The sequence below is a fragment of the Lathyrus oleraceus genome, chromosome 6 (genome assembly GCF_024323335.1).
Source record: "Lathyrus oleraceus cultivar Zhongwan6 chromosome 6, CAAS_Psat_ZW6_1.0, whole genome shotgun sequence".
Taxonomy (NCBI): domain Eukaryota; kingdom Viridiplantae; phylum Streptophyta; class Magnoliopsida; order Fabales; family Fabaceae; genus Lathyrus; species Lathyrus oleraceus.
In genome coordinates, this window is record NC_066584.1 from 230,939,705 (window position 1) to 231,011,793 (window position 72,089).

The window sequence follows — 72,089 nt, forward strand, 5'->3', positions numbered from 1 at the left end:
TTTTCATAAGTGAAACTGAAGAAAAAGATTACCTGGATGAAATATCTAGTCGTAATCCCGAATATTAGGCCCAAGTTATAAGAGCTTGTAAGCCTTATGTATTCGTCTTTCCTAAAGAACACTTGTAAATATTTAAACCTTTTCTTAAATAAAATCTGAAGAAAAAGATTACTCTGGATGGAATATCCGGTCGTAATTCCGAATATTAGGCTCAAGTTGTAAGAGCTTGTAAGCCTTAAGTATTCGTCTTCTCTTTAAAACACTTGTAAATATTTGTCGCACCTCGAAAAAATGGGGATACGACTTCAAAGCGAAGCGCGATCGCACGCTCGCAATGATGGACTGAACAGAGTCGCCACCGAACTTTATTTATTCCTAAAAAGGAAAGGGGAAATATCGATAAAACCCATAAAAGAAAGGATAAGATATGGTCATCGCAACCAGTATCAGGGTTCGGGAGTCGATTACGCAAGGGGAAGGTATTAGCACCCCTCATGTCCGTTGTACTCAACGGGAACCATTAGGTCAGTTGTGTGCATTAGTGTTAGTTAAAATGTTAGGCTTTTCAAGTTATTAAGTGGGAAAGAAAGAATATAAGAGAGAAGAATATTTTTGGATTTTTGACGAAGGACTAAACCTAAGTTTTTTATTAGTGGGCCTGACAAGATTTATAAATCCTGCTCCTACGTATCTCAAAAGAGAAATCAAGGCTTACGTAGTTCTGGGTAGAAAAATGTTTGTTTGTTAGTCGATTTTAGCGAAAGCTATACTGTATTAATCGACGAAAACATTGTTTTACCCAAAATAGATGACGAGTGGACGCATACCACACATCGAACGGATTTATAAATCTACATTCGAAAAAGCGTCATTTATCTCGACTCAACAATCGTGGCCGAAACATTGTTTTCTATCACTTAAGATAGGATACCTTTCGTTTATGAAAAAGGTTTTTGATTAATCGCACGGCGGCGAAAAAGAGTTTGATTTGTTGGATGTATTTTGAGTGATGGTGAGAACTTGGATGCGCGAGATATACATCTTAAATCCTAGTCTCAGGAGTGCGTGGTATACACCACGTTCCATTTCCATCTTTATTGGAAAAAGGTTAAGATAGGAATTAAGTAATTTGGAACTTGATTGAGAAAGGGTTTGAAGAGACCGCATTGACAATTTTAGACGATGGCGAGAGCCAAGATAGGCGAGGCATACGTCTCGAATCTTAATCTCAGGAGTGCATGGTATACACCATGTTCCATTTCCACCTTTATTGAAAAAGTGTTAAATAAGAATTAGGTAATTTGAGTTTTGTTGTGAAAATGACTTGACCCTAGATCAAGTATTGATGGACGTTTAAGAGAAATTCGAATGAGTGTTTGAGAGAAAACAAAGTGGATAAATTTGGATGATGGCGAGAGCTAGGATTGGCGAGATATACATCTCGAATCCTAGTCTCAGGAGTGCGTGGTATACACCACGTTCCACTTCCATCTTATTGAAAAGGTCTTAACTATAAATTAATATTTTTTGAGTTTTTATTAGAAAAAATGGCTTGACGTTGAATCAAGCGTTTGATGAAAGTTTGAAAGAAATGGAATAGAATGGGAGGGAGAAATGAATTGATTTTGTTTATTGAGAAAGTACTCGACGTTGGATCGAGTCATTATTTTTGTATTTTTGGAAATGGTTGATTTTATTCTTGTGTTAGTATCTAACTAGACAGTCAAACAAATAAAACAGTACAAAATTATTACACATCAGGGGAGCGCGGTACATTTTGTCAAATGGGGATTCAAAATCATGAAACAATTAAATCGGGCCCAAACAGCAAATAATGCAAAGTATGAGTGTAAGTGCAAGAGAAACCGGCTCATTGTAAGAAAGCCCAAGAGTAAGCTATGTGAGGTCGATGGCGATGCTTGAAAACAATCGACTTACAAGGGTATGGAAATGGGCTCGACATTGAATCGAGAAAAAATGTTTTTTAATAGTTTAAAGCGGTTTTGAATGAATGATGAAATTAAAAGAAAAAAAATCTGTGTTATTAAACAATAATGAAACTATGAGTATAATAAAGCATAAACAGAAAAAAATGAATGCTTAATAAAATGCTACATATAGGTATCGAACCCACTCCACTAAAGACCATGAAAGCACCCCCTCTCCACTAATCCATTTATGATTAGTTATCATCTTAATGCTAATTTGGATAAGTAAACCAAGATAGATTAAAAATTAGAATTAAAATAATAACTAATATAAAAAACAGTCTGTTGGACTACCAAGAAAAAAACAGAAAATTAAACCCAGCCGCTTGGCTGTTGGGTTTTTCAATGGGATATGAATTGAAAATATAAAAACATTTATTAACTAAAACTTAGGAAGTTTAAACGTGTTTCAAAGATTTATTTTGTTTAAAATAAATCAAAGAAGAAAATTGGAATAGCGTAACAAAAGCCTTTCCTCGTTCTCTCCCAATCTCACTTTCACCCATCCTCAACCTTTCGCTCTCAATCAAATGCTCAGAGAGATTCAAGCAAAAAACTCACCTTCGGTGGCGATGATGACGAGCTTAGGTAATGATCGAACCTTCTTCCTTCGCCTCTCTCAATCGGTTTCTTTTTTATTTTCGGATTAGGGTTTTTGGTGGAGTTTTTGTGTCCGCCTCCGATTTTGTTTTTAGGGTTTCGTTTTTCCAGTTTTTTCGTCCCCTCTCTATTTATGTTCTGCAACTCTAGCGTTTTCAGTTTGGTATGGAGTTCAAAAGAGTATCTCTGCAAACTACTTTTTGTGTGCTCAGAATCGGATTGGTCTCTTTGATGCTAAATTCGAAAATGGTATTCTGAACTCGTGCTTTCTTCTTCGTTTTTTGTCTTAATTCCATTCCGGGTATTTTCTTGAAATTTAACCGACTTGGTAATTATTTTGTTTACTGCAGTGAAGATTGGTTAAAACAAGAGTAGCTTCGGTTATCACAGGGGTTCTGGATCGTGATTTTGGATTGAAATTTCTTCAGTGGAAGCATCGTGATTTCCTGAAGATAACTTCTATCGGTCGTCAAAAATTCACAGGTATGACCGTATTGCCTGTTATGTTGCATCAAGCTGACATTAGCCTGGAGTCAGCCTGTTTTAATGACTCAAGAAACTTATGGCTTTGGTATGATTTTGCCTCGTGATTTCAATGTTTTTGCTAGGTATGAGGTCAAGTACAGGTTTATGCGCATCCAGCAGGTCTGTTTTGGTTCTGCAACATGCTTGGGACTTCTCATATTTGGCAAGGCAGGTTTTGTTTATTCTTGTCAAGCTCATAGCAGTAGGAACAAAGTTTGGGGTTGAGGTGTCTCCGGTTGTCATAACAAATGGTAAGCTTCTTAGTCCTTGCTCAAGCTTTTCATGGCATATGACAAAGTTGGTGAATTTATGCATAATTGTTGCATTTGATGTTTGTGCAGAATTTTAGATATATCCTCCACAGGGCTACATTCTGTGTTTGCGGAAGTTTCTCGATCTGCAAACTGGCGGTGCTTGGAGGCTTAATCCTTAAGTCATGTCCACGGCCTGCATCCAATTTTCGGCCACTCAACTGCCTGTGCATATGAAACTCTGTTTGTTTAGTAGAGCTAAAATCAGTTGATGATGATGCAGAATAATTGCCAGGTCTCGTAAAGCTTCTTATACTGTTGCTTCTTCCATAGATGGTGCTGAACTATTTTCTCTATGAATGTCAAGAGCCATTTGACAGAGTTTCTCTGCTTCATAAATTGCAAAACATGACCATTAGCTACAGCCTGATACCGACAAGTTTCGCCATGTCTTGGGTCTGTACCTCTTCAAAATATAGGGCCATAACATAAATACTCCAATAGTGAAACCAGACTTGTGAATACAAGTCACTATAGAGACAATCTCCATTTTAAAGCTGTACATATAAGCGTTTCTCATTCATCAAAACTCTATCCACACAAGTACAACTTATATAATTGGTTTCATTCATTATTTTCATATTTCATATGTCAAGGCTCATATATTTAATGTTTTAGCAACAAGATGTATAAGAGTCCTCTTGTGGTAGGTGGTGCGAAGCTTCTTGTATTTCTGCAAAAAAAAACTGCAAGGTCAACCTTTTTGACAAGGAGTTGCTGGTGCAGGTTTTCAGACTCCTCATATGTCCAGTGCACAGACTCTTGAATCCTTTGGAGAAGGGATGCAGGGGAATTCAACTTTAGCATTTCTTCTTTCTGCTTCTCGAGCTCATTTAGTTTCTCACTAGCAGTAGCTAACTCAGTTGTTTGAATAATTCTACACTGATTCCTAAGTCCCATGATACGAGGTTCCTTTTGTAGATTTTCCTCTGCAAGCTGCAAATTCTCCTTGCTAAGCTCATCTTTCAGATTGTTTTGAATCTTGACCTGGTCAAGTGACTGTAGAAACTGTTGATAAGCATCAACACTTTTATCCTTCAAAGAAACAATAGTTCCAGCTGCTTCTGCCGGTGGAATATGCGAAGAAGGCCTTGGCGAACCAGACGAGGAAACAGGTGTAGCAGGGCTTGAAGAGCTTGACGAGTTCATCACAGATTGTTGATCTTGTGATCCCCAGAATTTAAACATCACTAATGGTTAACAGGTTCCGAATTGTTGATTCACCGAGACAAGAAGCTCATGTATGTTTCGGACAAGTTATTGATTTGTAGTAGACTTCTATCATTTTTCATGGGTGGTAACTGTCCTTGTGTTGCAGGTTTGAAGATTTAAAATCAGAACCTCAACCTGAGCTGGCTGCACTTGGGACCAATCATTTAAAACATTTGGACAATATTCGAGTCATTGTGCCTTTCTGCTTCTCCCCTAGCAACCAATTACGTTTGTTTTCATTTACGTCAACAAGAAGTCTTTTTCTTTGTTCAATAGGTCCCTGTGTGCTTTGATAAATTCCAAACTCTCTTAGAAGATCATGAAGGACAACAAAGTGGTTATTGTAGTAGTAATTTTCTGTGTCACTTGCATTTTTCCTTGCTATTTGCAGGTTTTTTGTTGGATGATAGATCATCATCATGCTGTTGTTGGGCTAATGCTGAGAGGACGGCTACTTTGTTGAGACTACAAGAAGAACCCACCACATCATATCATCTTGGCAGAATTTTGAAGAAGCAATCAAATATGTAGGAGAAGGTGCTGAATCTGTCAAAACACTTAGACATACTACTCCACCTTAAGATGTTTCATTGTTGGAGTGGTTTTTTTTTGTAAAATGGTTAGATTATATTTAACTGAAAGTGAGTGAAAATTTGAATGGTTTATGTAATATGTGTGAAATTGTTTGTAACTTTGGAATTGAGCAGTGGTTTTGAACATGTGAATTGAAATGGTTTATGTAATAGGATCCCACATGTAACTGTGACTTGGGATTATGTAATGAATGGTCATTGAATTGTATTGAATGGAATTGGATATATTGAATGAAGGTTTGAAAGTTTTAATGAATGGTAAGGTTATGGTTATAGTTTGAACTTGATTGAAGTGATTGTAAAGAACAAGAATGGTGAGACCTTGGTTTATGAAATGGGTGTTTTGGTTATAAAATGGATTTGGATTATTTCTTAGAAATAATCCAAGACTAATCTAAATGTCAATCAAAAATCAAAAAAGCCAAATAAAACCAATTAAAATCAAATTAATCTATAATTTGTTAAAATTACTTTGATGTCAAATTCTAACATTTATTTGGAAATTAAAAATCAATTAGAATTTGAATCATTAGTAAAAACACAATTAAGATTAAATTGAAATTTGGAATTAGACTTAATTTGAAATTAAAATTGAAAAAATAAAAAAAGAGTCAAATATTTAGAATCCATTTCATAATCAAAACACCATGATAAAGAAAAACTAAATAATGACCAATGTTTATGAAAAGATATGGATTTGGGAATGGATGATTGCCTTTGTCCATGAATGCATGCAAATGAACTTTAGGCCAAGCGCCAAATGAAAAAATAAAAAATGAAAGAAATTCAGGACCAAAATCGGGGTATGACAGTTGCCCCTATTTAAGCGTCTTCAACTAGAGAATATGAAGCAGGACACTCTTCATATGATCATAGTGGGAGATGGTTAAATACTAAGAAGACCCGGATTTTGATCCTGAATCCCTATGACATGATGTGATATGATATGATATGATATGATATGATATGACATGATATGATATGATATAAATGATATGATATGATATGCATGGGCGTGATTCTTTTTTTTTATAATTTTTATCTGCTAGGGATATGGTGGACCCTTGACAAGAGATGCTATTAGACAGACCAACCTGTGGGGAATGCTGGTGGTCCACAGGGAGACAGACAAATGGTAAAAACAAACTTGCTGGGGAAGACAAACCCTGCTGAAGAATCAGACACACACTGGGGAGTACTCAAAGTGAAATTTGATAAACGACGCTTAGAATACAAGGGATTTCGGTAGTAAGTTCATATATGACTCACTAAACCCGAATAAGAAAGAAAATGTCACAACAGGTTCAGATATGACCTGACAATACTGGAATAAAAAACACAACAAACAGGTTCATATATGACCTGACAATGCTGGGGGAATATCAAGAAGTTCTGACAGGAGGTTCAGATATGACCTAACCAACTCAGAAAAATTCAAAAAGAGTGTATCAACAGGTTCATATATGACCTGGTAATACTGGGATAAAGCTCAACAACAGGTTCATATATGACCTGACAATGCTGAAACAAACATAGAGAAAGACTCTTCAGAACAGGTTCATATCTGACCTGACACTGGAATGAGGTTCAACAACAAGTTCATATATGACCTGACAAATGGATTAAAGTTCAATAACAGGTTCATATATGACCTGAATAGCACTTGAACAGCAGAGAAAAAATCTTCAGAACAGGTTCTTATATGACCTGACACCGGAATAAAGCTCAACAACAGGTTCATATATGATCTGAATAGTTTTGAATAAACAGAGAAAAAATGTCTAGAACAGGTTCATATATGACCTGACACCGGAATAAAGCTCAACAACAGGTTCATATATGACTTGAATAGTATTGAACAACAGGGAAAAACTCTTCAGAACAGGTTCATATATGACCTGACACCGGAATAAAGCTCAACAACAGGTTCATATATGACCTGAATAGTATTGAACAAAAGGGAAAAAACTTCAGAACAGGTTCATATATGACCTGACACCGGAATAAAGCTCAACAACAGGTTCATATATGACCTGAATAGTATTGAACAAACAGAGAAAAAATCTTCAGAACAGGTTCATATATGACCTGACACCGGAATAAAGCTCAACAACAGGTTCATATATAACCTGAATAGTATTGAACAACAGGGAAAAACTCTTCAGAACAGGTTCATATATGACCTGACACCGGAATAAAAGCTCAACAACAGGTTCATATATGACCTGAATAGTATTGAACAAAAGGGAAAAAAACTTCAGAACAGGTTCATATATGACCTGACACCGGAATAAAGCTCAACAACAGGTTCATATATGACCTGAATAGTATTGAACAAACAGAGAAAAAATCTCAGAACAAGTTCAAATATGACCTGACACCGGAATAAAGCTCAACAACAGGTTCATATATGACCTGAATAGTATTGAACAACAGGGAAAAACTCTTCAGAACAGGTTCATATATGACCTGACACCATAATAAAGGCTCAACAACAGGTTCACATATGACCTGATGATGGAATAAAGGTCAAAGGTTATGGATCAACAACAAGACCTGGGTCAATGCAAAATGAGCACGAAGTACATTTCGGCTATGCATGATTTGAATGCATGATATATGAATGATCATGATTATGAGAATGCTGACACTTGGCAGACTGGGAGTTTGTAGAGACTGTTTACAGAGATTCTGATTCCTCAACACCAATAACTCATACCCGTACAATTAACAGGTGCATCCAGAGGAGAAACTATCATGATTGACAGTTATAAACAACCAAAGGTCTATCCTTCTAAAGGATTAATAAGTTATACTCCGTGGGGACTTTTGTTGGTGCTCTAGGAATATTTATGCAACCTTGAGGCTTTCGGGGAAACAAATGATTTTCCTTTGATTTTCACATATATCCAAGTAATTTTGTTCTTTTTACTAAATTCCAAATTCTTTTTCAAGTTTCAAAACTTCATTATTAACAAATAAATGACATTTTGCATAACAAAGAAAAGCGTAGATGAACACAAACTAACAATGATTGGGAAAACTTGTATTTTATTCAAGAATGGTAGCACACCAATGGCGTAGCTCCATAGAGTGTTACAATTTTTTGGAAAATGGCAATAAGGAAAGGTTTACATTGAATTCAGTGACCACTAACATCCTTAATAGATACGATTCCTCCAAAACCTTGCTCCTAAGGGTAGTGACTGGATTAATCTTCCACCTCAAATTCTTCGGTGTTAATCAGTAACAACTGATGCAGTTTATGCCTTTTGCCCCTAACTTTTGCCTGGATCGCCCTTTCGGGTTTTCAATCCACCAGGACGCTCCTTTTTGCCTAAGTCGCCTTTTCAGGTTTTCAACTTAGCGAGCTACCATTTTTTTATTCATCCCTAACTTTTGCCTGGACCGCCCTTCCGGGTTTTCAGTCCACCGGGATACCCCTTCTTTTTTTTTTTGCCTAAATCGCCCTTTCAGGTTTTCGATTTAGCGGGTTTTTATTAGGCATGGTATTTTTTAACTGTATCAGAGTTCACGGGGTGTGAGAGCTCTTCATCATCCATAGTTGTGAGAATCAAGGCGCCTCCGGAGAAGGCTTTCTTCACAACATATGGGCCTTCATAATTGGGAGTCCACTTCCCACGTGAGTCCTTGTGTATTGGCAAGATCTTCTTAAGCACGAGGTCTCCTTCTCTGAATTCTCAAACACGTACTTTCTTGTCAAAAGCCCTTTTAAGCCGTTTCTGGTATAATTATCCATGGCACAAAGAAGTTATTCACTTCTCATCTATGAGGTTCAACTGATCAAATCTATTTTGAATCCACTCAGCCTCTTCTAGCTTGGTCTCCATCAAGATTCTCATTGAAGGTATCTCCATTTCAATTGGGAGAACTGCCTCCATCCTTATAGGTTTTTACCATTTTCTGCAGGATCTTCTTGATGTTTTTATTTGCGACTTCAACGACACCATTCATCTTTGGACGATAGGGTGAAGAGTTATGGTGCTCAATCTTGAAACTCTCGCATAATTCTTTCATGGTCTTATTGTTCAGATTCGTCCCGTTATGTGTGATGATCCGGCTTGGAATCCCATAACAGCAGATGATCTCTTTCTTGAGAAACCGTGCAACCACTTGCTTTGTCACATTAGCATAAGAGGCGGCTTCTACCCATTTGGTAAAGTAATCAATGGCAACCAGGATGAAGCGGTGACCATTGGAAGCTTTAGGCTCGATGGCGCCAATCATGTCGATGCCCCACATTGAGAAAGGCCAAGGTGACGTCAAAACATTTAGTAGGGTCGGAGGCACGTGTACCTTGTCGACGTATATTTGACATTTATGACATTTTCTAGCATAATTGAAGCAGTCGGATTCCATGGTCAACCAGTAATAACCAACTCTCAAAATCTTCTTGGCCATGGCATGCCCATTGGCATGAGTTCCAAAGGATCCTTCATGAATCTCCTTGATCAACAGGTCTGCTTCACGTCCATCCACGCATCTGAGCAGAATCATGTCGTGATTTCTCTTATACAACACACCATTGCTTAAGAAGAATTTGGATGCTAACTTCCTCAATGTTTTCTTGTCAAGGGTTGTTGCATCTGTTGGATATTCTTGATTTTGCAAAAAGCATTTGATGTCGTGAAACCAGGGTTTACCATCGTCTTCGTCTTCAACCGACTGGCAGTAGGCAGGCTCAACTTTCCGCTCGATCTGAATGAGAGGTGCTTCATTATGGAATCTAACTTGGTACATTGAAGCCAACATAGCCAAAGCATCAGCAATTTGATTCTCAGTTCTCGGGATATGGCGGAAAGTGATTTTGTCGAAGTATTTTATTAATTCCATGACATAGGCACGATATGGGATCAACTTGGTATCACGGGTTTCCCATTCGCCCTTGACTTGGTATATCACCAAGGCTGAGTCTCCACATACTTCAAGGATTTTGATTCGGAGATCAATTGCTGCTTCGATGCCTAGGATGCACGCCTCATATTCTGCTATATTATTTGTGCAATCAAAACACAACCTTGCTGTGAAAGGAGTGTATCCACCATTTGGATTCAACAGGACAACTCCTACGCCATGCCCCATGTAATTGGAGGAACCATCGAACATGAGCTTCCACCGAGATCCGGGTTCAGGTCCTTCATCAAGTCCTGGGATTTCAAGGTCTTTTACTACCATAATGTCTTCATCAGGGAAGTCAAACTTCAATGACTGGTACTCTTCAACGGGGTGGCTTGCCAGGTAATCAAACAACACACTTTTTTTTATGGCTTTCTGAGACACATATTGGATGTCATACTCAGATAGTAACATCTGCCAACGGGCGAGTCTTCCAGTCAAAGCAGGCTTTTCAAAGATGTACTTTATTGGATCCATTTTTTAGATCAACAAAGTAGTGTGGCAAATCATGTACTGTCTTAAACGACGAGCGGCCCATGCTAAAGCACAGCAAGTTTTCTCCAAGAGTGAGTATCGGGATTCACAATCGGGAAATCTCTTACTTAGATAATAGATGGCATGCTCCTTTCGACCGGTTTCGTCATGTTGTCCCAGCACACATCCCATTGACTTTTCAAGCACAGTTAAGTACATAAAGAGTGGTTTCCCCTGAACAGGTGGAATTAGAATAGGGGGCTCTTGCAGGTATTGTATGATCTTCTCAAAAGCCATTTGGCAGTTAGAATTCCATCCAATTGCTTGATCTTTTCTGAGCAACTTGAATATAGGTTCACATGTAGCAGTCATATGAGATATAAACCTAGAGATGTAGTTCAAATGTCCCAGGAATCCTCTAACTTCTTTCTCTGTACGTGGAGCAGGCATTTCTTGTATTGCCCTAACGTTGTCTGGATCTACCTCAATTCCTCGTTGACTAACAATGAAACCAAGCAACTTTCCAGACCGGACACCGAAAGTGCATTTAGCAGGATTCAGTCGTAGTCGGAATTTCCGAAGACGCTCGAATAGCCTTTGCAAATGGTCTATATGATCCTCTTCACTTTGAGATTTTGCAATCATATCATCTACATAAACCTCAATTTCCTTATGCATCATTTCATGGAAAAGAGTGACCATTGCTCTTTGGTAAGTTGCCCCAGCATTTTTGAGACCGAATGGCATTACCTTGTAGAAAAATGTTCCCCAAGGGGTGATGAATGGGGTCTTTTCCATGTCCTCTGGATCCATCTTAATTTGATTGTATCCTGAGAATCCGTCCATAATGGAGAAGACTGCGAACTTAGCAGTGTTGTCTACCAGAGTGTCAATATGTGGCAGGGGGAAATCGTCCTTCGGACTAGCTTTGTTTAAATCCCTATAATCAACACACATCCTGACCTTGCCATCCTTTTTGGGTACTGGTACTATGTTAGCTACCCATTGAGGGTACTTTGCAACTGCTAGAAAACCGGCATCGAACTGACGTTTCACCTCGTCACAAATCTTTAGAGCCATGTCGGGTCTTGCTCTTCGGAGCTTCTGCTTCACTGGCGGACAATCTGTCTGTAGTGGTAGCTTGTGGACCACAATATCAGTATCTAAACCTGGCATATCCTGATATGACCAAGCAAATACATCTACATATTCATGTAGCAATTTGATCAATCTTTCTTTGATGTTTGCCTCAAGTGTAGTCCTAACTTTGACCTCTTTCTTGTCTTCTTTAGTGCCAAGGTTGATTGTTTCCACTGGTTCTTGATGCGGCTGAAGGGCCTTTGACTCATGCTCGAGCATCCTTTCCAATTCTCCAGGGAAATCACAATCTTCCTCACTATCCTCTTTCGCTTGGTAGATGGGGAGTTCAAAATTATAGGAAGTAGCGGGGTCATCGAATTCAACTGGTTTATTGATTATTCTGCATGTTTTTTAATGATGGTTTTTTTTAGAAAAATGGAAATAAAATGCAAAAGAAGTAAAAAATATTTTTGTAGTTTTTGAAAAGATTGCCATTTTAAGGAAACAAAAACAAAGTAAATGAACGAAAAGAATTTTAACAAAATGCTCTTTATTTGTCATAATGATTTTTTGAAATTCAAAAGGGGCCCTACAAATGATCCATTAGCCTTGGGCAGAGCTAAGGATTTTCAAAAACACAAAGGAAAACACAATTACTTTAACACAGGAAAAACTTCTGGAATCTCAACCGCTTCCCAATTTGTTAGGGTTGCTTCACACCGGTATATCAGATTGGATGTTTCTCCATCTTCAGTGTCATCTTCCACTGCACCAACTTGATCTCCATGGATAAATCCTTTGCTCAGGAAAACTTCTTGTATGCTCCGCACACGGTCCTTTGCAGGGACCAGGGCTCTTCCATTAGCAGAAGGCTTGTACCCCAAACCAAAACGGTCATTTTTCTCATTGACGTTGATGACTTGCCCCTAACCTGCAGGGCCTCCACCTTCAACTGCTGATTTTGCGCTCTTCAAAGAGGCAAATGACAAACTGGTTTTCTCAATAGGATCCTTAACCTCTTCAAGTGTTGCATTGGATATTTCAAGTGCTTGAAAAGAGGTTTCTAAGGCATCCTCATCAGCCTCAATATAACGGAAAGAGGAGAGTTGACTGATGATAAAATCTTCTTCACTTGAGACAATAACGAGCTTGTTATCGATAAGAATTTCATCTTTTGATGCAGAGTAGAAGTCACTGCCCCAGCAAAATGTATCCATGGGCGTCCCAAAAGGCAGCTATAAGCTGGATTTATGTCCATGACTTGGAAATTGATGGGGAATACGTCCGGTCCGATCTGTATTGGTAGCTCTACCTCCCCAACTACTATCCTTCGCGAACCATCAAATGCTTTCACCACAAGCGCACTAGGTTTCAACTCCGAACCTTGGTAAGACAATTTAGCGAGTGCCCTCTTTAGTAGAACATTGAGGGATGATCCAGTGTCAACTAAGACTCTGGCAAGAGCATCTTCTTGGCACTTTATGGATACATGCAAAGCGCGGTTGTGATTCTTCCCCTCTTTGGGTAGCTCTTCATTGCTGAAGCTTAGAGTGTTGCAGGCTGTGATATTGGCGACCACTCCATCGAATTGGCCGACCGTTATATCTTGGGTAACATGAGCCTGAGCAAGCACTTTCAGTAGAGCCTCCCTATGAGCTTCGGAACTCAGAAGCAAAGACAAGATAGATATTTTTGATGGTGTTTGATGTAACTGATCAACTATCTTGTAGTCAGATTTCTTTATTATCCTTAGGAACTCAATTGCTTCATCTGTTTGCACAGCCGGTTGTGCCCCTCCATGCTCTGGGGTAGGATTCACATTTGCAGCTTCCCTTGTTGGTTCTTGAGGGTTTGCATTAATATTGGGAGTATAAATCCGACCACTGCGGGTCATCCTGCTTGTCCCTGTGATGTTAGTGATGTCGGTGTCAACATTCTCCAAATCTTTCTTACTTTCAGCAGCTTTGGGCTTTCCATCTACCGCTCCATCTACCACTGTTATGTCGTACTTCCAGGGTACCGCCTTGGTGCTTTCAAAAGGAAATGGGGTAGGCATGCAAACTACCACGGGTGATGGATGAACAACGTCTTTTCTGTGATAAGTCACCTCAAACGGTTCTGGTATATTAAAAACGGGTTCAATGACTGAAACTTCCTCGTTTGTTATTGGACCACAAATTTGTAAAACACTTTGATCCATCAAGTTCTGAATGTCATTTCGTACCACTTTACATCCTCTTGGATGAACGGCACATTCCACACAGTTGTCGTGACATGTATCAATCAATCCAGCCTCCACCAATCTTGCATGAAGCACTAGCAACAGAGTTTTAACATCTTCCACGTTCTTGATTATACACACATCAGAGGCATCCTCGACGGCATTAACATCACCATGCGCTGGCAAAGGGTTACTTTTGACATTGGGTCCGACGTCTCGAAATGACAGAATCTTCTTCTCAACCAGGTCTCGCACAATATGCTTTAAAGCATAACATCCTTCTAAATCATGTCCAGGGGCACCCCCATGGAAAGGACAATGGGCATCTGGATTGTACCACGGAGGTAAAGGATTTGGTGGAGGACCCAAAGATCTGGGAGTCACCAACCCTTTCTGTAGTAATGATGGGTACAATTCAGTGTATGTCATAGGGATTGAAGCAAAGGAACTCTACCTCTTTGTACCCTATTTTGATTTGGAGGATTTTGTGGACGAGGAGCCTATGCCCTTGGCTGTTGATAAGTAGGTGGCGCTGGCGCTTGCTGGTATATAGGCGCTTGTTGAGCAGTTTGATTGACAGAAGCTTGTGATTGGTTAAAATTTTGTGTGACAGCTGCCACATATGGTTGTTGAACATATTGTACTAGATAAATCGGTTGTTGTTGAGCAAATTGGTGTTGTTTCTTCCATGAATGACTCCTCCTTTGACTGGTTGACACTGCATTTGTATCACCCTCCTTCTTTCTTTGAAATCCTACAGGAAACTTTTTTGCATTACTACCAGATGTTTCAGAGGTAGTCATCATCTTTCCATTCTTCAATCCCAACTCGACCTTTATGCCCACGGCGACCAGGTCAGAGAAGCTCGCAGATACACTACTCACCATTCTTTCATAGAACACAGGTTTGACTGTATCCATGAACCAATCCGCTAACTCCTTCTCAGCCAGAGGTGGTTCGACTTGTGAGGCCACTTCCCTCCATCGTTGCGCATATTCCTTAAAAGACTCCTTATCTTTCTAGGACATGCTGAGAAATTGCCTCCTATCTGGAGCCATATCCATATTATAGTTATAATGTTGGATGAAAGCATCAGATAAGTCTTGAAAACAACGAATCCTACTCTGATCAAGGCTTAAGTACCACTTAGAGGGAGCACCCCTCAAGCTGTCTTGGAAGCAATGTATCATGAGTTTGTCATCCTCTACATGCGCAACCATTTTTCGATAGTACATAATAAGGTGACTCTTAGGACACGAGTGGCCCTCATACCTATCAAAATCAGGGGTCTTGAACTTCGCAGGAATCACAAGACCTGATACTAAGCACATCTCCTTAGCGGTAGCACCAAAAACTTGGTCACCTTCCATAGCCCTCAATCTTTTCTCAAGCATCTGGTAATTCTCCTTCATCCCTCTTATGTCTTCCTGCCTTTCCTCATCTTCATCTGAAAAGTCTAGAGCATGTTGTTGATCCTCAAAGTAGGGTTGCACATGTGCACGAACGAGAGGAGGTGCGAAGGTGTGAACCACTGGATGATTTTCATTGATGGTCGGTAGAGGAGCAGTTTGCTGAGCGGATGGTGCAAAACCAGGGGCGCCTTCCACCGTAGGCGTGAAACCGGGAGGTAAACCATAGGTTGGCCATGTTGTTGGTACCGTCCTTGCAGGTTGGGGTTCAATCGTTGGACCGGCGATTTCTGAAACAACCGTCGTTTGGGTGTCTAACTTTGCCCTGATGACCTGTGATATCTCCATGACCTGACCCATATTTCCACGTAGGTCTTCGAGCTCTGAGCTCACTCGCTCCAATTCATGCTCTTGATCTGCCATTCTTTGACGAGCTCTGGCACGAGTATTATACTAGTGTTGAAAATTCAGCGTGACACTGGAGGAAGAAAGGACAGAATGAGACTCTGTTTTGAAAATGCATGAATGCATGTATGGATGCGTTTTGTTTGCAAAACTCTTGGTTAGTTTCAATCATTCATTTCAAAAATGTCACAACACTTGTTCGCAAATATTTAAAATAATAAGGAAATGAAACACAATAAAATGAATCTCAAAAGCGATTTTTATTAATCTCATATCAAAGTTCAAATACAAACAACGTGCTCATGGTTTATGGGCTTTCTGAACCGTAGCAAGGTCGGTAGTTAATCCTTCTAACATTGCCTTACAAAACATAATGAAGTTAAAGACTTGATGCGGTGTGTTCTCAGGACACATGCACCAATCAGCCTCGTGCAGCTTCTCAGGTAGCTCTTGCATGATGGAACTCGCAAATCCGGACAACTTCAGAAATTTGCCCCTCCACTCAGTGTAAAGCCCTTGAAGATCTTGAATGATGCGTAAGTCTTCAGCTTTGGTCACCTCTATGTCCCTATAGAGGTTTCTCCAATATCTGCACTCACCTAGCAACACCATATAGGCAGTATCCTGATCCCCACCTTCAAGTGCCTGGATTCTAGCATCGGCTCGATCCAAATGATGTTTCAACCGTGTGCAAACTCTTTCTGACTCTTCAGTCTTCAGCTTCTCGCGTTCCAGAGTATCCTTGTATTTTTGAATGGTATTCTCCAGTTCACGAATACGAATCTCGGAAATCAGTCGTGCTTCCCTTTTCATTTCAAGGGTCAGCTCCAGAGTCTTGTTGAGTTTTTGAATCCGGAGTAGAGCTCTATCGAACTCCTCTTCCTTTGATTTGAACACAGATTTAGTGCTATAGAGCGCTTGTCCAAACTTTTCTCTCCTTGCTTCAGACTCTCTAGCTCTTTTGTTGGAGATTTCAAGCTCTTTGTCTTTCTTTTGTTGATCGTCTTTCAAGTTCCCATTCTTTATCGAGACTCGGCCAAGCCTGATTCTCAAATTAGCATTTTCCAACTCCAACTCCTTGATACGGGCATTGAGCTTCTCTACATCTTCAGGCAATATGGGTTCTGGCTCAGGAACCAATGGATAGATAGAAGGATCAAATGGATAAGGGAGTTTAATCATCTGAACCCTCTCTCTAACCCAACAAGTGTAAGGCTCTTGGGCAATGACATTTCTCTTACCCAACTCCTTACCTTTCCTGATAACTGCTTTCCAAGACCTCTTGATCTTTTTCACCATGGGATGATCCGCTTCAACACCATGTAAGATGAAAGGCTCTAGAGCTTTAGCTTTTGGAGGACTCCCTAGCTCTTTTGTTGGAGATTTCAAGCTCTTTGTCTTTCTTTTGTTGATCGTCTTTCAAGTTCCCATTCTTTATCGAGACTCGGCCAAGCCTGATTCTCAAATTAGCATTTTCCAACTCCAACTCCTTGATACGGGCATTGAGCTTCTCTACATCTTCAGGCAATATGGGTTCTGGCTCAGGAACCAATGGATAGATAGAAGGATCAAATGGATAAGGGAGTTTAATCATCTGAACCGTCTCTCTAACCCAACAAGTGTAAGGCTCTTGGGCAATGACATTTCTCTTACCCAACTCCTTACCTTTTCCTGATAACTGCTTTCCAAGACCTCTTGATCTTTTTCACCATGGGATGATCCGCTTCAACACCATATAAGATGAAAGGCTCTAGAGCTTCAGCTTTTGGAGGACTCCCTAGCTCTTTTGTTGGAGATTTCAAGCTCTTTGTCTTTCTTTAGTTGATCGTCTTTCAAGTTCCCATTCTCTATCGAGACTCGGCCAAGCCTGATTCTCAAATCAGCATTTTCCAACTCCAACTCCTTGATACGGGCATTGAGCTTCTCTACATCTTCAGGCAATATGGGTTCTGGCTCAGGAACCAATGGATAGATAGAAGGATCAAATGGATAAGGGAGTTTAATCATCTGAACCCTCTCTCTAACCCAACAAGTGTAAGGCTCTTGGGCAATGACATTTCTCTTACCCAACTCCTTACCTTTCCTGATAACTGCTTTCCAAGACCTCTTGATCTTTTTCACCATGGGATGATCCGCTTCAACACCATGTAAGATGAAAGGCTCTAGAGCTTCAGCTTTTGGAGGACCATTCATAAGGTACCCATGCTGCCTCAGAGATAGCACAGGGTTATAGTTGATGCAACCCTTGGTTCCTATCAACGACACATTGGGGAAGTCTTCAATGCTGATAATCACATTCTCGGTTTCCCAATTCCTGATATACCACTTAACATGACTGGAGGTGAGGGAAGCTAACTTCTGGAAGGGCTTGAGTTCCTTTGAGACAAAAGGACCTTCTTCGGGCATATGGGATCTAAACCAGGCATGCAACAACTGCGCACAACATAAGACGATTCCTCCCTTCTTCTCATGACGATCATGGAGAGTGTAGTAGAGATCTGCCAAGAGGAACGGTACAGGGTTACCAGATAGGAAAATTCTCACCGCCAGGTAGTCCACAAAATGGTCAATATTTGGGAAGAGGACTATCCCATATATCAACACGGCTAACACAGCATAAAAGGCTTCCCAATTCCCTTCTTTTTCCATCTTCTTGGCCTGATCTTCCAAGAACTTCCTAGAAAAACCACTGAAAGGTCCTTTCACATCCCAATTGTCCACGACTTCAGGAACTTTCAGACCCAAAGCTGAAGCTACCCTCTTGGGAGGAATATCTTCATCGAGCTTAGGAAATGGGTTATGATCCTTCAAATTCCGGCCTATGATCCGCTCAACCTCCTCCAAGGTAGGAGCCAACTGGAAGTCAGAAAACGTGAAACAACGTAGAGGTGGATCATAGAACTGAGCAATAGTCACTGCGGTCATCATGTCCATCTTCTCATTTAGGATGTCCAGAATTCTTCCATAGTTTTGTACAAAGCTGTTGAGTTTGATCGGTGTTATTTTGGCACTCAACTTCTGCAGCCTGGTAAGGTCCACGTTCTTGTATTTGAACTGAAAAGTGCCTCTTCTCTCAGGATTCATCTTGCTAACAAGTCTTGGATTCCTGAAATAATGCGAAACAAACTAAGAGTTTTGCTTTTTATGCGTATGCAATGAATGGATGGATGCAATGTTTTTTTCTTTTTTTTTCTTTGGATAGGTTCAAAGGTCGGAGGTATGGATAGATTTGATTGCTTTTCCAAAACGGGGTTCTCACCGGGTATGATCTAGGGCTTTGTTACAAAGGATCCCCAGAGTCATTGCTTCACAAGAATGTTTGACGCTTATGGAAAATACTTTCCGGTCGTCAACTCCATCAAGGGAATCTATTCTGGGTGAGGTTCTCGTACCGACCCTTACGAAGTATTCACCTCGGGAGTCCGTACTACGCAACCATCGACTGGGTTCTAGACAGGGTACTCAGATTCATGGATTCAGAAGACTGTTTGACGCTTACGGAAAATACTTTCCGGTCATCAACTCCATCTAGGGAATCTATTCTGAGCGAGGTTCTCGTATCGATTCTTACGAAGTATCCATTTTGGGAATCCACACTACGCAACCATCATTTCTAGTTGGCCAAAGGTTCAATGTTCTAAAGGTTCTTAGAGTCATGGACCCCTTTGAAATATCGAAGCTTACGAGGTATACACCTCGGGCGACAATATTTGCAAAAGAATCTACTCTAAGTGAGGTTCTCGTACCGACTCTTACGAAGTATCCACCTCGGGAGTCCGTACTACTCAACCATCGTCCTATCTTATGTTTTTTTCCACTCTAGACTCGGGTGTAGAGTCTTTCCCACATGGTTTGCAATCAAAATCCAAGTACCCAACACAGTGGAACCAATATACAACAAATATCAATATAACAATAAAGATATTAAAAAGCAACAAATAAGGGAAAAACCACAAAATTAAACAAACAAAGGCATACAAACGTCCTAACTAGGCTTAACTCACTTAGGGATTAGGATTGTTGTCCCCAGCAGAGTCGCCATCTGTCGCACCTCGAAAAAATGGGGATACGACTTCAAAGCGAAGCGCGATCGCACGCTCGCAATGATGGACTGAACAGAGTCGCCACCGAACTTTATTTATTCCTAAAAAGGAAAGGGGAAATATCGATAAAACCCATAAAAGAAAGGATAAGATATGGTCATCGCAACCAGTATCAGGGTTCGGGAGTCGATTACGCAAGGGGAAGGTATTAGCACCCCTCACGTTCGTTGTACTCAACGGGAACCATTAGGTCAGTTGTGTACATTAGTGTTAGTTAAAATGTTAGGCTTTTCAAGTTATTAAGTCGGAAAGAAAGAATATAAGAGAGAAGAATATTTTTGGATTTTTGACGAAGGACTAAACCTAATTTTTTTATTAGTGGGCCTGACAAGATTTATAAATCCTGCTCCTACGTATCTCAAAAGAGAAATCAAGGCTTACGTAGTTCTGGGTAGAAAAATGTTTGTTTGTTAGTCGATTTTAGCGAAAGCTATACTATATTAATCGACGAAAACATTGTTTTACCCAAAACAGATGAGGAGTGGACGCATACCACACATCGAACGGATTTATAAATCTACATTCGGAAAAAGGTTTTTGATTAATCGTACGGCGGCGAAAAAGAGTTTGATTTGTTGGATGTATTTTGAGTGATGGTGAGAACTTGGATGAGCGAGATATACATCTCGAATCCTAGTCTCAGGAGTGCGTGGTATACACCACGTTCCATTTCCATCTTTATTGGCAAAAGATTAAGATAGGAATTAAGTAATTTGGAACTTGATTGAGAAAGGGTTTGAAGAGACCGCATTGACAATTTTAGACGATGGCGAGAGCCAAGATAGGCGAGGCATACGTCTCGAATCTTAATCTCAGGAGTGCACGGTATACACCATGTTCCATTTCCACCTTTATTGAAAAAGTGTTAAATAAGAATTAGGTATTTTTGAGTTTTGTTGTGAAAATGACTTGACCCTAGATCAAGTATTGATGGACGTTTAAGAGAAATTTGAATGAGTGTTTGAGAGAAAACAAAGTGGATAAATTTGGATGATGGCGAGAGCTAGGATTGGCGAGATATACATCTCGAATCCTAGTCTCAGGAGTGCGTGGTATACACCACGTTCCACTTCCATCTTATTGAAAAGGTCTTAACTATAAGTTAATATTTTTTGAGTTTTTATTAGAAAAAATGGCTTGACGTTGAATCAAGCGTTTGATGAAAGTTTTAAAGAAATGGAATAGAATGGGAGGGAGAAATGAATTGATTTTGTTTATTGAGAAAGTACTCGACGTTGGTTCGAGTCATTATTTTTGTATTTTTGGAAATGGTTGATTTTATTCTTGTGTTAGTATCTAACTAGAAAGTCAAACAAATAAAACAGTACAAAATTATTACACATCGGGGGAGCGGGGTACATTTTGTCAAATGGGGATTCAAAATCATGAAACAATTAAATCGGGCCCAAACAGCAAATAATGCAAAGTATGAGTGTAAGTGGAAGAGAAACCGGCTCATTGTAAGAAAGCCCAAGAGTAAGCTATGTGAGGTCGATGGCGATGCTTAAAAACAATCGACTTACAAGGGTATGGAAATGGGCTCGACATTGAATCGAGAAAAAATGTTTTTTGATAGTTTAAAGCGGTTTTGAATGAATGATGAAATTAAAAGAAAACAAATCTGTGTTATTAAACAATAATGAAACTATGAGTATAATAAAGCATAAACATAAAAAAATGAATGCTTAATAAAATGCTACATATAGGTATCGAACCCACTCCACCAAAGACCATGAAAGCACCCCCTCTCCACTAATCCATTTATGATTAGTTATCATCTTAATGCTAATTTGGATAAGTAAACCAAGATAGATTAAAAATTAGAATTAAAATAATAACTAATATAAAAAACAGTCTGTTGGACTACCAAGAAAAAAACAGAAAATTAAACCCAGCCGCTTGGCTGTTGGGTTTTTCAATGGGATATGAATTGAAAATATAAAAACATTTATTAACTAAAACTTAGGAAGTTTAAATGTGTTTCAAAGATTTATTCTGTTTAAAATAAATTAAAGAAGAAAATTGGAATAGCGCAACAGAAGCCTTTCCTCGTTCTCTCCCAATCTCACTTTCACCCATCCTCAACCTTTCGCTCTCAATCAAATGCTCAGAGAGATTCAAGCAAAAAACTCACCTTCGGTGGCGGTGATGACGAGCTTAGGTAATGATCGAACCTTCTTCCTTCGCCTCTCTCAATCGGTTTCTTTTTGATTTTCGGATTAGGGTTCTTGGTGGAGTTTTTGTGTCCGCCTCCGATTTTGTTTTTAGGGTTTCGTTTTTCCAGTTTTTTCGTCCCCTCTCTATTTATGTTCTGCAGCTCTAGGGTTTTCAGTTTGGTATGGAGTTCAAAAGAGTATCTCTGCAAACTACTTTTTATGTGCTCAGAATCAGATTGGTCTCTTTGATGCTAAATTCGAAAATGGTATTCTGAACTCGTGCTTTCTTCTTCATTTTTTTGTCTTAATTCCATTCCTGGTATTTTCTTGAAATTTAACCGACTTGGTAATTATTTTGTTTACTACAGTGAAGATTGGTTAAAACAGGAGTAGCTTCGGTTATCACAGGGGTTCTGGATCGTGATTTTGGATTGAAATTTCTTCAGTGGAAGCATCGTGATTTCTTGATGATGACTTCTATCGGTCGTCAAAAATTCACAGGTATGACCGTATTGCCTGTTATGTTGCGTCAAGCTGGCATTAGCTTGGACTTAGCCTGTTTTAATGACTCAAGAAACTTATGGCTTTGGTATGATTTTGCCTCGTGATTTCAATGTTTTTGCTAGGTATGAGGTCAAGTACAGGTTTATGCGCATCCAGCAGGTTTGTTTTGGTTCTGCAACATGCTTGGGACTTCTCATATTTGGCAAGGCAGTTTTTGTTTATTCTTGTCAAGCTCATAGCAGTAGGAACAAAGTTTGGGGTTGAGGTGTCTCCGGTTGTCATAACAAATGGTAAGCTTCTTAGTCCTTGCTCAAGCTTTTCATGGCATATGACAAAGTTGGTGAATTTATGCATAATTGCTGCATTTGATGTTTGTGCAGAATTTTAGATATATCCTCCATAGGGCTACATTCTGTGTTTGCGGAAGTTTCTCGGTCTGCAAACCGACGGTGCTTGGAGGCTTAATCCTTAAGTCATGTTCGCGGTCTGCATCCAATTTTCGGCAACTCAACTGCCTGTGCATATGAAACTCTGTTTGTTTAGTAGAGCTAAAATCAGTTGATGATGATGCAGAATAACTGCCAGGTCTCGTAGAGCTTCTTATACTGTTGCTTCTTCCATAGATGGTGCTGAAGTATTTTCTCTATGAATGTCAAGAGCCATTTGACATAGTTTCTCTGCTTCATTAAATTGCAAAACTTGACCATTAGCTGCATCCTAATACCGACAAGTTTCGCCATGTCTTGGGTCTGTACCTCCTCAAAATATTGGGCCATACCATAAATACTCCAATAGTGAAACCAGACTTGTGAATACAAGTCACTACAGAGACAATCTCCATTTTAAAGTTGTACATATAAGCGTTTCTCATTCATCAAAACTCTATCCACACAAGTACAACTTATATAATTGGTTTAATTAATTATTTTCATATTTCATATGTCAAGGCTCATATATTTAATGTTTTAGCAGCAAGATGTATAAGAGTTCTCTTGTGGTAGGTGGTGCGAAGCTTCTTGTATTTCTGCAAAAAAAAGCTGCAAGGTCAACCTCTTTGCAAGGAGTTGCTGGTGCAGCTTTTCAGACTCCTCATCTGTCCAGTGCACAGACTCTTGAATCCTTTGGAGAAGGGACGCAGGGGAATTCAACTTTAGCATTTCTTCTTTCCGCTTCTCGAGCTCATTTAGTTTCTCACTGGCAGTAGCTAACTCAGTTGTTTGAATAATTCTACACTGATTCCTAAGTTCCATGATACGAGGTTCCTTTTGTAGATTTTCCTCTGCAAGCTGCAAATTCTCCTTGCTAAGCTCATCTTTCAGATTGTTTTGAATCTTGACCTGGTCAAGTGACTTTAGAAACTGTTGATAAGCATCAACACTTTTATCCTTCAAAGAAACAATAGTTCCAGCTGCTTCTGCCGGTGGAATATGCGAAGAAGGCCTTGGCGAACCAGACGAGGAAACAGGTGTAGCAGGGCTTGAAGAGCTTGACGAGTTCATCACAGATTGTTGATCTTGTGATCCCCAGAATTTAAACATCACTAATGGTTAACAGGTTCCGAATTGTTGATTCACCGAGACAAGAAGCTCATGTATGTTTCGGACAAGTTATTGATTTGTATTAGACTTCTATCATTTTTCATGGGTGGTAACTGTCCTTGTGTTGCAGGTTTGAAGATTTAAAATCAGAACCTCAACCTGAGCTGGCTGCACTTGGGACTAATCATTTAAAACATTTGGACAATATTCGAGTCATTGTGCCTTTCTGCTTCTCCCCTAGCAACCAATTACGTTTGTTTTCATTTACGTCAACAAGAAGTCTTTTTCTTTGTTCAATAGGTCCCTGTGTGCTTTGATAAATTCCAAACTCTCTTAGAAGATCATGAAGGACAACAAAGTGGTTATTGTAGTAGTAATTTTCTGTGTCACTTGCATTTTTCCTTGCTATTTGCAGGTTTTTTGTTGGATGATGGATCATCATCATGCTGTTGTTGGGCTAATGCTGAGAGGTCGGCTACCTTGTTGAGACTACAAGAAGAACCCACCACATCATATCATCTTAGCAGAATTTTGAAGAAGCAATCAAATATGTAGGAGAAGGTGCTGAATCTGTCAAAACACTTAGACATACTGCTCCACCTTAGGATGTTTCATTGTTGGAGTGGTTTTTTTTGTAAAATGGTTAGATTATATGTAACTGAAAGTGAATGAAAATTTGAATGGTTTATGTAATATGTGTGAAATTGTTTGTAACTTTGGAATTGAGAAGTGGTTTTGAACATGTGAATTGAAATGGTTTATGTAATAGGATCCCACATGTAACTGTGACTTGGGATTATGAAATGAATGTTCATTTAATTGTATTGAATTGAATTGGATATATTGAATGAAAGTTTGAAAGTTTGAATGAATGGTAAGGTTATGGTTATAGTTTGAACTTGATTGAAGTGATTGTAAAGAACAAGAATGGTGAGACCTTGGTTTATGAAATGGGTGTTTTGGTTATAAAATGGATTTGGATTTTTTCTTAGAAATAATCCAAGACTAATCTAAATGTCAATCAAAAATCAAAAAAGCCAAATAAAACCAATTAAAATCAAATTAATCTATAATTTGTTAAAATTACTTTGATGTCAAATTCTAACATTTATTTGGAAATTAAAAATCAATTAGAATTTGAATCATTAGTAAAAACACAATTAAGATTAAATTAAAATTTGGAATTAGACTTAATTTGACATTAAAATTGAAAAAATAAAAAAAGAGTCAAATATTTAGAATCCATTTCATAATCAAAACACCATGATAAAGAAAAACTAAATAATGACCAATGTTTATGAAAAGATATGGATTTGGGAATGGATGATTGCCTTTGGTCATGAATGCATGCAAATGAACTTTAGGCCAAGCGCCAAATGAAAAAATAAAAAATGAAAGAAATTCAGGACCAAAATCGGGGTATGACAATATTCAAACTTCTTTTCTCAGTAAGTTGGAAGAAAGAGATTACCTGGATGAAATATCCAGACGTAGTCCCGAGTATTCGACCCAAGTTGTAAGAGCTTGCAAGTCATAAATACTCGTCTTTCAAACCCAAAAATATATCCAACCAATCAATCTATTTTTCTCTGCCGTGCGATTGATCATAAAAACCTTTTCATAAACGAAAGTTATCTTGTCTTAGGATGATGTAAAGAAATGCTTCTTCCATAATTATTGAGTTGAGATAAGTGACATTTTTTCGAATGTTGATTTGTAAATCCATTCGATGTGTGGTATACGTCCGCTCCTCATCTGTTCTGGGTAAAACAATGTTTTCTTCGATTAATACAATATAGCTTTCGCTAAAATTGACAAACAAACAAACATTTTCTACCCAGAACTACGTAAACCTTGATTTCTCTGTTGAGATACGTAGGAGCAGGATTTGTAAATTTTGTCAGGCCCACTAATAAAAAACTTAGGTTTAGTCCTTCGCCAAAAAATCCAAAAATATTCTCCTCTCTTCTATTCTTTATTTCCCACCTAATAACTTGAAAAGCCTAACATTTCAACTAACTATAATGCACACAACTAACCTAATGGTTCCCATTGAGTACAACGGACGTGAGGGGTGCTAATACCTTCCCCTTGCGTAATCGACTCCCGAACCCTGATCTGGTTGCGACGACCAATATCATTATCGTTTTGTCTTGGGTTTTATCGGTATTTCCCCTTTCCTTTTTTAGGAATAAATAAAGTTCGGTGGTGCTTCTGTTCAGTCCATCATTGTGAGCGTGCGATTGCGTTTCGCTTAGTTCGTGTTCTCATTTTTTGAGGTGCGACACAATGTAACCCTTTTCCATGTAAATTACCATTTTCAACTTTGTAAAGATCTATAGAGTCTTGTCATTTACAGACTACCACTCTATTAAATAAAGTTGAGCTTTTATCCAATTGTTTCCACTCTTATTTGTTTCAGCCAAATAGTTTAAATTTTATTATGATCATCTTTAAAATTAAAATTTTAAATCAAAATCATTTTTTATTAAAACATATAAAAGCAAGAATTTTAAAGCAATATCAACAACATTTCAAAAAAAAGAAGCAAGTCCTAAGTGTGAAGCATTATTGGTTCTCGAGCAGTTAACCCTCGGTTATCCCCGACTAAGCTGGTCGATTCAGTTCCCCTACGGAGTGTTTGTTCCCAACAAAGTTTGTGAATAAGTTTCCGACAGAATCGATGATTACCCAGCTAGTTTTGATCTCCGGGTGAGTGAGGAGGGTTTCCTCAGTAGTTTGGGTGATGGCAGTAGAACTTTATTTTCCCCACCAGTTGTCATCCGACTCACTTCCAGTCAGAGTTTCCTCCTGGTTTTTGAGCAGCTATTTGCGTTTATCCTCTGTACGATTGTCTCCCATTCAATATGGTGTTGACTTAAAATTCCTCGCAGACTCGATAACGTTTCCGTTCCTCAGCAGATCTCCTCCTTCCCCAGTTAGGGTTGAGCCTGTGGGATGTTAATCTCTTTTCTCCAGCATTTGTCTCCTTATTTTTTGGATTACCGAGGATTGTACCAATGATTCAAATTTTGCGATACCTTTGTATCCTTTGCGATCTCTCTGTCAACATAATCATCATATATACATATACATATACATATACACTCATAATTTCATAATTGCATCATCATATTTACTGATTCATTGTTTGAGATCCTTATTCTCTATTATGGCGGTACTTTAGCCCCATAAATATGGCGTATGTCATCCTTCAATTGTAGAGTGTCGGCCCCTTAAGCAGAAAGACTTTAACCTTTCTCCTTTACCCACTGAGTTATTTCCTCCTGGATGATTATTCTTTTAGTTTCCTCTCTAGTGGATTATCTGGATGGAATCACTCCCCTTGGGTTATATCCTCATTGGGTTGAGTCTTTATTGACCGTTTCTTTCTAGATCTTACCTAGATAGAGTTTATTAAACAATAACTGGTGATATTCTTCTTAGTTTGCAGTTCGTTACTTCTTAACCAATACCAGGAAAAAGTACCCCTGTTTTCCCCATCTGTAGAGTCCCCAGTGGATTCATTTTTCCTGGAAATATATCCTTGATATGTTCATCCTAACCGGTGACATATATCTTTTTTTCCCTGTTTGAGTTTATCCTTGATATTTTCATCCTAACCAATGAATGATACTCTCATCCTGTGGTATTGTACCCAGTAAAAAGGTAGTTGTAATCCCTATTTTGTTCCCCAGAGATTAATCCTTGATATGTTCATCTTAACCGATGACGAGTTTCCTTCTCTTTGCGGTCTTCTACCCAGTAACCGGTAGTTGTAAATCCTGCTTATCTTTCCCCTTTGTAGAGTCTATCCTTGATATGTTCATCCTAACCGATGACAGGTTTTCTCTTTGTGGTATTCTATCTAGTATCTGATAGATGTAATTCCTATTTTGCTCCTCAACAGAGTCTATCCTTGATACGTTCATCCTAACCGGTGACAAATTTTCTCTTTGATGGTATTCTATCTAGCATTCGATAGATGTAATTCCTAATTTTTGCTCAGTTCGTGTATCCTTGATATGTTCATCTTAATCGATGACGGATATCCTCCTTGACATCCCAGGCAAGTCTATCCTTGATATGTTCATCTTAACCGATGACGGATTTTCTTCCCTGCTGAGTCTATCCTCGATATGTTCACCCTAACCAGTGATGGATATTCTCACCTTTGGTGTTCTTCCTAGTAACTGGTAGTTATAATTCCTATTCCTACAATTTTCCCCCCAACAAGGTTGTTCTTACCCAGTAACCAGTAATGAATACTCCCTCCTGATGGAGATTCCCAGTGAGCCATCCTTGATATGTTCATCCTAACCGATGACGGGTGTCCTCTTTGTCAGACTTTTATTATCTCCTTACCCAGTGTAAGGTATTGGATAATAGATTTCTTCTCCTCTTGTGTTGAAGTTTATTTCTTCCCCCAGTTGAGTTGAGTGTGCATTTCCTTAGTGAAATCACTTTTCCTGCATGATCCAAGTACGTCAGGTTTACCCTTATCTACTCGTTTCCCCTGCAGATGTTTTGTTTCCTTGACTGGGTCTTTCTAATTTTTTATGGAATTCCTCTGAGTCCCCTATCAGTTTTTAAGTCGTAGCCTAGCCTACGCATAACCTTTTTCCCAAAGTCTCTGTCTCCCCGACGAGTTTTCCTTATGGAATGTATTATGCTCCTGCGGATATTCGGTCTCTCTGATTTCTTCTCCTTTGTGGCAACATTTCCCCACAGAGAATTTGCTTCTACATTCATACCATATGCATCATGAGGTCTCTTAGGGACCAAAATTTGTTTTTATGTTGTTATCTAAGCCCATTCTACTGAGTCGATGCGAAGATTTTAACCTTCATCTTCTCAGTTAGAACATCCTTAAATAGGGGCAGTTGTAAGACCCCAATTTTGACCCTAAGATCCCTCATGCTATTTCATCATATGCATTGGCCTTGGGATCATACCTTGGCATCCTCCTTACCCCTTATTCATTGGGTTTTTTTTGGGAGAGATCACCAAGCACCATCTGATTATATCATACTTGTATATAGTGTTATTTTACTAACCAAAATACCAAAAATATGTCTTTGTATTTTCCTAACTCTTTTGTAGGTAGGGTATGATCACCATTGATCTAGCAAGTTCACACCTAGGGTTTAAGAACCTCATGACTAAGAGCACAATGAAAGACTGGTCCATAATGTCTCAAAGCATCATATATGAGTCCCAATAATCTCTACATGTTATATTGGTCAAGTATTCCTCAAGAGTTTGGAAGTGATTTGCCTTTGAAACCCTAGTTTGTCTGGGTATCTTAAGTAACTTCTCCAACAAGCTATCTCACCAATTGATCAAATTTTTCAAGGGGCATTTCAAAATTCATCATCTTGTGCATATATCATCTACCATTAGCCTATAAAGTCAAGATAATTGAAGGTTAACAAGTTGGTTGATGGTGGTTGGCCAGATGAATTCATCTACTCAAAACTGGGTCTCCCTAGACCATATCTCCTACAATTTTCACCATATGAAAATGATTCGAAGAGAAAAGTTACTCTAAGTGACTCTCCAAACAACTTTCATGTTCATATATAGATCTATTTTTTCTTGGAAAATCATTTTCTATGTTGAAACATTGTAGGTCATTTTGTCTAAACCCTAATTTGAAAGTCAACTTCCCAAGGCCATAACTTGCTCAATTTTTATGATATGAAAGATTTACAAGTTGCACAATAAAATTAAATATGCCTAATTCAACTTTGATGTTTGGAGTGGGAGCTAATTCAACTTTTATTATCATGTGATATGAGGATACAATATAGGTCATTTTTGCCCTATACCATTGAACAAGTGATTTTCCTCAACTTCAAAAATGAACAACTCTATCATTATAAATTCAAATGTCATGAATTTGGTTACCATTTTGAATGTATTTGAAAGAGCTACAACTTTTATGAAGAAGCTTTTCTCATTTTAAGCTCACATAAAAAGTTAAGTAAGGTGGAATATTGAGATATATGGCTTAACACTTAGAAACTTTTTCAACATGTTGAAATTGCAAAACTTCCACCTCGAAATTCACCATGATCCAAGTTCCAAATGAAAAAGTGTCCAACCTAAAAGTTATTTCCCTTGATCTAAGCTTTCCAAAGAACCCAATTTCATTGGATGGGATTTGCTAGGGTTGCGCATGGTCTTAAAAGGGTTGTATCATTTGAAGAAATCAAATGTTCAAAATCCTATTTCACATTACCTTGACATCCAAGCCTCATTTGAACTTCAGAATAGTTATACATGGATCAAATTGGATTGCTTCATGGGCCTGTACACACCCATGCAAGCTTGTGCATCACCGTGTCGAAATTTAGCAATTTTTCAAGTGGGCAAATATCACTCTAAAATGTTATAAATACAGGCCCTTGGAGATCAATTCAAACACACCTTGCTTCCCAGCTTTTCCCACCAATTGAAACCCTCACCATTCATAGGAAAATTTGAGAATTTTCAACTTGAAAATTGAGATTGAATCTCCCTGTTTGGAGATTCAAAAACTCCAGGATCCAAAGCTTTGTACCATTGCCAAACCTCTTCTGCAAGCTTCTCAAGTGTGATCAGATCAAGTTTGAAGCAAGCAAGATCCATTTTTGCACAGCATTGAAGGTAAATTTCAGAAAACTTATTCTCTTCGATTCTCACTCAATTATCATCAATTCTCTTGGATCTTTGGTTGTATGAAGTCCTACCAATGTAGGCAAGAATATTGAGTTGCTTTGAGGTCAAATCGAAGCAACTCAGTTGACACACCTCAAAATTCAATTCCTCATATCTTTCTATATGTGTGGAGTTAGTAAAAATTAAGGTCAGATTTGTGCTCTACGATATTTTTTCTTTTAGATCATGTCGTTTTTTTTCATTTTCTTGATGGTGATGAGTGAACCAGTCTGGTCGACCTCGCCTGAGAAGGTGACCGGAGGTTCAACGCCAGTGGTGTGTTGGACAGGTTCTGAGCCATTGATCTCATTTTAAATGTTTTAATCTTGGGCGTTGGTTGTGATTACCACGCGTGTGGCGCGCTGACTAAGTTCCACCATGGAACGTGTGTTTCCATCCACTTGATTCGCCACCTCAATTAATGAGGGAGATTAAGTGGTCCACATTTTTTTTATTTTCTAATTTTCAATTTATTTCATTTGATTTTCATTAATTCATATTAATTTTAATATTGATCCAAAAAATATGATAGTTTCACCAAAACATTTTAAATAAAATCCTCCTTCAAGTTTTGAATTAAAATTATTTTTTGGATCATTATTAATATTTTTCATGATTTAATTGATTTTGATAATATTTTTAATTGTTTAAAAATACTTTTAAGTTTCCAAGAATTCTGAAATTTTTTCTCCAAGGTCCTTTGACCTTGGTTGACCTATTATAAATCTCATGGCCATTTCTTTGGTGTTTTGATGAGATTTTGGGATTTTGACAAACCATATTTAATTTAATGCATTATTTTTAGTTTTTTTAAATTGAATAAATGCCAAATAATTTTATTGAGCTATTTTGATGATTTATATATGTTTCACTTGTGTTGTTGAGCCTTGGTCAAGGCTGATTTAACTTTGCTAGGTTAAGATCATTGGATTTAGGGGATTGATGGAACGTACATTCCATCTCCCAAAATGAATGAATGATCTTAATTTGGTAAAAGTAATCCTTTGACCAAATTGAGTTTTGATCCATTCCCCTCCCTCTTCATCTAACTCCCCTCCTTTATGCATCCATTTCATTTGGTCTATGATGTCTCTAAATCCTAAGGCTAGTTTATTGAAAAATTAACATAAGTATGGATGAGATTAGGTCACCTCTTTTGCATCTTCTTTTTGTGTGTGGTATGTTTCATGAGCATAGTCCAATATAATATGTCTCTAACATGTATTAACACCAAAATTCTATTGCCCGACCTCAAATAGTTGTGACTTCTACATAAGTCCAATTACGATTGCTTAACATAGCACTAAATTTTTGATACAAAAGGTATAGCATTCTAGTTAGTCAGATTGTAAGTCTCCCCTCTTTCATGGTATTGTATGGAAACTTGGCCTTTTTTCCTTCCTTTGGAAGATGTATTGGTTCAAGGATCCATGCTTGTGATAAGTGGGTTGAGTGTTCTCCAAAGAATGACTTAAAATGAAAAGAAAAATCAAAACCAATACTAACTTCTAGTTCATTAACAACTAACATTTAATTTCAAGCCATATACTTTTAATGCACTTTAATTTTTAAGCTCTATTCATTTGCCATTATTCATACCATTCTAATTGTTTATATTAATGCCTTTTCACTTTGTCCACTTGGACCATATTGTTTGATATATCTTGTTTGTGTGTATTTTGTTTATTTGTGTGGTCTTTGACCATTAATGTACATAATAAGAAACTAAAACCCTAAAAAAATATTGTGTGGACAGTTGGTTTGATCTTGGACAATTGGACTTAGAATCTAGGAAACATCCCTATGCAAAAGGACTTGGCCAATGCCAACTTTCATGTAACCAAGTGCTTGCAATTTCAAACTTCATCTGATACATCATTGAAGAGTCCTTTGAGTTCATCTGCTACATGATCTTTGTGGAGCTGTTATTTTGAACCAGTGACTTGTGGAATTCATGTGTTACATGGGCAATTTTGAAGGAGATCATGGAGCGGCTAAAGCTTGGATGGGGCCATCTTTATTTGATGCCTTGCTCTTCAAGATAATATTGTATGCATTGTTTGTTGCTTGATTCTAATATCCAAGAAAATTTGGGGTTTCTATATGGCATTCTTTCCTATTGGATTGCTACCCATCGGTCAGATCTTTTCAACTCTTAACTTTTAAATTTATGCTTAGGATTAGTCTCTTCATCTCCTCCCCATTTCTTTAATTTCAAAATCTCTCCCTCCTTTTAAAGACTTCTTTATTTGTACTTATTTTTTTTAACTTGGAACATTTTGCAAACTAGAAACTTTGGCCTTATGCCGTTGCATTTTCAAAACTTCTTTTCTTAAATCAAACTTCTAAATAAACTTAACTATAATTGACTTAAAATTTTCAAAAGCCAAAAAGAACTAACACATTCAAACCATTTTCTAGGCCCTTGTGCCTTTCAAACTTAATTTTTGATTAAAAGTAATGCATCCCCTTTGAAATTTGTATTACGAACTACGAGGTTTTGATCCCTCATTTTTATGTTGGTACGTAGGCACAAGTCTGAAGATCTTGTCAAACACAAAAATATAATTAATGACTTCTTTTCTCATCCCCCCATTCTATTTGTTTGTAAACATCACTTTGTACAAAATACATATGCACACAAGAAAGGGCTCCCTAGGAGTACCTAGGACACTTTGGGTGCTAATACCTTCCCTTTGTGTAACGAACCCCCTTACCTGTAATCTCAAACATTTTATTAGTTTTGATTTAAAAACTTCTTACTTTTGGGTTTTGTTCATACTTTTCCCATTTCCTTTGGAAACAATAAAAGTGTGGTGGCGATTCTTGTTATTTGATGTCTTGCTTATCCATAGCTTGATGATCTTGAATTTACCGCTACAGACATCAGTATGTGGCGTTAGTAACTCCAGTTATTAATCCTACTCTGGTTGTTCAAGTAGCACTGAGTTATCAACCGTGTTTTAAACAAAGTAAAAATCAACAGAATTGTGCCCAGAGGCCTGCACAATTGGATCCAATTCCAAATACCTATACATAATTATTTCTTGCTTTAATACAGAAGAATTTGGTACAAACAAAGACTCCATCAGCTATTCTGAAAGAGCTTCCGTGGTGATATAAACCTGATCATCATTGTGAATTCTACCAAGGAGCATCCGGTCATGATATTCAAAATTGTTTCTCTTTGAAAGCTGAGGTGAGAAGGTTAATGCAAAGTGGTATTTTGTATTTTAAAGACTCTGGTCCCAATGTATAAGCTAATCCGTTGCCTAAACATGGTGGTGCAACTGTAAATATGGTTGAAGGATGTCTTGGAAAATACCGACTTTTTGATGTCAATCTAATTAGAAGATTCTTGGTTGAAATGAACACAACTTTATGTGAGTTGAGTTATTATGAGCATGACCATGCTTCTTTCCACATTTGCTCCATAAGCCCCTAAGGGTGTGTTGTGGTGAAAAGAGACTTACAAGAGATGCTGGATTAAAATCTTATTCAGATTACGAGGGAAAAATATGAAGATGAGCATGAGGTAAATGTCATAGTTCCCCGTTTCAATCTCCCAGAACCAGTTGTGATTGCGTATAATGGCCAGAAGCCTATTGTTTCTCCATTGTTCATTCGTTTGTAGGTTCCTACGCCCTACGAATCTGATAAAGTTGTTCCTTACAAGTATAGTGCTATCATGGTGGAAGACGGTAAAAAGGTGCCTATTCCTTCTTTTTCGTCTTTTGTGAACATCATCGAGTAAGTGGTGTGACCCAAAGTGGTTGTGTATTTACCGCTGCAGCTCCTAGAAGAACCGAAGATATGGTAATAGGGAAACCAACTCAAGAGAAAACTATTGTTATGCGAACTGGTTAATCCACCATTGTGAATAAGAGTTTTGATCAAGATGAAATACTGAAATTGATTAAGAAGAGTGATTTCAATGTGGTGGAACAGTCGTTGCACATCCCGTCCAAGATATCTGTATTATCTTTACTTATGAGTTCAGAGGCTCATCGAGAGGCTTTGCAGAAGGTCCTGGAGCAAGCTTATGTGGACCACGACGTAACGATTGATCAAATTTGATGGCATTGTGGCCAATATTACCACATGTAACAATCTGAGCTTCAGTGATGAAGAGTTTCCCGAGCAGGGGAGGAACCACAATTTGGCTTTGCATATCTCTATGAACTGTCAGGAAGATGCCATGTCCAATATGTTGGTGGACACCGATTCTTCTTTGAATGTTTTGCCTAAATCCACTATGTCCAAGCTTTCTTATCAAGGTGCTCCGATGAGATTCAATGGGGTTGTTATGAAGGCCTTAGGTGGCTCAAGGAAGTCTGTAATTGGGGAGGTTGATCTCCCAATGAAGATAGGTCCATGCTTATTTCAGATCACCTTTCAAGTGATGGATATTCATCCCGCCTACAGTTGTCTCTTGGGTCGTCCATGGATTCATGAGGGTGGGGCAGTGACATCAACTCTCCATCAGAAGCTAAAGTTTATGAAGAATGGGAAGTTAGTGATCATGGGTGGCGAGCAAGCAATGTTGGTAACTCATCTCTCTTCATTTTCATACATTGATACTGACGAAGTTGTGGGAACTTCGTTACAAGCTCTTTTTGTTGATAATATTGCTGCTAGGAAGAACGAGGAATCCATGGAATCTTTGAAAGGCGTCCAACATGTGGTGGAGAATGGTAAATTACTAGGTGAGGACAAGTTGTTGACCTTGCCGAGAACAAGAACATAGCTGGTTTAGGATTTTCACCCGGTTCAAACCAAAAAGATTTGAAGCAAATTCAGGAAGTGTTTCATAGTGCTGGCTTTATTCATTCTAAGGATCAGTCTGCTGTCGCCATCCCAGAAGATGATAAAGAGAAAGAAGCACCAAACTTTATGACACATGGATCGATTTGCCAAAATTGGATTTCTATTGATGTTCATTCTGTCATTCACTTATCAAAGTAATATTTTTGTAGTTGTTATTTTCAAAAATCCTTTCACTATGCCAAGGTGAAAGTGGATCTATGTGGGCTTTGTTTCAGATTTTTATCATCATTAATAAAATGTTATTTCGTTTATCCATATTATATTTTCTCTTTTTGATTTTTTCTGAAAAAATGGTAACATAAAAAACCAAGATAATAATCACTTTTATATCTGCATCACAAAGTGCGCTTATCCGTTCATATTCTAAAATCAAGCATAAAATCATTGTGCATATTAATTGTTAAACCCGTTGAAAACAATGACCTTATGCCCTCTCCCAACTTTGAATTCCTTGTGTTCGAAATGGAAGAAGAGGATGTTGAAGATATTCCTGATGAGATTTCCCATTTTCTTGAGCACGAGGAGAAGACCACTCATCCTCATAAAGTGCTATTGGAAGTGATTAATTTGGGTTCCGAAGATAACAAGAAAGAAGTCAAGATTGGGGCACTATTTTGTTCAGATGTTAAGAAGAGGATGGTAGAGCTTATTAGAGAATATGTGGATGTGTTTGCCTGGTCTTATCAAGATATTCCAGGTACTTATATTGGTATTGTAGAGCATCGATTACCATTGAAGCCAGAATATCCGCTGATTAAATAGAAGTTAAGAATAACTTACCATGATATTGCTGTCAAGATCAAAGAGGAGGTGAAAAAGAAGATTGATGTTGGGTTCCTTGTTACTTCTGAGTATCCTCAATGGGTGGATAAAATTGTACCAGTTCCAAAGAAATATGGAAAAGTTCAGATGTGTGTTGATTATAGAGACTTGAAAAAAGCTAGTTCGAAAGATGATTTTCCTCTGCCACACATTGACATGTTGGTAGATAATACAACTGAGTTCAGTGTCTTATCCTTTATGGATGGGTTCTCCGGTTATAATCATATCAAGATGGCACACAAGGACATGGGAATGACAACATTTATTACACCCTAGGGAGCATTCTGCTATAGAGTGATGCCTTTCAGTTTAAAGAATGTTGGTGCAACGTACCAAAGAGCCATGACTACTCTTTTCCATGACATGATGCACAAAGAGATATAAGTCTATGTTGATGACATGATTGATAACTTAAAGACTAAAGAAGATCATGTTGAGTATTTGTTGAAGTTGTTTCACCGCTTGAGATAGTTTAAACTCCGGTTGAATCCTAATAAATGTACTTTTGGTGTCTGGTCAAGGAAGATGTTGGGTTTCGTTGTCATCAAGAAAGGTATTGAAGTAGATCTTGATAAAGTCAGAGTTATTCAAGAGATGCCTGCACCAGAGACAGAAAATCAAGTTACGGGGTTCCTCGGGCGTCTAAATTACATATCTAGATTTATATCTCACATGACCACCACGTGTGGGCCAATCTTCAAGCTTCTTCGCAAATATCAAAGTTTTGTCTAGATAGAAGACTGCCAAAAATCCTTTGACAACATCAAGGAGTATCTGCTTGAACCTCCTATCTTGTCTTTTCCAGTGGAAGGAAGACCATTAATTATGTATCTAATTGTGTTAGAAGAGACCATGAGTTGTGTGCTTGGACAACAAGATGAAACTGGTAGAAGGGAGCATTCCATCTACTATCTGAGTAAGAATTTTATAGACTGTGAGTCCCGGTACTCCATGCTTGAGAAAACTTGTTGTGGTTTAGCATGGGCTTCAAAACATTTAAGCCAATATATGATCAATCATACCACTTGGTTGATATATAAAATGGATTCAATCAAGTATATTTTTGAAAAGCCTGCTTTGACTGGAAGGATAACTCGTTGGAGATGCTATTCTCTGAATATGATATTGAGTACTGTACTAGAAAGGTGGTTAAAGGAAGTATTCTCGTAGATCGTTTGGCTCACCAGCCGATCGACGATTGTCAATCCATCATGTTTGACTTCCCTGATGAAGAAGTTATATACTTAAAAGCTAAAGATTGTGATGAGCCATTTCCTAAAGAAGGACCATAGCCTAGATCCTGGTGTGGTTTAGTGTTTGATGGAGCTGTTAATGCTTATGGTAATAGAATTGGGGCAATAATTATTACTCCTAAAATGTTGGAATGATGCACCCAGTATTACGATTATGCACCTTTATAGTCCTGGTCATGTGTTTGCAGTAGAAGAAGTCATAGATGATAAGCCTTGGTATTATGACATTAAGTGTTTCCTCTAGAGTCGGGAGTACCTGCTTGGGGCATCGAGTAAAGATAAGAAGACTTTGAGAAGACTGGTTGGCAATTTCTTTCTGAATAAAGATGTGATGTATAATAAAAATATTGACATGGTCTTGCTCAGATGCGTGGATAGACACGAAGCAGACATGTTAATGCAAGAAGTTCACGAAGGATCATTTGGCACTCGTGCCAATGGGTATGCAATGGCTTATAATATGTTAAGAGCATGTTACTATTGAATGATAATGGAATATGATTGCTGTAAATATGAAGAAGTGCCATAAATGTCAGATCTATGTGGATAAGATTCATGTGCCTCTGACACTTCTCAATGTGATTCATCCCCATGGTCTTTCTCTATGTGAGGAATCAACATGATTGGTATGATTGAACCCAAAGCTTCAAATCGACATCATTTTATCCCGGTATCTATTGATTACTTCACCAAATGGGTTGAAGCAACATCTTATGCTAATATGAACAAGCAAGTTATGCTCCGATTTATCAAGAATCAGACTGTTTGTCGATATGGTGTTCCAAGTAAGACCACTACTGATAATGGGTCGAACTTGAATAATAAGACGATGAAAGACATTTGTGACCAGTTCAAGATCGAACATCACAACTCTTATCCATACATACCTAAGATGAATGAGGTTGTTAAAGCCATGAATAAGAACATTAAGAAGATTATCCAGAAAGTGGTTGTTACATATAAAGATTGGCATGAAATGCTCCCATTTGCTTTGCATGGATACCGCATGTCTATCCGCACTTCAATAGGGGAAATACCTTTCTCTCTTCTGTATGGCATGGAAGTAGTACTCCCCATAGAGGTTGAGATCCCATCGATGCGAGTCTTGATGGAAGCAAATTAGTCTGAGGCTGAATGGTGTCAGAACAAATATGATCAGTTGAATTTAGTTGAAGACAAATGAATGACGAATTTGTATCATGGCAAATTATATCAAAAGAGGATGAAGTAAGCATTTGACAAAAAGGTTCGATCTCGTGTATTCCGAGAAGGTGACCTTATGCTCAAGAAGATCTTGTCTTTCAACACTAATTTTGGGGGCAAATGGACTCCTAATTATGAAGGCCCATACGTTGTTAAGAGAGATTTCTATGGTGGTGCATTAATTCTTACAATTATGGATGGCGAGGAGTTCCCTCGTCCTGTGAATGTTGATGCAATCAAGAAATACTTTGCCTAGAAAATAAAACAACAACTCGCTAAGTTGAAAACTGAAAGGGAGGCTTAGGAAAAAGTGAGTCTCCAGGAAAAAATTAGAGACATAAAGATAAAATAATCATCCCGATAGATTGAATCCGAAAGGACAATCTATGCAAAAGGTAGGGATCATGGCAAGTAACTGTATCATGCCATACTTGATCGCTTGAAGCTACAATGCCTATCACAGGTTCCTATTCAATCATCCTCGACCAAAGTCCAGAGCATAATGGAATTCAAAGTTGTTAGAGACAATACTGGTCATTGTATCCTAATGTAGCCATTTCCATGTATTTACCATTTTCCAAATTTGTAATGATCCATGGAATCACGCCATTTGTGGACTACCATTCTTTCAATAAAATTTGATACTTTTGCCCATTTGTTCGCTATTCTTATTTTGTTTCAATTTTTGAAATTTCATTTATTTGTGATGATGATTTTTGAAACAAAAATATATATCTAAACAATCATAATTTTGAAAATTTACAAAAAAGATATGTATTCTCCTCGACTTGTGAATACAAGAGTGGAATGTTAATTGCAATCCCAAAGATGGTAAGATCTTGAAGAATGGAATTTAGTGACTTCCCCAGGCCGAATTTTTTCTTGTTATTACTTATGGAAATTTCCCCATCATTAGATTGGGAGATTGGTAGAATCCCTAAGGAATCTCTGCCGACACCTCCATCTTGTTGAGATTAGCTGAGTATTCGGTTGTACTGTGCTATCAGTCTAACTCTCTTTGCACTTGTTTTATCAGCATAAGCATACGCATCTGTATAGCATCATCTTTATTTGTTATTTTGAATTTTTCTCGATGCTCCCTTTACTCTCTGGAACTTCTCTCCTCGTAGAGTGTGTGCGTCTTCTCTCCAATATAGTGTTGACCTTAAGCAGAAAGAGTTTACCCTTTCTAATTCCCCACTGAGACTGATCCTCGTGGAATATTTTGTTTTAGTTTCTTCCTTTAGTTAATCATATGGATGGAATTAATCCCCAATTGATTTTATTTCCTCAATGGGTGAAGTTCTCTTTGACCGCTTCTCTTCAGTTCATTCATGGGTTAAACTTTGGTCCCCTTTGGTTAATTACCTTTGTTAAGCTATCACTTGGCTAAGAGTTGGCAATCATTCTTTTTGAGCTTGTTACCTTTTGTTAAGCTATCATTTGGCTCATAGTAGGTAATACTTCTCTTACCTTTGGTTGGTTACCTTTATTAAGTTATTACTTGGCAGATAGTTGGTAATAATTCTTTTTTAGCTTATTACCTTTTGTTAAGCTATCACTTGGCTCATAGTAGGTAATGTTTCTCTTACCTTTGGTTGGTTACCTTTGTTAAGTTACCACTTGGTTGATAGTTGGTAATCATTCCCTTTAGTTTATTACCTTTGTTAAGCTATCACTTGGTTGATAGTTAGGTAATATTCCTCTCCTATCGGAGTTGGGTTTTTCCCCTTTTGACGATTTATTTTCCCTGGCGAGGTCTTACTTTGATAATTCTTCCCCGTTGGATCTTTGGTTCATTTGTTTCTAACTATGCATTGGTTATTCTCGATTCCTTTCTTTTTCACTTGCGAAAATTTGTTTGTCCCTAGCCGGTTCTCCCTGTGGAAACTGTTATTCCCCACAGAGATCCCCGTTTGCTTTCATATCATATCATAAGCATTTTGCGGTAACTTAGGGCCAAAAATTGGTTCTTTGATATTTAAGTCTCTTCAATCTTGTCGAGACAAGGATTTCAACCTTCGTATATCCAAATTGAAGAAACTTAAATAGGGGCATCTGTCATACCCTAATTTTTAACCCTAAGATCTCAGATATCATTTTTATCATTGCACACAAACAAGTTCACATCTTGGTCCTTCCCCTTATTCATCTTTGGGTTTGCTTCTTGCAGGGATCACCAAGCACCTATTTATTGTTGATTTAGCTTTGTGTTTATATGATTAATTCCTTATCTAATCAAAATACTAAAAATATGTCTTTTTTCCCTTAATTTTATGTTGCCAGATAGGCCTTTTCAATCAAGAGCATCTCAAAGTTTTGTGGCTTACTTCTCAAAGAAAGTCAAAGCTTTATGTGTTTATTACCATGCCTTCTTCAACAAGAAACTTCAAGCTTTGAGCAATTCAATAAAAAGGAAATTAAGTACACCTTATTTTGAGTTCATATGTGTAGCGGGAAATTCATGATCATTAAGCTATTGACAAGCTAAAGATCAATTAACAAGAGTCGCCACCACGCTTTTATTTTTTCCAAGGGAAAAGGGAAAAAGTACGAACAAAACCCAAATAGTAAGAAATTTTCAAATAAAAACTAATAAAAAATCAGAGATCACAAGTAAGGGGGTTGGTTACATAGAGGGAAGGTGTTAGCACCAAAAGTGTCCTAGGTACTCCTAGGGAGCCCTTTTTGTGTGCATATGTATTTTGTACAAAGTGATGTTTACAAACAAATATAATGGGGGGATGAGAAAAGAATTCATTAATTATATTTTTGTGTTTGACAAGACCTTCAGTCTTGTGCCTACTTACCAACATCTAAATGAGGGATCAAAACCTCGTAGTTCGTGCTAGAAATTTCAAAGTGAGTATGTTGGTTTTAACAAAAATTAAACATGAAAGGCACAAAGGTCTAAAATGGTTTGAATGAGTTAGTTCTTTTTGGATTTTTGAAAGTTTAAGTCAAGTATAGTTAAGTTTATTTACAAGTTTGATTTAAGAAAATAAGTTTGAAAATGCAATGGCATCAGGCCAAAGTTTCTATCTTTTGTAAAAGTGGTCTAAGTTTAGAACAAAAATAGTTCACACAAAGAAGGTTTTTGAAAATGGAGGGAGAGATTTTGAAATTAAAGAAATGGGAAGAAGATAAAGAGGTTATCCTATGCACAAAATTTAAAAGTTTAAAGTTGAAAAGATCTGACCAAATGGGAGCAATCCAATAGACAAGTATGTCAATAGAAACCCAAAATTCCCTTGGACTTTTTAGAATCAAGCAATACACATATGCACAATTATATCAATATTGAAGAGAAAAGGCATCAAATAAAGATGGACTCATCCAAGCTTATCCACTTCAATGATCTTCTCCAAAATAGCCCATGTAGCAGATGAATTCCACAAGTCACAAGTTCAACATAACAGCTTAACAATGATCAATGTTGCATATGAACTGGAGAGATCTTGAATGATGTATCAGATGAATTCAAATTTGCAAGTTCTTGGTTCTTCAACAAATTAGCATTGGCCAAGTCCATTAGCAAAGGAATGTTGCCCAAGTTCTAAGTCCAATTGGGCAAGATCAAACCAACAGTCCACTCAAAGTCCTTTAGGGTTTTTGTTATTATTATGTGCATTAATGGTCAAAAGACCAATCAAAGAAACAAGGCAACAAAGTATATCACACAATATGGTCCAAGTGGACAAAGTAAAAATTGCATAAACATAAACAATTAGAATGATATGTACAATGACAAATGATAATAGAATACTAAAAATAAATTGCATTAAAAGTAAAGGCTTGAAAGTAAAAGTTAATGGTTAGTAAGTTAATAGTTAGTTTTGTTTTTCTTTTGATTTCAAGACATTCTTTGGAGAACACTCAACCCACTTGCCACGAGCATAGATACTTGAACCAAAACATCTTCCAAAGGAAGGAAAGAAAGTCAAGTTTCCACACAATACCATGGAAGAAGGGAGACTTACAATCTCACTAACTAGAATGCTTATGCCTTTTATGTCATAAATTTAGCGCTATGTTAAGCAATCGTAATTGGACTTATATAGAAGTCATAACTATTTGAGGCTGGGCAATAGACTTTTGGTGTTAATGCATGTTGGAGACATAGTATTAAGAACTATGCTCATTAAACATACCACACACAAAAAATATGCAAAGGTGTGGCCTAATCTCATCCATACTCATGTTAATCTTTCAATCAACTAGCATTAGGATTTTGAGATGTCATTGGCCAATTGAAATGAATGGATAAAGAAGGGGAATTAGATGAAGAGGGAAAGGGATGAATGAGATCACAAATTGGTTAAAGGAGGACTTTTACCAAATTAATATTATTCATTCATTTTGGGAGATGGAATGTACATTCCATCAATCCCCTAAATCCAATAATATTAACTTGACAAAGTCAAATCAACCTTGACCAAGACCCAACAACAAATGAGAAACTCAAATAAGTCAATTCAAATGGTCAACACAATTAAAATGGTATCATTCAATTAAAAATATTAAAATAGTGCATTGAATTCAAATATGTTTTTTTCCAAATCCTAAAATCACATCAAAACACCAAATAAATGGCCATGTGTTTTATCATAGGTCAAACAAGGTCAAAGGAGCTTGGATAAAAAAATTCATAATTTTTGGACACTTAAAAATATTTTTAAACAATTAAAAACAAATGAAAAATCAATTAATTCATGAAAAATATTAATAATGATCCAAAAATAATTTTAATTCAGAATATGAAAGAGAAAAATATTTGAAATTTTTTGGTGAAAGTCCCATATTTTTTGGATCAATATTAAATTTATTATAAATTATTGAAGAAAGCGGAATTAAATGAAAAAATCAGAAAATGCTAAAATACGTGGACCATCATATCTCCCTCATTAATTGAGGTGGCAGATCTGATGATCCACAACGCGCGTTCCACCTACACGTGAGTCAACCGCGCTGCAAACATGTTAATCAAAAGGAACGACTGCGATTATAGCTTGGAGTAAGGATCACACGGTTTAGACCAAAGACACCTCATCACCAGAGCCAGAGCTCCGGTTGTCTTCTCCGGCAAGCTTCGCCAGACTGATCATCATGAACCATCACCAAAATTTCAAACAGGGACATGATTTTAATGAGAAAACATCACCGAGCACGAATATCACCTCCATTTCTTCCAATTCCGATTATATTGAAAGATATGTGGAATTTAAAAATGAGGTTCATGATCTGAGTTGCTTCGATTTGGCCTCAAAGCAACACAAACACCTTGCCTACATTGTTAGGACTTCAGCCAACACAATAACCAAGAGAATTGAGCAAGAAACTAGGAGAATCGAAGAGATCAAATTTTCAGCAAATTACCTTCAATGGAGGTCTGAGCTTGCTAGATCTTAATCTGAATCGTGTTTTGCTTCACTTCAATTTCTTGCAGAAGAGGAATAGAATGGCTTAGAATCAATGGACTCCTGGAGAATTAAATTCCAAAACAGTGGAGATTCAAGCTCAAATTCAACTGAATTTTTCTGGTTTATCCTCTTAGTGTGAAGGGTTTTCTGTGGGGATTCAAAGCTGGCGCAGTGCGTGTGTGATTTCTGAGCATAAGCAACTGTATTTATAGGGGAATTGGATGATGTTTGCACATTCACTTTTACTTTCCAAAATTGGCAAATGATGAAAGCATGGAGCATGGGCGCGCATAGGCCCATGAAATGATTGCTTGAAAGTCCAAAATGAAGTTCAGATGCATTGGAGGTGGATTGGATTGCAAGGCAATTGAGCATTTTCATTTGAAGTTTGATCCATGCCACATGATACCAGCCTGTTTAAGCCATGCGCAGCCTATGCATTTCTCATCCAAAATGCATGAATTTTAGCTCTTCGGAAATGTGAGATCAAGAGGAACAAGTTTTATGTTGAACACTTTTTCATTTGGAGCTTGGAACTTGGATATATTTAAGGTGGAAGTTTGGAAAAATTTGACATATTGAAAATTTTCTAAGTGTCAAGTCATATGTCTCAATATTCCACCTTGCTTAACTTTTTATGGGAGCTTCAAATGAGAAACGTGTCTTCATCAAAGTTGCAGCTCTATCAAAGACCTTCAAAATGGTAACAAATTTCATGTCATATGTATTTGAAATGATAGTGTTATGCATTTTTGAAGTTTGGCAAAATCACTTGATCAATGGTATAGGTCAAAAGTGACCTATAATGTAGCCTCATATCACATGCTCAAAAAAGTTGAATTTTCTTCCACTCCAAACATCAAAGTTTAATTAGACACATTGAATTTTATTTTTCAACTTGGAAATATTTCATATCATTAAAATTGAGCAAGTTATGGCCTTGGGAAGTTGACTTTCAAATTAGGGTTTAGACAAAATGACCTATAATGTTTCAACATAGAAAATGATTTTACAGGCAAAATTAGCTCTAGGTCCCAACTTGAAAGTTGTTTATAATGTCATTTAGAGTAAGGTTTATCTTGGAGTCATTTTCATATGGTGAAAATTGTAGGAGATAGGGTCTAGGGAGACCCAGTTTTGATCAGATGAATTCATCTGGCCAACTACCATCAACCAACTTGATAACTTCCAATTCTCTTGACTTTATTGGCTTATGGTATATAACATATGCATAATATGATAAAAATTTGAAGTATCCCTTGAGAATTTGATCAATTGGTGAGATAACTTGTTGGAGAAGTTACTCAAGATACCCAGTCAAACTAGGGTTTCCAAGGAAAATCACCCTCAAACTCTTGAAGCAAACTTGATCAATATAACATGTAGAGAACATTGAGACTTATATGATGCTCATAACTATTCTTGAATCAATTCTTGATTGTGCTCTTTGTTCATGAGGGTCTTAAACCCTAGATGCGATCAATGAATCAAGGAGATCATGTCCCTTACCTACAAAAGAGTTAGATAGATACAAAGGCATATTTTTGGTATTTTGGTTAATGAAATGATAAAATACAAGTATGACATAATCACAAAATGCTTGGTGATCGCTCCTAAAACAAACCCAATAAAGGAGGGGTAAGGAGGATGCCAAGGCATGATCCCAATGCTAATGCTTGTGATGAAATTCATGAGGGATCTTAGGGTCAAAATTGGGGTCTTACAATATGGTCATCTATGTTCTTTTAAATTCAAGTAAAGTCCAACTACACAAGCTTATTCCAAGACGCTTGACCAAAAAGTCAACATTTTGAAGTCAAAGTTCCAAGGATCACAACTCCTTCAATTCTCAACATTTTTAAATGATTCATTTTGCATATTACTCTTCTCAGTATCCTCTGCAACCTCTCTTTAAATTAAAAGAGCCATTTTTGCTTGGAGGATCATCAAAAGTTTGGAGACATTATAGTTCATTTGTGGACTTAGCGAAATTTGACCTATTTTCAAGTGATTTTTCCTCAACTTTCAAGGATCATAACTTCTTAAATTTTCAAAATATGAGGTTGATTCATTTTTCGAAATGTCATTTGTGATTCCCTCTATAAGCTTGCTTCAAGGACCAAGGTCAGAATATGCTTGGAAGGCCATGGAATTCATTGAAACATTACAGGTCATTTTCAGACATTTTCAGCCATTACAGGTCATTGATTCCCTCTATATGATCAGTTTTTCATGCCAACTTCAACATGGCATAACTTTGTGCTCAAGCATCCAAATGCAACCTTTCTTGGCACTTTTTAATCTTGGCCATAATGTTAACACATTGCAAATATAATGGGATCAAAATGCCTCATGAGCAAGATGCCCCATTGGGTTGAACATCGTGACTTGTAACTGAAGAAATTACCTTTTCCCGAGTTTTGAACTTTACTAATCTCAATTCCAAGCCAAATTAGAATGTTTTTTTGGACCTAAAAGTGTTTAACCAAGTCTCCAGAAGTTAATTGACCCTTAAAACACATCATTTGACTGAGTTTTGATGAGTTTCAAGTCACACTTTTCACACACTCGGATCAAATTCATTTTACATGAATTTTGCATCATTTCACCAGTATTTGGATCTAATCACATTCCCTATAAATAGAGGAAGTTATTACATTCGTTTCTTAGATTTCGAGAGCCAAGAAATCCTTGATGCAACTTGAAATTTTTCAAGAAAGTTCAATTATCGTGTTTTGAGTTTCAACTTGTTTCAATCCAATTTCAAAATTCCATTAGCACCTTCGGCACCCTCTAAAACTTTTGCAATAATTCCCAAGCTCTGAGACCTTATGAACTGCTCTAACCAGATCAAGCTTCATCAACTTCTAACCACCATCTGAACAAGGTAGTTTTGAGCATCATTTGAACTCAAACAAGTTACCACAATGTAGTCCTTCATTCTCTGATGCTTTCCCCTAACTTATCTGGTGTTCATTGACCGTGTTGATCATTTAATTTTATTTTTTATGGCTTCCTTTTTTCTGAAACTTCTATGAAATTCCCTTTGCTCAGTTTATATAAATGAATTTGGAGCATAAGGTTGAATTCAGAATGAGAAGAAGATCACAATGTTGGTGGTCTTGTGTCTTGAATTTACCAAATGATGAAACTCCAATGAGAGCTCACCGAAGTAGACAACCGGAGCTTTCTCAGGTTCTCTGAGTTTGATCAGACACGTTTGCAAAATGAAATGTTTCGATTGGTTGGATTTAAATTAGATCATGTGTTTAGCTTGCAGCTTGTTCCCTCGTGTTCTCTAACATTTGGAGTGTTAGATCTGCCACGTCAATTAATGAGGCGTGATCCAACATTCCGTGTTTTTTCTGATTTTAATTATTTTTCTTTTATTATTTTTAATTGCTTTTTATTTAAAAATTCATAGTAATTTCATTTTTTATCCAAGAAATCCCAAAATAATTTATAAAATACTCTTTTATTTTTCTTCATCTGATTTTTATTTTTCCATATTATTTTCACTAATTTCTTATTTTTCCTGAATTTTGTCTTTTGTCCTTTGTTTTAATTGGTTAAAAAATACTTTTCTGTATTTTAAAATTCTGAAAAACCTATTACATTCTTCTTATCTTATTTCCAACCTTCCATATTTTTCTAGGCCATTTATTTTGTGTTTTGAAGGACTTTATAAATTTTTCACTTTATTTCTATTTTAAAATTCATTTAAAAATATCTTTGAAGCATTTTTATTTCATTTTATTGAATTTTATATTTGTTTGACCCTTGTGTACTTCTGTAGGCCTTGGATCATGCTGGTTTAGACCTTAAGTCTCATCAAACTGAATAGATCTTAGGTGTTGACGGGGTGAAAACCCTAATCCACCAAAATAAATTATTGATTTTGATGATGACTTGATCAAACTCTTGGTCCAATTTGGGTGTGATTTCTCTTGTCCCCTTCTTCTTAATCTCTTTCTTTTCACTTTGATCAATTGGATGGTTGTGTCCATCTTGTTCATGATGTGTGGATTGGTACTTGATGAACTTTCATCATTTCAAATCTATCTCCTAATTGATCATGGATCATTTAAGGTACTTTGGATTGATGCATAAGTTTGTCCTAAGTGTCATGAAGTGTGGATTGAAGTAATGGGCCATCCTCCTAGCCTTTGTGCTTGATCATCCCTTTTTTTGTGGCATGTCTTTAAGATAATGATTTATATATAATTTCTCTAGCATGTATTAACATAAACATTATCGTTGACCGGCCTCGGATAGTTGTCACTTCTACATAAGTCCAATTAAGATTGCTTAACATAGCGCTAAATTTGTCCCAAAGAAAACAAAGACATTTTTATAAGTGAGATTGTAAGTCTCCCATTCCTCATGGTATTATGTGAAAATGTTGCTCCTTTTCCATTTGTGAGAGCTAGTGGCATTCTTGTTGATTTTATACAAGTTGGAGCCCTTCTCATAAATTATGTATATGTTCATATTTTCATGCTTGTGAGTTGATAGTTGAGTGTTCTCCAAAAAGTGACCAAAATATTTTTTCATCTTTGATTACTAACATCCTTTACTAACACTTTACTTGTATTAACTTTTACATCAAAGTCATTTACTTTTATGCTCTTTTATTTTATGCCATTTACTTTTTACTCTATATTTAGAATTCCATATCATATTATTTATGTTTTTGTCATTTTGTTCTTTGTCCATTTGGGCCTTTTTTTTATATCATTGTAAAGAAGACATTATTAAAGAAAAACCTAAAAAATACTTGATTATCTTGAATCATGGACTTGTGGTTACTATCCTTGGCAATATTATGGAGTGATGGACTTAGAATTGAGACCTTGACCTTTGCTTTGGACTTGCGATTTGAGATCTTGGGATTCATCTGATACCTTTGACTTTGGACTTCCTTTAGAGACTTGGTTGAGTTACTTTGGTTTCATCTGATGCATGGATTATTATTTTCCTATTTGGCTTGATTTAGGCTTAATCTAAAGGAGGGAATTCTTGCTTGACTTATGTCATAAATCTTGCTATCTCTTAGTTAGATCTTTCCGCCCTAGCTTTTACTTTATGCTCTAGGATATTATCTTCTTCTCCTCCCTTTCTTTCATTTTCAAAATCTTCCCTCTTTTTCAAAACCTTCTTGTTTTTTAAACATGCACCACTTTCTCAATAAACCTTGACTTATGTCAAGTGATTTTCAAAAAAAATCCTAATAAATTCTAATTCATATCAAGCATATTTAGACAAATTTCTAAATACCTAAAAAATGTCTAACTCATTCAAATCATTTTATGCCCTTGTGCACTTTTCCTTTTAAAACTCTTCTCAAGGGATTAGACATGAGTCATTTCCATTGTTGAGATATAATTGTCCCATCCCCATAATATTGATGACAATTCTTTTCCATTTGTAAGAGCTAGTGACATACTTGTTGATCCTTATCCAAGTTAGAGCCCTTCTCATGATGATTAAAAGTACTTATACTTGTGGGTGACTAGTTGAATATTCTCCTAAAAATGACAAAATGTTTTTTCCATAAAAATGAATACAAACAAACTTCCTTTGTTATTTTTACCAAGAACTACGAGGTTTTGATCTTCCATTTCACATTGTTGGTACATAGGCATGAGACTTCAAAAGTCTTGGCAAACACAAAAATCATAAAAAAATATTTCTTTTCCTCATCTTTTCATTCTTTTTGCAAACAACACCATTTTAAAGGCAAAATGCACAAATTTTCAAAGAGGTTCCCATGGAGTACCAGGGAGGTTTAGGGCGCTAATCCCTTCCCTTTGCATAACTAACCCCCAAAACCTTATCTCTTTTATTAGTTTTATTTTAAAACTTCTTCAGGTTTTGTTCATAATTTTTCCCTTTTCCTTTGGAAACAATAAGAGGACGGTGGCGACTCTTGCTTTGCGAGTTAAGTTATTTGATACCTTAATCCCCAAAAAATTATCGCTACAAAATTGCAATGGCTAAAGAGATGTTAAGGACAGGTTACTATAGGTTAACAATGGAATATGATTGTTGTAAATATGTGAAGAAGTGCCATAAATGTCAGATTTCTGCTAATAAGATGCATGTGCCTCTGACATTTTCTCAATGTTATTTCATCTCCATGGCCTTTCTCTATGTGGGGAATCAATATGATTGGTATGATTGAACCAAAGCTTCAAATGGACATCGTTTCATCCTGGTAGCCATTTATTACTTCACCAAATGGGTTGAATCAACATCTTTTGCTAATGTGACCAAGCAAGTTATGGTCCGATTTATCAAGAATCACATTATTTGCCGATGTAGTTTTCCAAGTAAGATCATCTCTGATAATGGGTCGAACTTGAATAACAAGATGATGAAAGAGCTTTGTGATGACTTCAAGATTGAACATCATAACCCTTATTCTTACAGACCCAAGAAGAATGGTGATGTTGAAGGCGCAAATAAGAACATTAAGAAGATTATCCAGAAGATAGTTGTGACGTATAAGGATTGGCATGAGATGCTCCCTTTTGCTTTATATGGATATCGTACGTCTGTCTGCACATCAAAAGGGGCAACCCCTTTCTCTCTTGTGTATGGCATGGAAGCAGTGCTCCTTGTAGAGATTGAGATCCCATCAATACGAGTCTTGATGGAAGCTAATTTGTCTGACACTAAATGGTGTCAGAACAAATGTGATCATTTGAATTTAGTTGAAGAGAAAAGAATGAAGGTTGTTTGTCATGGCCAATTATATCAAAAGAGAATGAAGAGAGCGTTTGACAAAAAGGTTCAACCTCGTGTATTTAGAGAAGGTGACCTTGTGCCCAAGAAGATCTAGTCTTTCAACACTGATTCTAGGGGCAAGTGGACTCCTAATTATGAAGGCCCATATGTTGTTAAGAGAGATTTCTATGGTGGTGCAATGATTCTTACAACTAGGGATGGTGAGGAGTTCCCTCGTCCTGTGAATGCTGATGCAGTCAATAAATACTTCACCTAAAAGAAAAATAAAAGAACAACTCGCTAAGTTGAAAACCCAAAATGAGGCATAGGAAAAAATGAGTGTCTCGGTGGATTGAAAACCCGAAAGGGCGTTACAAGAAAAAATTAGAGACATTAACAGAAAGTAATCATCCCGATAGATTGAACCCAAAAGGGAAATCTAAGCAAAAGTTGGGGATTATGGCAAGTAACTACATATGGTTATCACAGCTTCTCATTCAGTCATCCTTGACCGAAGTTCAAAGCATAACGGAATTCAATGTTGTTAGGGAGAATAGTGGCCATTGTATTTCAATGTAGCCCTTTCCATGTATTTACCATTTTTCAACTTTGTAATAATCCATGGAGTCATGCAATTCGTAGACTACCATTCTATTAATAAAATTTGATCCTTTTGCCAATTTATTTTCTATTCGTACTTTGTTTTAGTTAAAAAAAATCATTTATTTTTTATAATAATTTTTGAAACAAAAGATAACTAAGCAATCATGTTTCGAAAATTTACAATATATATATATATATATATATATTATATATAATATATATATATATATATATATATATATATAATATATATATATATATATATATATATATATATATAATATATATATATATATTCTTCCTCGACTTGTGAATACGAAAGAGGAATGTTAATAGCAATCTCAAGGATGGTAAGATCCTGAAGAATGGAATTTAGTGACTTGCCCAGACAAGATTTCGTTTTGTTACATGTGTAACATTTTCCCCAATATAAGATTGCAGAAATGGTAGAATCCCTAGCAAGATCTCCGCCAGCATCTCCTTCTTGATGAGATTAGCCGAGTATCCGATTGTACTATGTTATCAGTCTAACTCCCTTTGCGTCTGTTTTGTCAGCATATTCATACGCATATGCATAGCATCATGATGTTTTGTAGGTGTTTAATTGGCTGCATTATATGGTAAAACACTAGCTGGATTCTAATGTCTTGACTGATGTCATGACATGGTGTGGATGTGTGACTGCATTGTAGGTTAGAATATCTAACTGTACTCTGATGTCTTGACTGATGTCATGACACACTTGAGTAGTTACTGCAGGATTACCTAACACAGGATTTATTGAATGTCAAACTGGATGCTGTGACATTCATCCCTGTAAGCAGCTACTGAGGAATATAACAGTTGGTGTTCTGTTAGAGCTCAGTATTCATTTGCAGTCTGGTTATCAAGGAAGAACCAGATCTGGCACAAGGCCTACTGTATGAATGTCAAACTGGATGTTATGACATTCATCATGGACAGTATATACTGAACATTAGACAGAGTGGTGTTCTGCTATACTTCAGCATGGTACTTAGTCTGTTACTATAGTATGGTCATTTTGATCATGTACAGGTCAGCAAAATTGTACAGTCTGTTTACTGGAAAAACAGACTCAGCATATGGACCTTGTTGTCAAGCTGAATATCGTGACATTCATTCCTGACAGCATATGCTAGATTGTAGGTTGTTCAGTTTTCTATTTCAGCTTTTCTTGGGCTATTCTTCAGGAAGTCAACAGCTTAGAGAAAAACCAGGAAATCAACAACCAAGTTACATTTAATGAACCTAACAAATAGCCTATTTGTTAGTAACCTAAATGTTGAATTTATGGGAACTCGTGTGACCTTAAATTCAGGAGAATACAGGTGCAAAAGCCCAGGTGCTGCAATATAAAAAGGAAGGCGTTCCTTCATTCAGCTTCGGGGATTTTGAGGCGTGAAGATTAAGTGTGTCCATCTTACTTCATTGTTGTATTTTTGTGAGTCTTGTATTAGACATATCTTGTAAGCCAAGCCATTATCACGTTGATGATTGTTTTGGTATAGGGTGTTCATTGAGTTGTAAGTGTTGTGTCACTCAAAGCTTTTAAGCGTGAGTGTTGTGTATCTTGATTAAAGCTGTGAAGCACAATCAAGAGTTGTTTGAAGTGTGACTTCAAAGTATCTTTAATATTGATTAAAGGTAGTAATCACTAAGGTGATTGAGGGGGAGTGAGTAGGAACTCTGATCTTAGTGTAAGATTGAAATTGCATTGGGTAGGGATTAAGTGATAAGTTGTAAACGGGTGAGTTTAGCTTTGAATTGATACTACTAATAGTGGATTTCCTCCCTGGCTTGGTAGCCCCCAGATGTAGGTCATGTTGGACTGAACTGGGTAAACAATCACTTGTGTTATTTACTGCACTTACGTTTAAGTTCTGTATAATTCCTGTCTGTGCAGAATTGGATGTCATAACAACCCGTGTGACATCTAAAGTCTGATAACTAGAATTTCAATTGGCATCAGAGCATGAACCCTGCCTGTGAATTTCTGGGTGAGATCTAGGGAAGTTACTTTCTAGTACCATGGACAAGGATATAGGACACTCAAACAGACCACCCATGTTGGATGGCTCTAATTATGATGACTGGAAGCCTCGTATGATAGCCTTCTTAAGGTCTCTAGAAAGCAAAGTCTGGAGAGCTGTCAACAAAGGATGGGAACATCCAATGAGGACAGGTGAAGATGGAGTCAGTGTGCAGATTCCTGAAGAAGAGTGGGACAAGGAGCAAGAGGCATTAGCTCTTGGAAATTCCAAGGCCTTGAATGCATTGTTCAATGGAATCAGTAAGAACATCTTCAGGCTGGTACACCACTGTGAACTAGCTAAGGAAGTTTGGGATACCCTCAAGGTAACTCATGAAGGTACTTCCAAGGTGAAGATGTCCAAACTTCAGATGCTGACCACCAAGTTTGAAAATTTGAGGATGAAAGAGGATGAGACTATTCATGACTTTCACATGAATATTCTTGAAATTGCAAACACCTCTGGTGGACTAGGTGAGAAAATGGCTAAAGAGAAACTTGTAAGAAAGATTCTCAGGTATTGCCTAAGAGATTTTCTATGAAGGTCACCGCCATAGAGGAGGCGCAGAACATCTGCAATATGAAGGTAGATGAGCTCATTGGTTCTCTCCAAACCTTTGAAATGGGCTTGTGTGAGAATGCTGAAAAGAAGAACAAAAGCATAGCTTTTGTATCTAATGCTGAAGAGGAGTCAGAAGCAGGATATACTGAAGGTGATGAAAGTATATCAGAAGCCTTAGCCATGCTTGGGAGACAGTTCAACAAGTTCGTGAAGAAGATTGATCAAAGAGGGAGACCTAATGTCAAGAACATCCCGTCTGACATCAGGAAAAGATCAACTTCTGAAGAAAAGTTCAACCAAGGCAAGGGAATCCAGTGTCATGGTTGTGAAGGGTATGGACACGTCAGAGCTGAATGCCCTACTTATATCAAGATGAAACAGAAGAGGCTAACTATCACATGGTCTGAAGGAGATTCTGAAAGTGAATCTGAAGGAGAATCTGCCAAACATGTCACTGCACTAACCAGTGTTTGTGCCTTTGATGATGACTCAAGTGCAGATGAACTGACCTTTGATGAACTTGCTATAGCCTATAAGAAGATGTGTACCACCAGTGCAGAAGTGCGTGCACAAGGAGAAAAGCAGAAGAACCTCATCAAGGAAATGGAAGATGAGAGACAGAAGCAACTGTTTGTCATAGAGGGTCTAAATGGTGAGATAGCCCTGCTGACCTCCAAGCTGAATCAGATGACCAAATTCATCAGAATGATGAATAAGGGAACTGACATCTTGGAAGAGATACTAAAGGTGGGACAGCAGTCTGGAACCAAATCTGGCCTAGGATTTGGGAAAATATCCTCAGCTGAACACAAACGCCCAAAGGCAAAAGTTCAGAAGTTCAAGCGGAAGTCAAAGCCAATGTCTCAACATCGAGGAATTAGGATGAATGATCATCAGAAGAGGAAATACCAGGAGTGGAGGTGTCACCACTGTGGTAGGCTTGGTCATATAAAAGCCTTCTGCTACTGGATTCATGGTTTCCCTAACCAAGCCACGCATGGCAGGCCTAAGCATAAACCATATAAGCGCTATGTTCCCATCAAGAAGCAACAATGGTATGCTAAGATAGCACACACTGCTCTAAGGGCCTCTACGAGAGAAGACTGGTACTTTGATAGTGGATGCTCAAGACATATGACTGGTATGGAAAATCTACTGGTGGATATTCAACCTTACACTACCAGCTATGTGACCTTTGGTGATGGTGCCAAAGGTAAAATAAAAGGTGTGGGTAAGCTGGACTCCTCTGGAGTTCCAAAACTGAATAATGTGTTGTTAGTAAGAGGACTAACTGCAAACCTCATCAGCATAAGTCAGCTGTGTGATCAAGGGTTTCATGTTCAGTTTACTAAGGAGCTTTGCATTGTGGCTAATGGTGGCAATCAGGAAGTTATGAGAGGAACCAGGTCCAAAGATAACTATTATCTGTGGGAACCTAAAGTCTCTAACTTTTCTACAATATGCTCCTCAACCAAGGAAGAACAGGAGGTGAAGATGTGGCATAGACGTCTTGGACATCTCCACTTAAGGGAAATGAAGAAGATTATATCCAAGGAAGCAGTCAGAGGGATCCCAAAGCTGCATATTGATGAAGGAAGAGTCTGTGGTGAATGTCAGGTGGGCAAGCAAACCAAGATGTCACATCCGAAGCTGGGACATCCTACAACTTCCAGAGTTCTGGAACTGTTGCATATGGACTTAATGGGACCTATGCAGGTTGAAAGTCTTGGTGGGAAGAGATATGCCTACGTGGTGGTTGATGACCATTCCAGATACACGTGGATAAGCTTCATCAGAGAGAAGTCAGATACATTTGATGTCTTCAAAGACCTGTGCATCAGACTTCAAAGGGAAAAGGACAGTTGTGTGGTCCGAATTAGGAGTGATCATGGTACGGAGTTCAAGAATTCCAAGTTTGAGGAGTTTTGCTCGTCTGAAGGAATAAGTCATGAGTTCTCCTCCCCTATAACTCCCCAGCAGAATGGGATAGTTGAAAGAAAAAATAGAACTATTCAAGAATCTGCCAGAGCAATGATTCATGCAAAGAAGCTCCCCATGCACTTTTGGGCTGAAGCAATGAATACCGCGTGCTATGTTCACAACAGAGTCACCTTGAGAAAAGGAACCTCCTCCACTCTGTATGAAATATGGAAAGGCAGAAAACCTACTGTGAAGTACTTTCATATCTTTGGAAGTAAATGCTACATTCTAACAGATCGTGAACAGAGAAGAAACCTAAATCCGAAAAGTGATGAGGGTATATTTCTGGGATACTCCACTAACAGCAGAGCCTACAGAGTGTTCAACTACAGGACCAATGTCCTGATGGAATCCATAAATGTTATTGTGGACGATAAAGAGGAAGGAACCGATGTCATGGAGGATGTTGAAACATTCCTTGACAGTTCAACTGACATTCCAGTCAAGTCTGAAGAAGTAGAGGAACCTCCTCCTGAATGTGAAGTAGATGCAACCACCAAAGTGCCATCTATCAGAATTCAGAAAGACCACCCTAAGGATCTTATCATAGGGGATCCCAATAGTGGTGTGACTACCAGGTCACGGGGAATAAGCTCAAATTCCTGCTTTGTATCCAAGGTTGAACCAAAAAATGTGAAAGAAGTCCTGACTGACGAATACTCGATCATTGCCATGCAAGAGGAACTTGAGCAGTTCAAAAGGAATGAAGTATGGGAGCTAGTTCCAAGACCTGAAGGGACCAACATCATTGGTACCAAGTGGATCTAAAAAAACAAATCTGATGAGAAAGGAGTAATCACTAGGAATAAGGCAAGACTAGTGGCTCAAGGATACACTCAAGTTGAAGGGGTAGATTTTGATGAGACATTTGCTCCTGTGGCTAGGCTTGAGTCCATCAGATTGTTGTTAGGGGTAGCATGCATCCTGAAGTTTAAACTATTCCAAATGGATGTGAAGAGTGCATTCTTGAATGGCTACTTGAATGAAGAAGTCTTTGTGGAACAACCTAAAGGGTTTTGTGATCCTAACCAACCTAAGCATGTATACAAGTTGAGGAAAGCCTTGTATGGGTTGAAACAAGCACCTAGAGCATGGTATGAAAGGTTGACCGAATTTCTGACCTCAAATGGATACAGAAAAGGTGGAATAGATAAAACCTTGTTTGTGAAGGATGAAGACGGCAAAATCATGATTGCTCAAATCTATGTGGATGATATAGTCTTTGGTGGAATGTCAGAACAAATGGTTCAACAATTTGTTCACCAGATGCAATCTGAGTTTGAAATGAGTCTAGTTGGAGAACTGACCTATTTCCTTGGAATGCAAGTAAACCAAATGGAGGACTCTATGTTTCTCTCCCAAAGCAAGTATGCCAAGAATATAGTTAAGAAGTTTGGTATGGATAATGCTAGGCACAAGAGGACTCCTGCGCCTACTCATTTGAAGTTAACCAAAGATGATGGAGGGCCTGGTGTTGATCAATGCTTGTATAGAAGCATGATAGGAAGCCTACTTTACCTAACTGCAAGTAGACCTGACATTTCTTATGCAGTTGGAGTATGTGCTAGATACCAAGCAGAGCCTAAAGTGAGCCACTTGAATCAAGTCAAAAGGATTCTCAAGTACATCAATGGGACTTGTGACTATGGGATGCTGTATTCACATGGGTCTGAACCTGTCCTATCTGGGTACTGTGATGCTGACTGGGCTGGGAGTGCTGATGACAGAAAAAGCACATCAGGTGGATGTTTCTTCTTAGGAGACAATCTCATATCTTGGTTCAGCAAGAAGCAGAATTGTGTTTCTCTGTCCACTGCAGAGGCTGAATACATAGCTGCTGGAAGCAGTTGTTCCCAACTGGTTTGGATGAAACAGATGCTCACTGAGTATAATGTCACTCAAAATGTCATGACATTGTTCTATGATAATCTCAGTGCCATCAATATCTCCAAGAATCCCATCCAACACAGCAGGACCAAACATATTGACATTAGGCACCACTTCATCAGAGATCTGGTGGAAGACAAGGTGATCACTTTGGTACATGTAGCCACGGACCTTCAACTGGCTGACATATTTACAAAGGCTCTGGATGCTACTCAGTTTGAAAACTTAAGGAGCAAACTGGGAATATGTCTCTCTGAGACCTTATAGCAACCACTGATGTTTGGGATGTATTGTTTAATATCTCTGCCTATTAAACAATTGGTACTATGCTCTGATTGTTCAACAGATCACAACTATGCTACTTGCAACAAGTGTGTCTACAAGAGGGTAAGGAGACACCCTACCGTGAGAAGGCCAATATACCTGTAGGAGTTCAAGGATGATGTTCATGCAGGAGTGGTTCTGGATGTCAGAAACAAAATCATGGCATCTGATATGGTGGTACCTACTGTAAAGCAAAAGTGGGTGATTACTTGATCAAAGCTGTGAAGCAAGATCAAGTGGATGCTAACTTGGTTGAAACTGAGGAGTAAAACCAAGTCTGTAACTCTGTCATTATTCTCTGGTTTTGTTGTTGGCTTTGGCAACATTTTTGACAAAAAGGGGGAGTAATAACCACCACACCACCACCCCTGACAAACAGAGTGGGTCTCTACAACAGACTCTCGTGACAGATTCCCTCCCCTGCAGCTGCTGTGTGTTGAAGTTTAGATTTAACTTCTGTATGTGTGTGCTGCTGTGTGAAGTTTTTCTTTAACTTCCATGAGTGTGAGTGTGCTGCCACTCTGAGTGTATTAGCTAGGTTTATTTCCTGCTAGATGTGTGATTCCGCTGCTATGAACACTGTTATGGGGATCAAAGTGTTTTAGCCAAAAATTTGCCAAAGGGGGAGTTTGTAGGTGGTTAATTGCTGCATTATATGGTAAAACACTAGCTGGATTCTAATGTCTTGACTGATGTCATGACATGGTGTGGATGTGTGACTGCATTGTAGGTTAGAATATCTAACTGTACTCTGATGTCTTGACTGATGTCATGACACACTTGAGTAGTTACTGCAGGATTAGCTAACACAGGATATATTGAATGTCAAACTGGATGCTGTGACATTCATCCCTGTCAGCAGCTACTGAGGAATAGAACAGTTGGTGTTCTGTTAGAGCTCAGTATTCATTTGCAGTCTGGTTATCAAGGAAGAACCAGATCTGGCACAAGGCCTACTGTATGAATGTCAAACTGGATGTTATGACATTCATCATGGACAGTATATACTGAACATTAGACAGAGTGGTGTTCTGCTATACTTCAACATGGTACTTGGTCTGTTCTTCAAGAGAATAACAGAACTAACTTAAGGCCAAATGTGTAAATGTTAAATTGGACACTTTGACATTTATTAATGTAAGTTGTTACTGTAGTATGTTCATTTTGATCATGTACAGGTCAGCAAAATTGTACAGTCTGTTTTCTGGAAAAACAGACTCAGCATATGGACCTTGTTGTCAAGCTGAATGTCGTGACATTCATTCCTGACAGCATATGCTAGATTGTAGGTTGTTCAGTTTTCTGTTTCAGCTTTTCTTGGGGTATTCTTCAGGAAGTCAACAGCTTAGAGAAAAACCAGGAAATCAACAACCAAGTTACATTTAATGAACCTAACAAATAGCCTATTTGTTAGTAACCTAAATGTTGAATTTATGGGAACTCGTGTGACCTTAAATTCAGGAGAATACAGGTGCAAAAGCCCAGGTGCTGCAATATAAAAAGAAAGGCGTTCCTTCATTCAGCTTCGGGGATTTTGAGGCGTGAAGATTAAGTGTGTCCATCATACTTCACTGTTGTATTTTTGTGAGTCTTGTATTAGACATATCTTGTAAGCCAAGCCATTATCACGTTGATGATTGTTTTGGTATAGGGTGTTCATTGAGTTGTAAGTGTTGTGTCACTCAAAGCTTTTAAGCGCGAGTGCTGTGTATCTTGATTAAAGCTGTGAAGCACAATCAAGAGTTGTTTGAAGTGTGACTTCAAAGTATCTTTAATATTGATTAAAGGTAGTAATCACTGAGGTGATTGAGGGGGAGTGAGTAGGAACTCTGGTCTTAGTGTAAGATTGAAATTGCATTGGGTAGGGATTAAGTGATAAGTTGTAAACGGGTGAGTTTAGCTTTGAATTGATACTACTAATAGTGGATTTCCTCCCTGGCTTGGTAGCCCCCAAATGTAGGTCATGTTGGACTGAACTGGGTAAACAATCACTTGTGTTATTTACTGCACTTACGTTTAAGTTCTGTATAATTCCTGTCTGTGCAGAATTGGATGTCATAACAACCCGTGTGACATCTAAAGTCTGATAACTAGAATTTCATGTTTGTTTACGCATTTTTAATTCTCTTGGTGCCTCCCCACTTTCTGGTGTTTTCACTCCATGCAGAGTGTCTGCGTCCTCTCTCCAATAGAGTGTCGACCTTAAGCAGAAAGCGTTTATCCTTTCTAAATTCCCCCCACAGAGCTTGATCCTCGTGGAAAATTTTGTTTCAGTTTTCCTTTCCAGTTTATTACTTGGATGAAATTAATCTCCAATTGAGTTCATGTCCTCATTAGATCGAGTCTTCTTTGAACTTTTCTCTCCAGTTCCTAGTCGGGCCCCCCTTTGGAAACTGTTATTCTCCCTATAGAGATCCTTGTTTGCATTCATATCATATCATAACCATTTTGCGGTATCATTGGGCCAAAATTTTGGTCTTTGATATTTAAGTCTCTTCAACCTTGTCGAGATAAAGATTTCAACCTTCATATCTCCAAATTGAAGAAGCTTAAATAGGGGTATCTATCATACCCTAATTTTTAATCCTAAGATCCCACATACCATTGGCATCCTTTCACACAAACAATGTCACATCTTGATCCTCCCCCCTATCATCTTTGGGTTTTCTTTTTGCAGGGATCACCAAGCACCTCTTTATTAGTGTTTTACCTTTGTGTTTATATGATTAATTTCTTATCTAACCACTAATCAAAATAGCAAAATATATGTTTTATTTTCCTTAAGTTTATTATGCAAGGTAGGGCTTTTCAATCAAGACAATCTCAAAGTTTTGTTGCTTACTTCTCATGGAAAATCAAAGGTTCATGTGTTTATTTCCATGCCTTATTAAATAATCAACTTCAAGCTTTGAGCAATATAATTAAGAGGAAATAAAGGACACCTTATTTTGAGTTCATATGATCATCCATGTTCTTTAAAATGCAAGGAAAGTCCAAGTCCATAAGCTTGTTCCAAGTGGTTTGACCAAAAAGTCAACATTTGAGTCAAGGTTCCAATAATCACAACTCCTTCAATTCTCAACATTATTTAATTCTTATTTTTGAATATGTCTCTTCTAAACAGCCTCTACAACTCCACTTTACAAGACAAGATCCAATTATGCTTGGAGGATCATCAAAAGTTTGGAGACATTATAGGTCATTTGTGGACTTAGTGAAATTTGACATATTTTCAAGTGACGTTTTCTCAACTTTAAAGATTCATAACATCTTCAACTTTTAACATTTAAGACTAATTCTTTTTGCACAATATCATTTATGTCTGTCTCTACAAGTTTTCTTCAAGGATCAAGGGAAAATATGCTTGAAAGGCCATGGAATTCATTGAAACATTATAGGTCATTTTCATCCATGGAACACTTGAATTTTTCTAAGTTATATGATCAGCTTTTCATGCCAACATCAACCTGAAATAACTTTGTTCTCAGACATCCAAATGCAACCTTTCTTGGAACATTGTAATGTTGGCTATATTGTCAGCACATTGCGAAAACAATGGGACCAAATGCCTCCTGAGCAAGATGCTCCATTGGGTTGAACATGGTGAATTGGAACTAAAGAAATCACCATTGCCCGAAATTTGAACTTCACTAATCTCAATTCCAAGCCAAATTAGCATGTGTTTTGAACCTAAACATATTTAAACAAGTCTCCAGAAGTTTATTGACCTTTGAAATACCTCATTTGACTGAGTTTTGATGAGTTGCAAGTCACACTTTTCTCACATTCATATAAAATTTGTTTTGCACGAATTCAACATCATTCCACACGTATTTGGATCCAAATACGTTCCCTATAAATAAGGTAATCTACTGCATTTATTTCGAAGATTTTAAGAGCCAAGAAATCCCTGCTGCAACTTGAAATTTTCCAAAAGAAAACTCAACTATCGTGTTTTGAATTCTAGCTTATTTCAACCCAATTTTATTGATTCCATTAGCATCTTCGGCATCCTTTGATGCTTTTGCAACAATTCTCAAGCCCTGAGACTTTCTGAAGTGCTCTAACCAGATCGAGCTTCATCAACTTTTGACCACAATTGGACAAGGTAGTTTTGAGCATCATTTGAACTCAAACAAGTCACCACAATGTAGTCATTCACTCTTTGATGCTTTCACCTAACTTATCTGGTGTTGGTTGATCGTGTTCGTTATTTAATTTCATTTTTCATGTCCATCTTAATCTAGGGAGTGTTGGATTTGCCACGTCAATTAATGAGGCATGATCCAACGCTTTGTGTTTTTCTTATTTTTAATTCTTTTTCTTTTATTATTTTTAATTTCTTTTTTTGCTAAATTCATAGTAATTTCATTTTTCATCCAAAACATCCCAAAATAATTTTTAAAATTCTCTTTTACTTTTATTCATCTGATTTTTATTTTTTCACGTTTTATTTCACTGATTTTCTATTTTTCATGAATTTTCTCTTTTCACCTTTGTATTAATTGGTTTAAAAATACTTGTTTGCATTTTTAAATTATGAAAATTTATTACATGCTTCTTATTTTATTTCCAACCTTTTATGATTTTCTTGGCCATTTATTTGGTGTTTTGAAGGACTTTATGGAATTTTCATTTTATTTCTATTTTAAAATTAATTTAAAAATACTTTTGTGCATTTTTGTTCCATTTAATTTCATTTTATATTTGTGTGACCTTTGTGAACTTCTGTTGGCCTTAGATCATAATTGTTTAGATCATAAGTCTCGTCAAACTCCATGGATCTTGGTTGTTGATGGGGTGAAAACCTTAATCCACCAAAATGGATGATTGATTTTGATGATGGCTTGATCAGACTTTTGATCCAAATTGGGTGTGACCTCTCTTGTCCCCTTCTTATTCATCTCTTTCTTTTCCCTTCGATCAATTGGATGATTTATGTATATTTTTTCTTGATCTGTGGATTGGTACTTGATGAACTTCCATCTTTTCAAATCTATCTCGTAATTGATCATGAATCATTTAAGGTACTTTGGATTGATGCATAAGTTTGTCCCAAGTATCATGAAGTATGGATTGAAGTAATGAACCATCCTCATAGCCTTTGTGCTTGATCATTCCTTCTTTTATTTTTTGTGTGGAATGACTTTAGGAGAATTATTTACATATAATTTCTCTAGCATGTATTAACACTAACATTATTATTGATTGGCCTCAGATAGTTGTAACTTCTACAAAAGTCCAATTACGATTTCTTAACATAGTGCTAAATTTGTCCCAAAAGCAAAGGCATTTTTATAAGTGAGATTGTAAGTCTCATACTCCTCATGTTATTGTGTGAAAATATTGCTTCCTTTTCATTTGTGAGAGCTAGTGCATTACTTGTTGATTTTATCGAAGTTGGAGCCCTTCTCATAATGATGTATAGGTTCATCTTTTCATGATTGTGGGTGAATAATTGAGTGTTATCCAAAAAATGACCAAATCATCTTTCATTTTTTATTACTAATAGCATTTACTAACATTTTACGTGTATTAATATTTACTTCAATGTCATTTACTTTATGCTCTTTTATTGTATGCCATTTACTCTATGTTTAGCATCCCATATCATATTATTTGTGATTACGTCATTTGTTCTTTTTCCTTTTGGACTTTTATTTCATATCCTTGTAATGGAAACATTAATAAAGAAAAACCTAAAAAGAAACTTGGCTCTCCTGAGTCATGGACTAGTGGTTACTATCCTTGGCAATATTGTGGAGTTATGGACTTAGAATTAGGATCTTGACCTTTGCTTTTAGACTTGTGATTTGAGACCTTGGGATTCATCTAGTACCTTTGGCTTTGGACTTCTTATGTAGATTTGGTTGAGTTACTTTGGTTTCAACTGATGGATGATTATTCTTTGCTTTTTCTGGCTTGCTTGAGGCTTAATCCAAAGGAGGAAATTCTTGCTTGACTTATGTCATAAATCTTGTTATCTCTTGGTTTGATCTTTCCTCCCTAGTTTTTACTTTATGCTCTAGGATAGTCTCTCTTTCTCATCTTCTTCCTTAATTTTCAAAATCACCTCTCTTTTTTTCCAAAACATTCTTGTTTTCTAACTTAAACCATTTTCTTAACAAACCTTGAATTTTGTCAAGTGATTTTAAAAACTTTTTACTAATAAATATTAATCAATCTTAAGCATATCTAGAACAATTTCAAAAGACTTAAAATATGCATAACTCATGTAAACCATTATGTAGCCTTTGTGCCCTTTTACTTTTAAAACTTTTCTCAAAGGTTTAGACATGATTCATTTCCATAGTTGAGATATAATTCTCATATCCCCATAGTATTGATGACAATTATTTTCCCTTTGTGAGAGCTAGTGGCATACTTGTTGATCCTTATACAAGTTGGGGCCCTTGTCATGATGATGCAAAGTTTTAATACTCGTGGGTGACTAGGTGAGTATTCTCCTAAAAATGACAAAATATCTTCTCATTAAAAATGAATCAAAACAAACTTTTTTGTTATTTTTACCACGAACTACGAGGTTTTAATCTTCCATTGCACTTTGTTGGTAAGTATGCATAAGACATCAAAAAGTCTTAGCAAACACCGAAAATCATAAAAAAATATTTCCTTTCCCATCTCTCCAATCTTTTGCAAACAACACCTTTTTCAAACTAAAATGTACAGATTTTTATAGAGGTTCCCATGAATATTTAGGGGGCTAATACCTTCCCTTTGCATAACTAACTCCCGGACCCTTATCTCTTTTTATTAGTTTTGTTTTAAAACTTCTTTGAGTTTTGTTCATACTATTTCCCTTTTCATTTGGAAACAATAAAAGCGCGGTGGCGACTCTTGCTTTATGAGTTAAGTTAATCAATAGATTAATCTCAAATACTTTACCGCTACAGGTACCAGATAAATCCTTTACAAATCTTGTAACATAATTCTTTATAAATTTAAAACGTGTAGGGACCTCACTAATATCATCTATAAGGGGGTATCAATAGACCTTAGTAATGATCACTTTGCGAAAATCTTTGAGCTGAATTTTGTAGGAATATCTTACAACCGTGATAGACCCTTAGGCTTTAGAAACTTCAAACACTCCAAAACCCTTAATACCATTGTCATCTATCCTATGGAGAAGAAGAACGTCCCTTTTAAATCCATCCACTTGAAACCAAAGGTTAGTATCCTTCACTACCTTCTAACTAGGATTCTCTTTTCAAGGAACATAAACCATAGCTATGTCATTAGAGAATATGTAGTACCCTTATGGATTTTGACCCAAGAAATTTCTACTAATTAGGAAGAAGGAATTTTTTAACCACATGATCTAATGCAAAGAGATTCAAGCAGCAAGACTCCCGTAGAATACCTAGTTTATCAATTTGTCTCATGTTTTATGTTCTATTTCAATTTTGTAATTTTGCATTTGTACTTTTGAATTCCTAGAAATTTCAATTAATAAAAAGAAAGATGTATTTAGTTTTCCCTAAATGTTTATTTTTCTATGTTTGCATATTTAAATTATCGCAATGCATATTTACACACCTTTTTTTTATTTCGAAGAATGGGGAGAAGTATACTCTCAGGGGGAGTAGAGTATACTCTCTACTAATTTAAGGGGAGTTTAATGACTCCAAACAAACATGTGTTATTTCTATTACCATCCCTATGAGAGATGCATTGTCATCATCATAAAGGGAGAGAATGTGTAACCTTGTTTTGGATGCTATGGATTATGCATTTGATGATGATAACTATTAGAGATGAACATGCCTTTGATAATGACAACAAGTCTTGATGATAACCAGATAGTGGTTAAAGATGAAACCAGATAATTAGGGTTGATGAACTTGACTATCAGATGATGGCAACCAAATTGAATACAACTCAAGCCTTATCTCAAGATCAAGCAAGTGTCTACAAGGATAAAGCATGTGACAAGTCTTGAAGTATATGAAAGCCTGCCTCAATACGTCTGAGTAATTATATATATATATATATATATATATATATATATATATATATATATATATATATATATATATATATATATATATATATATATATATATATATATATATATATATATATTCTAGAAGGGTAGACTTGTAAGTTCACCAAGGAAGTTTGCATTTACCTTTGTTGAAAATTTCATCCATTTAAGGATTATTTGTATGGGTTCGAAGCTAAACTCGTGAAAAGATTTGATTTGGGGTTTGTGTGATCAAGTCTCCGTTTAGGTTTGAAAGTCCAACCTGTTAAAAAGCTTTCAAGGTTCGAGATCGATTTGGTGGAAAAATCTCATAGGTTCTTGGATAGCCAGATATAAAACCAAGTTTCGGTTAAAGCTCAGCCCGATGTTAAAATTGGTTCGAGATCAACCCAATGGTAAAATCTCAGAAGTTTTTGGTTAGTCTGGTATAACACTAAGTTTCGGTCTTCAATCTTAGATAGGTGTTAAAACCTCTCAAGGTTCAAGATCAACCCATGATAAAATATTTGTTTGAAGCTTTAAGATTAACTAATCCAAGTTTTTTGTGGAAACGAGACTAACTGCTTCAATCCATCGTTTGGAAGGAAGATTCATCACTTCTCTCCTTGTTTGTTATTTGGTTGGAAGTTAGCCACAAATTTGATTCTCCTTGTATAAGGTGTCGCATTACGCGAAAAACCGGCGGGAAACGAAGAACAACAGAACCGCCACCGTGCGTTATTTATCCCAAAAGAGGGAAAGGAAACGCTCAGAGTAAACCTAGGAAAGAACATGGTCTCGCGACCAAAGAGAATGGGATCGGGAGTCGGTTATGCGAAGGGAAGGTATTGACACCCCTACGCATCCGTCGTACTCGACGGGATCCACGCACAATAGGAAGGAAAAATGGTTGCTGAAACACTGCTCACACACACACACTGGCTTAAAGAGACACAAGAAAACAGACAAGACCGACTCGGCAGGATACCGCATCCTGGGCCTACTTAGTCTATCAGGCATAGACATCAGAGTCGAAGTAGTTCGGACTGGGGAAAACACATGCTCGCTAGGATATCGCATCCTATGCATACGTATCTCCTTGGACGAAGGAGAATCAGAGCATTCGTAGCTCGGCTGACACGCACACAAACAATCAGGCAAAGGCAAACATGGAGCCCGACTGCCAATCACTGGACTTACATCAGCATCCGAACCAAAACACACCCACACTGGAACCCGAATGCCACTCGATGGACTTACATCAGCTTCCAAGCACACAACAACACACACAGAAGGGTTGAAGACACAAAGGTGGAAAAAGAAAAAAGGGCGAACACGCGAACTAATAGGGAGACTAGAGCTCGAGCCTAGATGTTGTCATGCAAAGTCGTCCCTAAGTTAAGGTTTCTAGCTAACTTGTACAGGAAGCAAGCCTATCCTAAACATGACTTGCACAGGAAGCAAGCCACACCTAACCTAACTTGCACAGGAAGCAAGGGTCTCGATTGCAACTAGGGCACGAGAAAGGGGAGGTCTCAATCGCAACGAGGGCGAGAGAAGAGAATTAGTGTTAATTGTTAGTCAAACTCGACAAGACATCGCATCTCGTGCCTACGTATCTCATCTGGACATGAGAATCAGAGTTGCCGTAGTTCGGCCAAACTATTCCCGTTGGTTTGTGTTTTTTAAGTGGACAACGTCACTGCGCAATCTACCTGATGCTCGACCTTTGGAGACTTACTCACCTGTAGTAGAAGGAGTTAACGTATCCTTAAGAGGGGATAATGTTTGTTTGTGTTTTAGGAAAGCTCAAGCAAGAAAGGAAGTCCTATACGAAGGAACCGTGCTACCTTAATTGACATGCAAACGAGACTACGCGGAGTCTAGCAAACCTAGGGTATACAATCACACCACACAAGCACATACAGCATGAAATAAACACACCAACAAGGGGCTCAAACATCAAGGCTAGGTTTTAGTCGAGGGGTCATATCAACCTCAACAAACAAACCACTGGAACTGGGTAGTGTTAGCTCTTAACCTTGCCATTGAGGGGCTAAGGTGAAGCAGATGAAAGGTGAGTGAAGATAAGACTTCACAGCTCTCATCCCTGGCCTGGGAGAGCTTAAGACAAGAATGTGTGGGTTCAGAAAGTGGGAACCCTTGTACACATTTGAAACTGACTCAACTGTACAATTGTACAAGATCTTGGGTTTGTATCTGCAATGCATCAACACAGTGGTGTGAGCAAAGCAGATGACACACAGAATAGAAGGGGATAGGTTGCATATCCCTTGGGTTCTGCCAATTGCCTCTTCACTTAGGAGGTCTTTGACTCTATACAAGGACAAATGTAAACAGTCACAAACATTGCCTCTTAAGGAGGACTTCAGACAGTTGCCTGGCCAAGTAACAGGCCAGGTCTTCCAGACTACATGAAGATAGAAAAGTATACCTCAATGCAAATTTCTTATCAAGCAAAGCAAAGCAAAAGTTCACAAGGAACTGAGCAACTAAAAGCACCTGAAATAGTCAAGCAGACATTAGTATACAACTTCAAAGTTAAAGTAAAAGGAAGCAGAAGTCAACAGTTAACACAAACAAGTGAATGTGCAAGGCACAAGGCTCAAGGCATGTGAGCCAAGCAACCTACAAAACAAATGGATTAGTCATGATAAACAAGCAAACACAACCAATTTGTATTGGTCTCATTGGATAATTGTTGGTTAACCTTAAAAAATGAGCTCAAATGTGAGTAACAGGACCACTAGGACAAGCCTAGGGTCAAAAGAGAATGAGAAAGTCAAAACAGCAAATGGCAAGTGTCCAAAATCATGTTCAAACAATCAAGAAACAAAACCCAATTGGTCTCACATTCATATCAATCATTATCATCATTTTATAAGCAAAAGAAGTCAAAGCATGGCATTTAAAAGCTCATAGAAGTCAACATCAAGACTTGAATCAAAAGCAATCTTAAACATTTCCAAAAATCATCAAATAAATCATGATCAATCACAATCCACAGCATGGTAAGCATGTCAAATTTCATCTCATTTGGACAAGTAGAAGGTGGTCAATGAAAATCAGAAAGGCAAAGCAATTCCAAACATGCTCAAAGAAGTCAACCAAACATGCATCACCTTGAAAAAATCATAAATCAGTGATAGCATATGAGAAATGAATGGGACTAAAACCATGGCAAAGCTTAAGATGTCTACTAATCACATATCAAATTTCATGTCCATCCAATAGAGTATGAGAATTTCACAAAGGAAATGGGAACATGTATCACAAAAAGCAAAACATAACACCAAACAGGGGACAAAAATCTCAATCAATTGGAAAATGCCATAATCAAATCCACAAAAAATCACATCTAAACTAGACATACTCAAGTGAATTCATGCAAAAAATCAAAGCATTTTGAGGTCAATAGGCATGGCTATGAAAATCATCAAGTTACACATCAATGGTGTGACACAAATTGTCACACCCTACTTCAAAAAATCATAACTCAATGACCAGAGAATATAAATTCATGAACTCTATACCAAAATCACCATGGATGGGTCTAGTTTATGCACAAAAAATTTCAAGAGCATAGGATAATGCATCACTATTTCACAAAGGTTTTGGTAAAAGGTGCAAAATATGGATACATGTTATAAACCCTAATACCAATTAAAAACCAACCATCCAAAAATTCTGGAAAAAATATGACAAATAAGTAGAGGTCAAGATGAACACAATGCAAAAATTCTCATGAAAATTGGATCACAAATGGATGAGTTATGAATTTTGTAAGATTGAGTAACAAAATGAAATAAATATTGAAACAAATAAATGATTTAATGGATTAATTGGGCACGATGGCAATTTGGTAAATAATGGAGCCGGTTAATGAAACGCGGAGTTCAGGGCCATGGAAACGGAATGTTCTGATTGGTCCGCTTAATGTAACAGTACCATACACATGTAGAACACGTGAACAGGATTCTGGAAAATGCATTTTAGGGTTTCTCGAGCTACAGTGTTCATCATCATCTTCTTCACAAATCGAAAAAAAATAATTTGCCCAGAAATACCAATTGAACATACTATCATGATCAGCAAACATCACACATGCATAATCTAACAACCAAATTCATCAAATCATGCTAAATAAGAAGCATCGAGCAAGAACAAGTTGGAGTGTGAAACTTAAAAACCAGATTTCTCACACAATATGCAACCAATCTTAATGACTCAAAGCTCAAAACAATCAGCAAATGAAGACCTACATAATGCATAGCATGATTTGGTGAAATAAGAGATTCGAAAACTGACCAAATCTGCAAGGCAGTGTCGATTCAGGTGTTTTTTGGTAGTTTTCGCTTGAAACAGATGCTCACAAAGCTTCCACAAGGTGAATGGTGAAGGATGTTTAGCTCAGGAATCTTTGAAATAGCTCAACTCGAATCTTGCCATGGAAGTGTTCTTCAATGGAACAGTTGTGTGCTTGGCTTACAGTTCAGGAATGGAGCTTGAAAATGCTTCACAAGTGTTGGCAAATGATGGACAAACCAAACCAAGCTCGTATGCTTTGAGATTTTTCAGAAAAAATGCAAAGTGAAAGAATGAGCATTTGAGAGAAAATGATTTTTCTGTTTTGGTAAGAGGCTGCTAGGGTTCCAATTGACAGAAAATGTGCTATATATTTGCTGTTTAAGGTTACTAAGTGGAATGCTAAACACAATTATCTCAAATGAATCATTTTGATCATTTTGCTAAATTTCACCAACTTGGCAATGGGGTGTGTGCTGCACGAATTGGGCTTGGCAAACATGTCTCAAACAACATTTCAGATCAATTTTGAATAGCCAAAATGGTTGGAAGTGCATAAATCAAAAGTTCACTTTTTTACCTCACTTAAAAATAATTCAAGTAAGTCAAAAAATGCGATTTTGATCCATAAGGTTTTGGTGCATGAGTGTTACATTTTTGGAAAGAGGAGGTTAAATATGACTTGTTGGAAAAAACCTCACCAAATTTGGCCAAATGGTTTGAGAGATATGGCCTTTTGAAGTTCAAGAATATTTGAAAATGAATTGATCATATCTTGCCAACCATACATGGGAATTGAGAGTTCTTGGACTTTTTGGAAATGGGAGAACAATATCTTCAACTTTCATGTTGGGAAAAAATTCATTTGAAGCTTGTATCATGAAGTAAGTTTGGGATCAAGAAGTTTCCATTTTTGGCAGTTAAAATTACAGGTCCAGTTTCTATTTTTGAAAATTTCTGATTTGGCTTCAAATTCTCCAATGATGATGTTTGCCATGATATATGAGGCCTATTTGGACATGAATAAGCTCTCTCAAACCAAATCCATCCATCAAAACCATAAAATCAATCACAGTTGACCAAGTTTGACTTTTTAGGGTTTCTGACTGATTGTGCATTGACTGATGGCTTCTGAACATCAAATCTTTGACCTAAACACTTCAAATGGATCCCCAAGTCATGTGAACATGTTGGACCAACCCTAGGGCCTTGGCTCAATGAGAAACACACTTGCTTGCTTGGTTGACTGATCTCCTGATCAGTTTGACCTAATTCTTCTGACTGGCTTGCACTTGAGGCAAAGGGACAATGCAATGCTATGCAGTGGACCATGTTATGTTATGACCTAATATGAGAATGTATGTACAATGATAGGTGC

The 72,089-nt window shown here is 37.4% G+C and overlaps 2 pseudogenes; both read right to left on the bottom strand.

Annotated features, from left to right (window-relative positions):
- Window positions 1-4,022: 4,022 nt before the first annotated feature.
- Window positions 4,023-4,581, bottom strand: LOC127091553 (vacuolar protein-sorting-associated protein 37 homolog 1-like; annotated as a pseudogene).
- Window positions 4,582-23,353: 18,772 nt separating this feature from the next.
- Window positions 23,354-24,005, bottom strand: LOC127091554 (vacuolar protein-sorting-associated protein 37 homolog 1-like; annotated as a pseudogene).
- Between the last annotated feature and the right edge of the window lie 48,084 nt (window positions 24,006-72,089).